The 71,408-nt window shown below is 46.2% G+C and overlaps 3 protein-coding genes across 5 annotated transcripts; all 3 read right to left on the reverse strand.

Moving 5' to 3' along the window:
• Window positions 1–16,244: 16,244 nt before the first annotated feature.
• Window positions 16,245–19,173, reverse strand: LOC115408854 (zinc finger protein 271). Of its 2 annotated transcripts, none has more exons than XM_030119794.1 (2): window positions 19,031–19,170; window positions 16,245–18,129 (listed from the first exon to the last, which is right to left on the reverse strand). In XM_030119794.1, the coding sequence occupies exon 2, from the start codon at window positions 18,110–18,112 to the stop codon at window positions 16,589–16,591; it is 1,524 nt and encodes a 507-aa protein (XP_029975654.1). In that variant the 5' UTR covers window positions 18,113–18,129; window positions 19,031–19,170; the 3' UTR covers window positions 16,245–16,588. The 2 variants fall into 2 exon arrangements, with proteins under 2 accessions (XP_029975654.1, XP_029975653.1); XM_030119793.1 differs by having other exon boundaries at window positions 16,247–18,134; window positions 19,036–19,173.
• On the reverse strand, window positions 18,981–23,590 carry LOC115407469 (myb-related protein B-like). The gene is made up of 7 exons (XM_030117816.1): window positions 23,528–23,590; window positions 23,140–23,235; window positions 22,676–22,896; window positions 22,462–22,579; window positions 21,233–21,305; window positions 19,036–19,151; window positions 18,981–18,989 (listed from the first exon to the last, which is right to left on the reverse strand). Exons 1-7 carry the CDS (start codon window positions 23,588–23,590, stop codon window positions 18,981–18,983), a joined length of 696 nt encoding a protein of 231 aa, XP_029973676.1.
• A 1,225-nt stretch (window positions 23,591–24,815) lies between these two features.
• On the reverse strand, window positions 24,816–38,177 carry tbc1d22b (TBC1 domain family, member 22B). 2 transcript variants are annotated; one of them, XM_030119640.1, is made up of 14 exons: window positions 37,762–38,177; window positions 33,534–33,590; window positions 33,071–33,251; window positions 30,232–30,388; window positions 29,918–30,085; window positions 29,706–29,776; window positions 29,486–29,614; window positions 29,349–29,414; window positions 29,047–29,161; window positions 28,845–28,951; window positions 28,686–28,761; window positions 27,689–27,816; window positions 27,504–27,599; window positions 24,816–27,401 (listed from the first exon to the last, which is right to left on the reverse strand). In XM_030119640.1, the coding sequence occupies exons 1-14, from the start codon at window positions 37,815–37,817 to the stop codon at window positions 27,273–27,275; spliced, it is 1,536 nt and encodes a 511-aa protein (XP_029975500.1). In that variant the 5' UTR covers window positions 37,818–38,177; the 3' UTR covers window positions 24,816–27,272. The 2 variants fall into 2 exon arrangements, with proteins under 2 accessions (XP_029975500.1, XP_029975501.1); XM_030119641.1 differs by lacking the exon at window positions 33,534–33,590.
• Window positions 38,178–71,408: the final 33,231 nt, after the last annotated feature.

Below are 71,408 nucleotides of genomic sequence, written 5' to 3' on the forward strand. Positions count from 1 at the left end.
CTTGCTGTCTGACTCCATATGTTCTCTGTTCCTTCTTCATTTTCTTTTCCAGCACTGGAAAAAAAGGTAGAAAGTGTGTTTTTCCACGTCTGCCTCTGAGGAGCCTTACTGGAACGAATCATCAGAAAAAATGTTATCGAATTAATAATAGATGAAGCCGAGATAAAAACACATTTCAAATGAAATGCATGGAGGAGCGCTCCTATAGTTTTCAGAACTTTACATTATCATTTCTCTTCTCGCAGTGGAAAAATAACTGAGTTTACAGTTGATGGTTTCTGTAAATGAAATTCTGAGAGGCAAAGACACTAAACACAAGCTCAACGATCAGGGGGGATGAGATGCTCTCACATGTTTCCGTGATCAGGAGGCTTCTCGGCAGTGTTTGACTGCAGCAGGCTGCGACCAGCTCTGTTTTGTTCTGCAAAGTGAAGTTTGACGGCCTGGCGAGGCTCGGAGGCGTTTATGACTGATAGTCCTCCCACCACGTCTCTGCTGCTGCCACCAAAAGCCCAGTTAACATTTCAGATTCTTCAGCCTTTGATTTCACACCAAGTTGCTTTTCCTTCCTGGACAGAAACGTCACCTGATGAGTCTCAAATGTCTCGTGTTTTAAAAGATGTTATCCAGGTGGCTTCTTCAGTGAAAGAGTTTTTCACCTGTTCTTTCACATTTGTTCAGCTTTTATCTAAAAAATAGTATGAAAAAAAAAACTGAAATCCAACATGAGCAGGAGAACATGTTGAAGAACAGAATTTTGAGAAGATGTTTGTTAAAAGCATATTTAGCTTAAGTGTTTTCTTTGGGAATCGTGCCTTGTACTGCAGACGTCCACGTTCTCAGGGTCAGTTCTCCCTCCTGCTGTCAGCGTCAGTTATTGTTGAATTCCTTCTTCTTCCTTTCCTTCTTGCATTCCTTCTTCTGCTGTGATGGTTGAATATCAAACACTCATTCCGAAGCATTGAAGCATCACGGCTGTACAGTTTGCTCCGTATGACATGACACACATCCGTTTCCTTTGGCACTTGGACCGTCAATGAACCTTTCTTTCCTCAAAGCTTTGATCGGACGGTGTGTGAGTCTTCAATGTTTCTTGTAATGTGTTAATTTATTGATTTATATGTTTGAGAAGAAAATATTTAAAGGTTAAAGTGAAATCCATCCATCCAGAATTGATACTCAAAGTGGAAAACCTTTTCTCCACCTAGAGGTCTAAGTTGAGTCTGACACTGATCTCCATTTGGTCCGAGGCCTTCAGAAAGACTGAAGCTGTCCCTGCAGAACTCGCTGAAGCACTCTGAGCACACTGACTTGAAGGAAGCATTTAATCCTGGGTACAGTCCTCTCAGTTACTTTAGCCCACGTGTGTGAAGAAGGACAAATGGCAGGAAGTGTCTGATGAGCAGCGTTTGGTTCGTGAGAGTTCGCCGGTCCGCACAGCCAGAGCTCCACAAATGATTAATGATAATTAGGAAGCAGAGACTAATGATAATTCCATCAGCTCCTCCACCCAGCTTCCCCCGTGTCTGTTCTGACACTGATCTGTAATTAGCTTTGTTCCAATAACGCCGCGGCGCCGCCTGATGATAAACATGTTGTTGAAGATGTTCATTTGGATCCCAGCGAGAGGACTGTGAGAACGAATGACTCTGGTGGCTGTTTGGCTGCTGCAGCCTGCTGATTCTCACCTGGGGAGCCGGAGACGAAAAGAGAAGCCGGACGAAAAGAGAAGCCAAAACACAGGTAATTCACTTCATTTCAAATTGATTTATCAACCACTAAACAGCACAGTAATTTCACAGCACTGCTACACAGGAAAACCCAACAATCCCCCATGAGCAGAGGAGGAAGAAACCTGCAGAAGCACAGTCAGAGGAGAAGACTTTGGTTTTTTGGGTAGACAGTAGTAGAGACTGGTTCAACTTGACGGGATCCTGATAGCTGAAGTCTCTGCCTCACATTCTACTTTTAGAAAACTTAGGAACCTCCAGTAAGCAGCACTCCAAGAACCAAATATTCTGCTGGATAATACGGGACTTTTTACCGTATTTTAGATTTAGCTGGAGGCTATTCTGAACAAAAATATGAAAGCAACACTTCTGCTGTAGCTCCCATTTTCCATGAGCATGAGAAAATCATTTTAGATTGTGTGGTCCTCTTCTGCCCTCTGGTGGTGACAACAAGCTGCTGCTACTTTAAAAAGCTTCACTTAATTAAAGCGTCTAAATTTCCCTTCTGTGATTCAAAGCCCTCCTGGTTGATCATCTGTTTCTCCACCTTCACACCCCGGGTCCGGGTTCTGGTCCAGGTCCAGTCAGGACTAATTAAATGAGAATAGTATGTCAATGTGCCATTCTTTGCTGTTTCCTACATGATTAATTGCTTGTATTATGTTCAGACTTCTGGTGGACAGAGCAGGTTTGTAATCCAGCTGCAGGAGCTGGAATCCTGGATACATTCTGTCACGCTTCATACAATATTCCACTCGCACTTTACAACACACAGTCAATATATTTCATACAGTAACTCTTTATCTGACTCAGTTTTGTTTTCATGACACTATTTCTTCCACAGCTGGACGCGGGGGCTTTAAAACTTTAGATGGCGGAATGTTTGGAAAAAGCCCAGAAGACGTAGTAAACAACATGCAATCTGCTCCACCGATGTCAGGATCCGTGCTCGTCCTGTTTCCATCATGGATCCTCTGTTCGGTGTGTCTCATCGTCTTCATGTGGATGGCCTGCGTCCGACCTGACTTCAGCTCGGTGTGGAACGCTGCCAGCCGGCCTCCCAGCAGACGGAGTGCCTGACCAGGAAAAGCTGAAGCTCCACAGGTTCTCCAAGCTCTACAGCAGAGGGTGAGAGAGCTGCAGTGGTCGCACATGCAGCATGTCTGAAGGAGAAAACACACCGGGAGGAACAGGAACGGCAGCTCACAAGAAAAGGAACAGCTGGAGCTCCAAGCTCAAATAGCTGCAACCGCTGAAAGAACAGCAATCCCAGCAACTAATGGAAAAGATGCAAGGAAACACAGTTCAGAGGAGACATGGAGACCCACTGTGTGTATGTGTACTAGCAGCAGTGGGAGAAAGGAAATAGTTTAACACGCCTGTGTACTGGACACACAAGCAAGAATGTTGAGAGGAGCAGGACTAGAAGAAGGTATGGCTCAGGTCATCACACTGTGATTCACATCAAGGAGGAAAGAGCTCATCCAGGCTCAGAGCAGCCCAAGGAACCACCGGGCACTGAGAAACTTTCTCCAGGAAGTTTAGGTCGTACAGGGGCCGGCAAGAAGGGCTGTGTCCTGTCAATGCTGCCTGTTCCGGTGAAGGCCGTGCAAGGCGGTGGCACAGCCAAACCAGGCCAAAGCAGCCGTTGCTGCAGATCAAAGTCTGCAGGACTTCAGTGGCTACAGAGAACCTGAGCAAGACAAAAGCTTTGGTTTCTGCAGGTGAGAAGCAGAACAAATTGAAGAAATGTGGCCCGTAAAATAAGGAGGCGGGGCTACACTGAAGATTCCTGCGTGGATTCCTCAGAGGAAAAAGGCAAGAGGAAAAGAAATGCCGACGAAAGTGACAGAAACGTCACCAGAAAGCTCAAGGAGGACGAAGGAGGAGGCAGACTTGCAATCACAATCAGAAATGCTTTCTTGATCATCCAGGGGAAATGGTCAGAAATGTCCTTTGCAGGAGTCCTGAAGCTCGGCTTCTTTTTCTTCTTCTTCTTCTCCTTACCTACGTTGTGTTGTCCTCAGCGTTTAGGTTTTGTCTGTCAGACTGTACAACTCTACTGTATAGAATAAGAGCAATAACCCTGGACAGAATATCCTGCAATCTTGGTCACTTTATAATATTCTTTTTTTATCCTTTATTGCAGTGATGGCGATATGACGATATATATTGTACATATGATAGAAAACTGTCTATTGTGTCACTTTTCTTCTATCGTTTCTATCGTCGTTTTATCAATTAAAGTGAATCTTCATAGCATAGGCTGTACTGCGACTGTGGTTTTGTGACATTACGCTGCTTTACGTTAGCCACGTGGTACCACACACGCCGAATAGGACCAACACATGCAGACGAGCAGGGACAGGTCAACATGGAGGAGGACGGCTCAGAAAAAGATCTATCACAGTCACAATGGACACATACTGAGTCCCAGGAAGCTCAAATCGAGCTTGTGCTGAAAAGACCGCGCAGGTCTGTGGTTTGGCTACACTTTGGGTTCAACGCGTCTGACACAGAGCAGCAAACCGCGGTTTGCAAACAGTGCCACAAGGTCGTTCCCTCGCCTGACGCCAACACAACAAACCTCTTCTGTCGCCTGCAGAAGAAACACGAGAGGGAGTACATTGATGTTCAAAAGTTTCGTTTAAGCAAAGAAAGAAGTCGGGTGAAGAACCGCTACTACACTCAACGGAGCCTGCAGGAGTCTTTTGCACGAGGCACATCGTATGAAAAAAATTCTCTGCGCCATAAACAGCTCAATGATGGCTTTTGATATGTAAAGGTGGTCTCCAGTGTTCTGAGAGCTCGTGGCACTAGCCGATCCACGGTACAAAATGCCCAGTCAGAAGTACTTCACTCAAGTCGAGGTGCCTCGTTTATATGCTGAAGGCCGGGCTGAAGCAGCGAGGGAAATCACAACTTTCATACGAGGCAACGTGGGTGAAGTGTCTTGCCCAAGGACACGACAGTTTTACGCCTGCGGGAGCAGGGATCGAACCGCCAACTTTCCGGTTATAAGACGACCCGCTCTACCAACTGAGCTGCTATAATAAAAATATATAATGATTCATTAAGGCAATAAATTAATTTAAATACATGAAAAATGATATAAAATTGTTCTGGATAATATTAACAATAACTATGACAAAATAATAAAATTTCATTTAGGGAAAAGGTGGATTGTAATTGTAATTTAAATTTTGAAATAATAAATAAAATTGCTCCCAATAGTATAAGCAATTATTAAATTATAAATATGATGATATAAAAAAAAATCTAATTTTATTTAAATCATTTAAATGCATGGAAAAACAGATTGCTGTCAAAACATTACTTGCATATGTAACCAATAAGAAGAATTCAGTCAGAGTCCTGATAGCAGTTTACTATCACATCCAGATGTTTCTTTTATTTACAATTTCTGGACTGGAATGCACGTCACACATTCTGTATCAACAATGAAAATCAGAACACCAAAATGCAACCCAAAACCTTTTGTAATAAACTCCGTGTTGAACATAAATGAAATGATGAGCCGTACCTGGCAAGTTATTACTTGCTCTCTTTGATTTTGAGTCCTTCCTCAGTCCAAAACTAGAAATTTCAGAAGTCCTCAGCAAAACAGAACACACTGTAGTATTGTCCTTTTAAATGTCTTAAGGGACAGGAAAGAAAATCTGCTGGCTAGCAAAAAAATAAATAAATAAATAAAAATAAAGCACTTTTAAAGAGCTCTTAATGTTATTTGCACGTGCAATAGCCAAAGGAACACAGCGGTGTGTGTGTATGCTTGTGACTGCCTGGATTGAGCAACCAGAGATGGCGGGATGTAAGCTGGCAACTCCTCTCCTCTCCTCCACGACCGGCAGGAAAGATGCCGGCAGGTTCCTCCTTTGGCAGCAGGAGCAACAGTGCAGCAACCACCAAAACCTCTCCACCGTCAGCGGGAAAGACACACAGCAATCCTCACCAGCCACTATTGAGGAAACATCCGAATGGCTGTATGAAGCAACAGGCTGCAGACCATGAGCACAACGTGGCGTCTGCTGCTCAACCACCTGAGCACGTAGTGTAGATGTTCTGCAAATCAGCTGACTGTCGTAAAACCGTCATCTTAACCCATTGCACTCCAAACCAACAAAATAAAATACCCAGATAACATAATATAACACAGTGTGAATAGATTACAACAACTTGGAATACAAATTACAGCTGGGTTTAAATAAAATGAAAAAATAATAATAATAAATTACAGCTGGGTTACAAATACTTTTCCTTCTTTGTCTCAACAGATGCCGCTCTGAGAACTCTTGCAGCACCCAAGAAGCAAGGTGTCGAACGAGCAGCTGGGGTCTGCAAAAAGGTGGTGAGTGCTTTCTCCAACTCAACAAAGAGGAAGCACAGCCTGGCCAGGCTCAAGCACCGAAACCCAAACAAGATGGAGCTCGCGACAGCACGTGATCGCAAGGTTCCTGGAGCAGGAGAAGGCTCTCTCACAGGTCCTCCTTGCAGACAAGAAGGTGAGACAACTGCTCTAAGTATACGATGCACTACTTTGGTCATCTGTGACTCTTGTGGTGTGTGTAGCATGGAGTCACCTCCTCATTAAACAAACCCCTTTCCTCTACTCTTGACTCAGGCGAGACATCTGGTGCCAAGCTGGCAAGACATGGCACAGCTCGAGTCTGTGAGCGAAGCCCTTGGTCCTCTGGTGGAGTTCACTGGCGCTCTGTCGGGGGAGATGTATGTCAGCATCTCCTTTCTGAAGCCAGTCCCCCACCTCTTCAACAACGAAGTGCTCAGCCGGCAGGATCAGGTAAGGCATCCTCAACTACCTTAATGACAATTATGATGATGAGCCCACCAACAACACCCTCGACATGACAACACTTGTTGACCCAAGGTTTAAACGGGCCTACACGAAGGAAGAGAGGGTGGAGTTCATCAAGACGAGAGCTGCAGCAGAGGTGGAGGGAATGTTGGCGCCTGAACAGGCACCAGCAGCATCAGCCTGCTCCCAGACCCCCTCACCAACAGCAACAGCACCAGCAGCTGAGTCAGATCCAGAGCTTCCCCATCCAACAAAGAAGATAAAGAAGAGTTTGGGCCGCTACTTCAAGAAGGCAGCAGGCAGCACCCACCCTCAGCCCACCAGAGCCTCCATTGTACTGGAGCTCAACATGTATCTCCAGGTAGGGATGATAATCCAAACCCATTTAATCAATAACCAACAGTTTCAACATTAGTAGATTAATCCTGTCAGTTCAAATGCTGTGTTTGGCCATTTACTCATGCCAGTGTCTTATTTGAAGCTTTAAATAATTTTTCTGATGCAGCAGCACATCAGAAAAACAGCAGAGATTAATTAATTTCAATTCATGCCATTAAAACTGACAGCCCTAATTAAAGCATGTGTTCTGATTGAACAAAAGAGAGAAATCAAGGTTTTGGTTTTGAATTGCAACAGCACAGAGGCAGGCGGTGGAGCGAGGTCAAAGCGACCAATAGGAGCTCTTCCCTCGACTACTGATGTTGGCCCCGCCCATTTGCGATTCGCGAGCAAAACTTTTGAATTTAAAACCAAAACTTTTAAACTTTTGAATTTGCAAGCAAAACTTGAGAATTCAAAACCAAAGCTTTTTTCTGTTTTGATCTAGAAAAAAACTGGTGGGGTTGCTACTTAAATTATTTTCTTCTCAGATCTATTCTATTTGATTGAACTTTAATTTTTTGATTGAAACTTTATGTTTTTTGGTCTCAACTCTCTTTTCTGGTTGCAAAATCTTTTTTGATTGATTGAATAACAAAGAAACAAAATGATCTCCATATGACGTCGATGGTCTCCCGTGTTGTCATGGAGACGTCACCCAGCTGTTCATGTGCTCTGTGCAGGGTAGTGTGTGCACAGATGTACTCAAATTTTAGAAGTTCTTATACAACAGGGGCGAGCGATCATAATAAGCTATAAATGCAGTGCCCTTCAAATAAAATAATTGAAAATATTCATCTGTCAGTGTGTTCTATAATGCTCTATAATGTTCTACTGTTTTGGTCTGAAATTCCTGCTTTATCTGTCCCGTTTTGTTTGCGAAAAGCTGGAGAGCTGACAGCTTGACAGCTTGTTTCGCGCACGCGCACTGCGATATTGAGTAGTACCCGCGCTCGAGGCTGTGTCTACTGTAGATGAGCATTTTGAATGGCAAAAAAAGCTGTCAGTGAAGCAGCTTTTCTGCCAGCGCGCATGCTCATAACTGGATTCACTTCATAACTTATAACTTCACTGCCTTGTAGTAGCCGAGTCAAAATGAGTGAAATCAATACGATTCAGTCTTTGCGTTCAGTGCCGTTTTCCCGGAGAACTTTTGAAGAAAAGAGGGAAATAATTTGAAGCGGTCGACCTACTCCTGATGTAGTAAAGAATTTTGTCCGTCACTTTCAAGAATGAAACATACGTTTGTTTTAATATATCTGATAAACTTAGTTTATTAACACTGTGCCAACTTTCTGAATGGATTAATCAGGCTTAAATGACAGTTTACAGGACGCAGAGACACTGATGATCCACCGCTGTCCATCTCATTCGTGCACATTTACGCGCTGCTGTATGCTCCTATGCTTTATCCCGGTCCCTCACTGTAATATAGTGTGGAGGGAACGCTTTATTAACGCGTACCCACACTATAGAAGGCGTGCCCTTGCCTTAATAAAATATTCTGCAGCCTAACACCTCCAGGGCTCCTTAAAAAACATATGACGTGTTTTTATTAATAAATAAATACCCCAAAATTGGGCGCTGGCTGTAGCTGACACTTCAGCATGACCACTGTAACAGGTCACCGCTCGCCACTGTTATACCATGTCTATGAGTGTGTGCGTGAGTGTGCACGCGCGCACATGCACACATCTAAATATGCTTTCACTCTCCACTAGCTGAGGACTCACTTTTAGAGAAAGGCGCATGGCGGTTCTAAAATTTTTGACGACTTTCATTCATTTTGATTTCCGATTGTTAGCCTTAGCTTTAGCGGCGCCGAACCGTAGCTTCTCCCTCAACCTGTCAGTCACCAATCAGGACCATATTTACTGTCTATGATCAGGATCCGCCCACATCGGCAGCAGCCAATCAGCTCTTTGGAAATGACGCTGCAGTCTGAGCCCCACTTGTCAATAAAGAAAAAAAGCACAGATATTTCAGATAGTTTACTGCTCCTGGGCTGCCTGAGATGCTCGGCGTCTCCAGGGTTGGAGATTGATGGTTCCTCCACCCTCTGGCTCCTCCACCTTCTACACTGCCTGGAACCAGACCAGCAGTGCAGGTGGAGTCGGTGGATGGATCTGGCTGGTGGTGCATCAGCTGTACAGATCATGATAAAATAATTTTCACTGCCTTATCTGCTAAATAAAGAGCTTCTCCTTTAGCGTGAGACCGGTTCTAGAGACGGATCAATAAAACACAAAGCCTGATTTCTGATGATTTGATGGTGAAAGCAGGAGCAAAAAATGATTGTGATGGAAATTTCTAATGAGTACATGCTTAATTGTTTTGTAGTGCTTAGATGTATTTGTTATAAATAACCGTAGCTCTCATACAGTCAGATATGTGGGGAACCGCAAATGTTTTGCACTGACACACAGCTTGCACAGGGTCAGGATAGAGTAGCAGAGCTTGAAAAGAATTTAAAAAAAAAAACTCATTAATTGTTTTTGATACACGATTACTGATGCACATCTGAGACCTGTGGAATTTTTTTTTTATATTGGATTGATTCTGGGGGCGGATGCAAACGCTTCACACAGAAAGGCCCCAAGCTCCGGCCAGCATTTGAACTCAGGACCTTCTTGCTTTGAGGCAAGAGCGCTAACCTCGGCACCACTATGCATTACTGCTGATCCAACCCTCCAATATTCGCCATGTCTCTCAGCATATCGTGAGACCTCCGCTGAAGTACATGTTCTGCAATCTGTGCTGTTGACATGATATGCCAGTGAGCCTGCTTGAATAACCTCATACGCAATTGTGTTTTCAAGAACAAACAGAACATGGAGTTCAAATTCTTAGGCTCAGAGTGTAAAAGCTAATTAATTTGATTTTGAGAGAGTTTTCTTTATTTCAGACCCTCCAAAGCGAACTGTAAAACAAACAGTTCATAGTAGCTGCATCTTTATCAGCTGAGGAGCCGAGGACAGCTGAACAGAAAACAACTGCACAGGCCAGAGAAACAGCATCACACATTGGCCATGATGCTTAACTGAAGATGAGAGGTTGAAGGTGCACCAATCATATTGTTTAATAGAAAAATTATATACTAATGTGTTTTATTTTTTATTTTATTTTTATTTTTTGTTTGGGAAGCATTTGTTCTGTTAGAAAACTCCTGCAGGTACCCCCATCGCTCCGATCCTCCATCGCCAGCCACACCGCACCGACCTGAGGGGAGCAGCTTCACAGCAGCGGGAAGTACGGACAGCACACACACACACACACACACACACACACACACACACACACACACACACACACACACACACACACGAGGGGCTCGTGTGAGCCTGTGAGGACAAGCGTGATAATTCTCTGTTCTGTCTCTGCTAAGACTTTTTTCTGCAGGAAGGAGGGCGAACATGTGGCTGTGAAAGCAGTGGACACATGAGTGGAGGGAGCTGCTCCAGGGGCTGGATGCGTGGTGGCTGGCGGTTGAGGAGGCGGTGGGGTTTGATTACGTGGTGAAAACTTCCGACGTGATGACGACGTGCCGCGACGTTACGGCGACATGAAGTATCATGACTGATCACCGAGGTCAGGAGATGAACACACACACACACACACACACACACACACACACACACACACACACACACACACACATAGACATTTCCACCCCCACACAGACAGAGAAAAAGAGAGGTAATTGGACTTCCTAAAGTTATTTTATCAACTTTCAAATGATGATGTGTTTATTATATCTTGTCAATGTCAAGGGAGAAATACTAGTGGGTCAACAGGACTGATCGATCCTGATCAAATGAAAAGAGGCAGCAGGCTGCCTCCATTATGGGTCACTTCTCCCCCCACATCGCTGAGGCTCTGACCACAGGCTGTGAGACTCATCGTCTGAGAGAAATTATTTAAAATGTCAGGCTTTAATATTGAGAACTTTACGTTTGTCTGTACGTATTATGGAGAAAATACACCAATGCTAAATACACAGGAGAACTTCTCACTTAAGTGAATATTTGTTTATGATTGGCTACAAGAACCCTCAATCAGACGTCAATTTCAAAATCCACTGACACAGATGGCACTTCCACCTCCATCTGATTTAGCCGAAGTATTTGTGGACTAAACATAAAGATTCTGTGGCTTAATAACCTCAGCTGAACCTGGCAGAGTAACACTAAAGCCAGAAGACAACAGCCAAGCTGAGGGACTGTTTTGAATCCACAGATTGGAATCTGCTTGTGGGTTCAGACTTGGACAATGACATCAATGAGAGCGTGGTCTGTGTCACAGACTGCATAAATTTCTGCACGGATGTAGTAGTGCCCCTGAGAACCGTGCGCTGCTTCCCAAACAACAAGCCGTGGATCAGAAGTGACACAAAACATCTGCTGAACTGTAAAAAGGAGGCTTTTAAGTCTGGTGACCGGCAGAGAATGAGGACTGCTCAACATAACCTGAGGAGGGCCATGAGACGGGCCAGGAGGGAGGACAAAGCAGGACTCGAGAGGAAGCTGCAGGATAAGAGCTCCCGAGAGGTCTGGAAGGGCATGAGAACCATTACTGGTTTCAAGGAGAAGGGATGTGTAGCTCCTGGTGATGTGGACATGGCGGGCGAGTTCAACCGTTTTTACAACCGGTTTGACTCTGTACAAACGCACGCACACACTAACGGATGTCCACCCGGCGGCCACTCCACCTCTGCTGCTGTGACCTGCTCCTCCTCACCACCCAGCCGCTGCTCCACCTCTGCTGACGCGCCGGCCTTCACTGTGGAGGAGGTACGTGCGGAGCTGAGGAGGCTCCATGGACGGAAAGCTGCAGGGCCTGATGGGATATCACCACGGCTGCTGAAGGAGTGTGCGTCAGAGCTGGCTGTGCCTCTCCAAACCATCTTCAATCGGAGTCTTCAGACTGGACGTGTCCCTGCGTTGTGGAAGACCTCATGCCTTGTCCCAGTGCCCAAGGTGGCAAGGCCTGCAGGGATGAAGGACTACAGACCAGTGGCCCTAACATCCGTGGTAATGAAGACTTCTGAGAGGCTGCTGCTCCGGCTGCTCAAACCTCAAGTGGAGGGGGGGCTGGACCCCCTTCAGTTCGCCTATCAGGACAGCATGGGAGTGGACGATGCGGTCTTGTTTATGGTCCATCAGGCGCTCTCCTTTCTGGAGGGAGCTGGAGGCTATGTGAGGTTGATGTTTTTCGACTTTACAAGCGCGTTTGATACCATCCAGCCTCAGCTACTGAAGGGGAAGCTTGAGAGGATGGGAGTGGATCCTCTCTTTGTTCGCTGGATCCACAACTACCTGACTCTGAGGTCACAATACGTCCGGCTCGGGGGATGTGTATCTGGGACCCTGATGAGCAACACTGGTGCACCGCAGGGGACTGTACTATCCCCCTTTCTCTTCACACTGTACACTGCTGACTTTGCTCACAGATCTGCTGCGTGTCATGTGCAGAAGTATTCAGATGACACTGCAATTGTGGCATGTGTGAAGGGTAGGGATGAAAAGGAGTACAGGGAGCTCATCGCGGGATTCACCACCTGGAGCAGGGACAATGGTCTTATTCTGAACACCTCGAAGACGAAGGAGATGATCATTGACTTTGGCAGGAAGCCCTCTCATCAACCTGTCATCATCGACGGAGAGAGTATTGAGGTTGTTCACACCTATAAATACTTGGGTGTGCACCTTGACCACAGACTGGACTGGTCGGAGCAGGCTCGGGCCCTGTATAAGAAAGGACAGAGCAGGCTGTTTTTCCTGAGGAGACTTAAATCCTTTGACGTGTGTGGTGACATGCTGTACATTTTCTACCAGTCTGTTGTTGCAAGTGCTGTTTTCTTTGGGGTTGTCTGTTGGGGTGGCAGTATGACAAAAAGAGACAGCAATCGGCTGGACAGACTGATCAGGAGGTGTGTGTCTGTGATGGGGAGGAAGGTGGACTCTGTTGGAGCAGTCTTGGAGAGGAGGATGGGGGCTCTAATGCGGAGTATCTTGAGGAACTCCAAACATCCACTGCACGACACAGTTGCAGCTCAAAAAAGTGAGCGGAGTAACAGGCTCCTGTCATTGCGCTGCAGAACTGAGCGCTTCAAGAGGTCGTTCATCCCCTCAGCAATCAGGCTGTATAACAGATGTGCCTGAGCCAAACCAAGTACAATCCGAGCACTTGTATTTATTGTACTGTTGTTATTTATTTGCACGTGAATGATCTGTGTGCTGCTGGACACTGGAATTTCTCCCTTGGGAGATTTATAAAGTTTTTATCTATCTTATCTATTTATCTATCTAGAAGTGTCACATTAACACATCCTGGACAATGACAGTGGTTACAGGTATTGGATGTGTTATGGAGTGAATAAATGATCAAGGTGTTTGGTTGAGACAGAGAGTCCATATGATTCACCGGATTCACACCAAACTGGCTCACCAAGAACAGGTTGTCTCATTCCTGGGAATGTGTTCCTGCTGTTGACAGTTTATTCCAAATATTTTTGTGATTTTAATGCTCCCATTAGGTCTCTTCCTCTGGATAGGTCTCTGACTGCATGTTTGCAGGTTTCCTGGACTCCAGATGCACTGGAAGCATCCCGGGCCCTGCGGTCTCTGTTCACTTTTCTGTCTCTCAACCTGTTCTTTCATTGTTTCTGGTATTGAGTATTGAACAAACTGTGATGTTATGGTTCTGCTTGTTCTAGTCAAATGATCATGTTCTTTCTGTATTAGCAGCTTGCTTCACGATGTGCTGTTTTGACCACCAGGCTCCGGTTGTTTGGGATTCACGCCGGGGAAGTGGATGGAGTTGAAGGACATGCTGATAACATGCAGCTTGTGTTTGAGGTTGTTTTCATGGAGCTGTCTCTTCAGACTGCTCAGCCCCTCCTTTACACTCTCAGCAACTTTCTGGGGAATAAAGACAGTTTTTTTTTCCCCCTGCTCGAAGCTTCAACTGACAAACTGACCCATTCTGTGTTGATGTCTTGGTTTGAAGCTGTGACAGTGCAGTGGCCCCCTGCTTCAGCGACAGGCATTGTTGACCTGGCAGGTCAGAACAGCCTGTGGTGGAGAGCCGCCCCTGCATTAGCTCGAGGGTCACATGGTGCCAGTTGCATTGTTTGTGCTTTTATGCCGTATGCTACCTCCGCTAACACTTTACTATTCCTTGTTCCTGTTCCTCTCCAGGATTCTCTCTACACATTTCTGCATGATGGCAGGAATAGCACTGATACAGAGCTGCGACATCCTAATGCTTCTCACTCTAACCCTTACCCTTAGCCTCAGTCTTACCCTTTCCCTCTCCTTTTCAGTATCACTCTGAGGAGGTGTCTCCCCTTGGCATGACACCATTCATAACCAGCATGAGAGCCTCGCTAGTCTTGTTACTGATGGATTTGACTGGCCCTGTCAGAGTGGCCCTGGACTTTCTTCTTGAAAAGAAAGGAGGTCTTGCCTTCTCATAGGTGATCATAGCTGCTCCTGGGTTCCTGACATCTCAGATAACATGACTAACATGTTGTCTTCCCTGCTTGCTGAACTTCATGCTCAGGAAACAGGTGTCCCCTCGTCCGAATGGGCCCTCTGGGGATGGCTGACCGAGGGCAGCTGGTCACTTGGCTTTCTGAGATTGCTGGCATGCTTGCTATTTTCTTATCTTTGTTGTCTCTACTTTCTTGCGGTATTGCTCTCCTGGTCCGTTGTTTAGTTGCTCGCATGTTCACGTTTGCTTTGGCTCAATATACTTTGTTTCATTCTGTTGGACCTTCTGCTTCCTCTTTCACACACATCTCCGATGATCCTGATGGTTTGATGATTGGAAGTTGAGTGATTAAGTGATCAGGTGAAATTTCCCATAATGTTGATTAAAACATGATTGATTTAATTAAAAGGGGGTAATGTGTGATGGAAATTTCTAATGAGTGCATGCTTAACTGTTTTGTAGTGCTTAGATTTATTTGTCATAAATAACCGTAGCTCTCACACACTCAGATGTGTGGGGAACCGCAAATGCTTTGTCTAGAATTTACTTTTCCTGATAATCTTAGCGTAGCAGCTGCAGGACTCGTGGGAGTCTTCCTGTGTCCGGCCTACGGCTGGGTGCAGTCAAGGCCTCTGGAAGTGAACATGGCAGATAGTTATTAGAGACTTGCACGCCCCCGCGAAGGCAGAACTCACCCTGTTACTCTGGTGACTGTGTGATTTCTCAGCTTAACGAATTGAAACCACCAAGAACCCACCGTTTGATGCCCTTTGTTAATAAAATTGCCATTACATGATGTAGAAATTGAAATATATTAGAAATTATTTTGATGTTAATGTAAAATAACATACATGTTATAGACTGGAATGTGTATAAAAACAAGTGAGATTTCAATTTGGGAGAATTCATTTTAAAAATAAACAATAAATAAATTAATATTGGTGTTTTCTATGAGGAGATTGTCCTGTTTTCACAACTCTACTTGTTTTTCCTGTGTGTATCACAGTAATGTGGCCTGTCAACAAATCACAGCACAGCTGGCGAAAGCAGAAATGCGAGTCTTGGCCAATATTTTCCAATCAATCTCCCAAAACACTAAGTTGGAACTAACGATAATTCTCATCAATACTTCAGCCATAGTTTACATTAGAACATCCCTCCAGAGTTCACCGTTATACCGTCAACTTAAGGACTGTTGACACATTCACTTTGTTTTTGCAGGTGATTCGTGGCAGTTTAATATTTGCATGAGCTGTTTTGAGAAATGTAGTAAAGCAACAGAACTACTAAGATCCGACAGGAAGCCTCGGCTCAGCTGTGAACGGCCGCTGCAGCTACAGGGATTTTATCCCGACTCCCCCACACGTCGACACAATATTGTCCCAAACGTCTTTTACAAAGCCAGTAAATATTGTGAAATTGACAACAGTTCGGCTCCATCACAGGTAAAACACTAACAGTCAGCTCACTCATGTTTTTGGAGTATTGGGGGCAAACTCGTCTCAGAATTCTTTCCTGCCGTGTCTCCACCGCAGGTATGGATTCAGTGGAGCTGTAGTGTGTATTGGTGTCACACACCTGGGAGCGCAGGCAGCTGTCAGCTGGGTTATCCACAGAATTTCTGTAAATTGATCTCAGTGTAACTTCTTTCGTGCACAAATTCTGTTATTTGGAGTTTGCAGAGTAGGAAAGCACCGTGCATGTATCGGACACAATTAGGTTTACATTGGTTTAAACCTTTCAGGTCATACATTTTATATTACATTTCACATGTGGTGCAACCCTTTTAATTCATCCAGCTCCATAAAGGAATATTATTTCTGTTTGTGACGCAGCAGCAGCAGAGTCAGTGGAGATGAAGATCAGACACATTCAGCGTTTCTCTTCCTGTAATACAAACTCAGACACAGGCGTGAAACTGCTTTCCAAAGACTTTAATTTACAGTCTTTCAGCTGAACAAACAGCCCTGATATGTTGCTGAGAAAAACTTTAAACCAACAGTGTGAATCTAAACTCAATAACTTCTGTATCTTTCATTTGTAAACTAGTCACCTGACAGGAATTTCACAGATATTTGTCGTCACTCTACTCTTCCCAACGTTCCAAGGCAAAAAGGTGAAAGCTGACATTGTGAGGAGTCCTCAGGCCTTCTCAGCCTGCTGCGCTGTCCTCCTCCACCCGGACTCGCAGGTGCTCCTGACAGTGCTGGAGGAAGGAGTCCAGTGCGGAGAAGCCCTGCTGGCAGGGAACGCAGTGGTACAGCCGCTGCCTGCGGGAGGCGGGCCAGCGGCCGGCGTCCATCTCGCTGCTGCACACGCTGCACTGCCTCCTCCTCGTCGTCGCCGACTGGTGCAGCTCCACGTGCTTCTTCAGCTGCCGGAGCTCGGGGAAAACCTCGGGGCAGGAGGGGCAGGGGAACTCTCCGTCCGCCTCCTCTCCCTGGGCTTCGGGCCCCGCCCTGCGCCTCCCCGAGGAGACGGCCTGCTCCGCCGCTCGGGGCGCTTTCCTGGGCCTCCCCAGTGCAGCTCGCACCGTTTTCCCCTCTGCCAGGGGGGGCTTCACTGGATTTGGTCTGTTTAGGGAGGAGGACTTGGAGTCTTTGGTCGTACATTCTTCCGACGGGCCGTTCTTGATGGCGGTGAAGCTCGGGTCCGTGTGCCGTCTGTAATGAGCCCTGAGTGACAGGTGATGGACGAACACCTTGCCGCAGACCTGACACGGATAGATCCCGCCTCTCCGGCGCCTCGGGACCACGGAGCTGGGTTCTCTCCACACGATCGGCTCCCTCCTGTGCTTCTCTTTCCTGTGCATGTACAGCCTGGCAGTGCTGCTGAAGACCAAGTCACATGAACGGCAGCTCAGAACCTTTGTTCTGGATTTTGGTCGTTTACGGAGACCTCTGCCCGCCTTGGCTCCTCGGGTCTTCAGCCCTTCCTCCCCCTCCCCCTCCTCCTCCTCTGCGTGGCTGGTCTCTTTGTGGCGTTGCAGTCCGGCCTTTGTGCGGAAGGTTTTGGAGCAGAGGGGGCACGTGCTGGTGGTCCTGCTGCAGCCAGGTTCCGGGCTGTCTGAGGAATCGGATCGGGCCGAGTTGCCCTCAGAAGGCGGTGGAGAATCTTCTGGAAGGCTGCTGCCATTGATGATATCTGAGAGGGATGGGGGCTCACTGCATCCGGCCTGCTGATGGTGCAGCAGCGCCTGCTTCTGGCTGAAGCCCCTCCCACAGGGCGCGCAAGCGTAAGGGCTGTGGTCCAGCAGGGGGGGCTGCCGGAGGATGCACTTGTCCTGCATCCTCCCGGGATCCGAGGTCCGAGGCGCGCAGGCGGGGCACGGGGAGCCGGGCCGCGTCACGCCGTGGCAGAGCTCGCAGCGCGTCGGCTCGCACTTGTGCAGCTTTAAGGAGGACCTCAGGGAGAACTCCCGGCCACAGGACGGGCAGCGATGAGGCTTTGGCAGCGAGTGTTTCAGCTCCTGGTGCAGCAGCAGGTCTGTTGTGTAAGAGAAAGTCTGGTCACATTCCTGACAGACAAACAGGTGGGACAGCCTGTGGCTGCGAGCGGGATGTTTGGTGTCGGCCCGAGCGATGAGGCTGGCGAGCCTGGACAGCGTGTCTGCTGACGCCGTGGGGCGGCTGAATGACTCCTGGGACCTTGGGGAGCTCCAGCTGACTCCATCCATCCTCTGACAAAACACCTCCGACCTGCAAGAGTCACCAGATCAGAAACAAAACAATTTCATATGGTGAGCGATGGCGTCACAAAGTCCCTGCTACAACAGTGACCTCAAGAACAACAGCCTGAGAAAGTCAAGCCTCTTCACGGTGTGTTTCCACTCTGCTTCAAGAGGAGCGAAGTACACATTTGGAACATATAATATTTAAAATTAAATGCAGTAATCTGGGTTACAGTTCAGGGCTACAGGATAACAGATGTCATAAGTCCACCACAAGACAGAGAAACACACGTTCAGAGAGCAAAAGCTCATCGGTTCCACTCACATGCATATTTATGGCCTGAGATAAAACTAACTGGGGAAACCTGGGAGAACATGTAACTCCATACAGAAGGGCCAGGCCTGGGTTCTAAGAACATTTTTTGTATTACAGAATTTATTATCAAAAATATGCAATCCAGATTCAGAGGAATATCCTAGATTTCTGATGTAATATTTTGCATATCTGTTGCTAAACACCTAGTACAGTGGTGCTATCAATAAACACATCAGGAATGGAGTCCTGTAGGTTCAGGTTGATTACAGTGGTTTGGAGTTGGAGGTTTCACAGAGTTGCACATGTTAGAAAGTTTAACAATGCACGTTTCAGCACGCTGCTTCCTCACATCCAAGAAGTTTTACCGAGACAAAAGAGGAAGTGTGACTATTTGCTAAGCTTTTCCTCTCTTTAAACAACATCCTCCCGCAGTGAGACAGATTTATCCACGACAGAGGGCGCGGAAACATTGAAAAGTCCCCGTGGAGAGACGAGAGGAGACATTACAGACATCAGGTCGAGGGGCAGCACAAGGCTAACTCTGTGTGCTAACGGCGGCTAGCCGCGCTAACATGTCACGAAAGGACCGCCGAAAAGAGGCGCAACGGCTCACCTGGGTGCTCAAAGACGGCCGGACAACGCACACGGACCCCGGACACGGTTCGGACGACGTGCGGCCTCTGGGACGGCTCTGCCTCCGGAACACGGAACGAGCATGTTTACTAAAGTCTGAGCGGAGTTCGGGAGCTTAAATACGGACGCACACTTCCTATACGTCTGACGTCACGACGCAGCTTCGAAACAGCACCGACACGGCACCGACACGTAAATAAAAGTTTGAATCAGGAGTGAAGTAATGATATGCTGCGTTTTTCATATACAGAGTTAGGAACCTTTGATGAGGGTAAAGGTTCCGGGAGGAAGAGTTTAATAAAACACCAGGTTGACTGAAGAAGAGTCGTGTCATCTATCACAGAGCTGAATTGGAGCGCTATATTCGCCCTATCGGCCAACTGAACAGTTTTATCTCCTCGTGTTTATATTCAGTACACCATATTGTCTGATAAACTTTCGCGGCGCTGGCAGGGAGCTAAGCTGGTTTCCATAGTGATTTGCACTGTTGATCTTTTTCTTCTCAGCATCCTTTTTCAGGTAGGATCAGTACTGCCCCCTCAGGTTAGGAGTGGAATTACACTCAGCAGATCAACAGATGAGGCAGGCAGTTCTTCTGTAGTCCACAGACTGTTAACACAACAGCTGCAGAGGAAGAAACTGCGAGATGAATCCAATAATTCAGTGGAAAATATGACATACATCATCCACAACACTACTCCTCCATGATGATCTAATTCATGTTGATGTTTTATCTCTCAGGGGATGTGCAGAAATGAAACATACTCTGGTGTTAGTGATAACTTGCATTATATGACTGAAATGCTGAAACATTGGTCTCTGCAGACTCCTCTTCGTTTGGAATGGGAGCGGCGTTACTGCAGCGACAGCATGGAGCAGTTTGGAAGTCCATGGACAAATGCAAATTTTACTTTAACAAGTAACAGGTAACATACAAACCTCTGTCTGTCTGCAGCTGTCAACACATTTCTGTGGAGGGTGAATCCAGAACAGGGGGCAGAAATTCTATCCAGCAGGATGTTTCAGAATGTTTTATTTAAAGAGACAAAGAACGGTTTACATGCAGTTTAAATGTGTTAAGGTGGCTAAAAACAAAAACAACAATATATTTTCTGATAAATATTAAAAAGGAAAGAATGAACATTCATATGTATCAATTCAAACTGTCGTCAGCGTCTCCTGTGCTTCAAGCATTAAAAAGTGTTCAATACAAATTGTTCATGACAGAAAACACAGCTTTAAAATTATAAATCTGCAGTTTTGCAATAAATACTTGGAAGTACAGAAACCTATATACATGTGTGAGAGAAAACCTACAACAACACTGACCACAGCGCATTCATTAAAATAGAGAACAATATTCTAACAATCTATTTTTTGTGTAACACAGAATAAAAGCATGTCTGCAGACATTCAAATCACAGAATGTAGATTTTGGGGCTGAAAAGTGCAGTGATGATGGTGTGTAGAGAGCCAGACCACCAAATCGCCTCTGACTGAATCAAGGTTTGGAACAACCGGACTTTTCCTCACTGGCTGCTCATGGGAAACTCTTCTGTGACAACGGAAAAAAATACAAGTAGTTCTACAACTTTACAGACGACATTTCAATACATTGCTCCATTTCAGTCGAACCTTTAGTCACTACATCTGAGATTTTCCCAACTTGCAACTTTGATTTCACAGATGAAGAAAACTCCATGAAATTCCATCCTTTACATATTTGTTTGTGTTCAGCCGTGTGTGTGTGTGTGTGTGTGTGTGTGTGTGTGTGTGTGTGTGTGTGTGTGTGTGTGTGTGTGTGTGTGTGTGTGTGTGTGTGTGTGTGAGAGAGACCTACCGGCTGCTGGCGGAGCAGCATGGAGGGACTCCATGAAGCTTCGTGCCTGCTGAGTCATAACCAGCTGATCTTGGGTTCTTCCACACATGATGTCCCACAATTCTTTGCTCCACTGCAAACAGAGCGTCAGAGTCTCGGTGATCAGCTTCTGCCTCTGGTTCAGTCTTCAGGACAGAAACTGGACGGTCTGCTCGTCCATCGCACACACACAAGCACACACAGTCCTCACAGATTACTCCTGGCTCCTGGCTGTTTGAGGAGGAGCCGATGTGGGCTGTCTGTGTGTGTGTGTGTGTGTGTGTCTCTGTTGGGGAAAGTGTGTGTTGTTCTACCTCGCCTGTGCTGCTCAGCAGCTGGCCGGCGCCGTCGACATTCCTGTTCTCCATCATGGGATCAGAAGATCCTGCAGCCTGCGAAACAAACACACAGACGGAGTTTATCGCCGCGTGTTCCTAAAGGTTTTGGGATGTACTGAGAACACAGCCCTCCACTCAGCTCCGCCATGTGGATCTGCTCTCTTTGGCTCTCTTTTGGTTCCTGCAGGTCGAATCTGCTGTAAACGCCATGTTTCCAGTCTCACCTGGTTCCTGATCAGACTGCAGGCTGGAGGAGTGGAGCTCCTTCTGTTCAGGCTTTGAGGGGGCTCCGCTGAGACCTCCTCCTTCAGGGACCTGGACCCGTCCTCGACCGTCCTCTTGCTCTGTGACAAAGTCAAATTACACTCCCAGAGTCCAACATCAACTTATAAAGCCAGTTATTTAAAGCAGAGGATGCTGAATAGAAAACACTGGAACACAGTTTGCTGCTCTCTGTTAAATCATACAGCCTGACCGAGAGCTTCAAGTACACGGAGTCGAATGGAGAGTCCGTACGTCCTGTCCGAACCAGGGTTTGAACCCCTCTTTGTAATCTGTTTTTCTGTCCTCCGTTTTTCTCTCCCTCTATCCCCTCACCCCAACCAGGAGAGCAGAAAACCTCGAACTCTGAGCCTGGTTCTGCAGGTTTCTTCCTTTCCACCGCTGCTTAATCTCACTCATGTGCAAATGTTGACTTTTCTACATAAACGTTTTCTAAAATGACTGTTGTATTTGAATTGACATGGATTGAATGCTGGGTGGATGAAGGGTGGATGGAGGGTGGATGATGGGTGGATGATGGGTGGATGGAGGGTGGATGATGGGCGGATGGAGGGTGGATGATGGGTGGATGATGGGCGGATGATGGGTGGATGATGGGTGGATGGAGGGTGGATGATGGGTGGATGGAGGGTGGATGATGGGTGGATGATGGGTGGATGGAGGGTGGATGGAGGGTGGATGATGGGCGGATGGAGGGTGGATGATGGGTGGAGGGAGGGTGGATGATGGGTGGATGATGGGTGGATGATGGGTGGATGATGGGTGGATGGAGGGTGGATGATGGGCGGATGATGGGTGGACGGAGGGTGGATGATGGGCGGATGATGGGCGGATGATGGGTGGATGATGGGTGGATGGAGGGTGGATAATGGGTGGATGATGGGTGGATGGAGGGTGGATGGAGGGTGGATGATGGGCGGATGGGGACCTTGGTGGGGATGCTGATGTTGTCGAGGGGGCGTAGAATCGTGTCGGGGAAGTCTTGCTTCGTCTCCACATATTTCTTCAGAGTGGAGTGCCAGCGGTTTTTAACGCAGTTATCACTTCTAAAACGAGAAACAGCAGCATGAGGGACTCATTCACAGGCGGAGGAGGCCTGGACTCAGGATCTGGTCCGGGCCCGGGTCTGCAGCTTGACACACCTGCCCGGTAGGAGCTTGGAGATGGTGGCCCAGCGGTTTCCGTGCAGCTTTTGGCACTGCAGCAGGACTTGGTCCTCCTCCGGCGTCCACTTGCTCTTGACCACGGCCTGATTGAGGTGGTTGTACCAGCGCTCGCGGCACTGCTTCTCGTTGCGAGTGCGCAGGTGTCCGGCGATCAGCGACCAATGCTTGGTGCCGTACGTCTGGATCAGGTCCTTCATCTGCACAGGAAGTCACACCGACAGCGATCGGACTCTCGTATCACCCTGAGCGTCTGCGGAGGCGTCCAGGCCTCACGTCTTACCGTCACATCGAGATAAAATCATGTTCTCATGAATTCTAAAAAAAACCTGCCTATTCCCCCAGAAAATGACCTACAGTCCTCTGTGAAAAGGCTGGATCATGTCAACAGCGTTACAATGACTTGACCCAGGACCTTTCTGACCCCAGCTGCCTCGTTTCACCTTCTGATCCTCCTCCTCGGACCAGGGACCCTTCACCACCTCCTGGTTCTTGATCAGACGCCATCGCTGACGACACTCTGTGTTGGACTTCCGTCCCTGAGAAAACCAAACGCCAAACACACACTCTCAGACCTGCTGACCGGGAAACACACACAACCACATCCTGCCTCATTCGCCCAGGTATTGATCCCAGTGGGACATGAGGACGCTTCCCTCTGGATGCTGATTAAACTCATTTCACCTCCTTCCTGATGTGGAGCTCATGAGACCATCACAGCTGTTTCTCAGAGAGAGATCCAGGATTCACCACGTCAAACTGAAACACTCACGCCGAAGTGATGAGACACTGAAACCCAGCCGCCTTCTCCAAACTCCTTCACCAGCGCACGTAACTTCTCATCCTGAGGAGGAAGACCACCACCACCACCATCATCATCATCATCATCATCATCCTGGACTCAGCCTCAGGAGCTGCGTGTTCCGAGCATCACCTCCTCTGACGTCCACTTCCTGGTCCCAGCAGGCGGGGCCTGGCGTGTGTGTTTGATGGATCCAGAGAGCTGGACGTCCATCCTGGAAGACGGAGACAGGACCACCGCTGCAGAGCGACAGCAGGCTTTACTGGCCTTCATCATGTGAACATTATAGATCTGCGATCACAGATCAGCCAGCCTCTCAGCTCAGACAGCTACAGTCTGGAGCTCTGACGCTGGACTGTGGCTCTGCAGAGAATAGCTACCAAATGTTACAGCTAAAACAACATTTTAACATTTCAACAGCCAGAATATACATCTTTTTATTGCAGTCTTATAGATTAAACACTTTTTTTTTGTTGTTGTTGCTTTGATAAAGAGTATTTCATAGTCAGTGGGATAACCTGATTGATGCTTTGGAGAAAATCAGTTTCAAAAGGTATAAAGAAAACTGAGCTGTAAACAAAAAAATGATATATTAATCGAATCTTACAATTTTAATCTGCATCTAAATCACACAAATCCTCCCTGTTTATTTTATTATCAATTACGGTTTAATTTTGTGAGGTAGTTTTGTCATTTTGTTAAATAAAACTTTAATTAAAACTATATTTCTAATTTGACATTCAATATATCATTTTTATAATAGATTTGTTAGATAAAAATACACTAAATATATTGAGTTTTTAGAGCAACTCAGCCTCGTTTTACCTGCTCATAAACCTTTTGCAGGGCTCAGCTCGAAAAAAACCAAAAGCAACGAATCATGATTATCTTAAAAATGGACTGTTTTCATTGTTTCACTTTGTATTGATGGTTTGAGCGGCTATTAAGGATTACCAGATGTCACATACCTGCTGAAGACCACTGAAGTTCTCTGCTGGGGAAAAATAAAAAAACAAGACAAAGGAACGAAAAGTTTCCAAGACTATTAGAAAAGTATTTCATCAAAACGCTGGAATTTCTCCAAAGCGCTGAATTAACTGAAACATGGAGGCGGCGGAGGGAGAAAGCGTCTCCATGGCAACAGCGACAGGCAGCTGATTGGGTAATTACTATAATTGGCAATAAGTTTTTTTTTTCTTATGAGGAAAGAAAAGTCAACAATCTGCATCTGTAAATTATATTTGCTTTTTATTGGATGAAAAATATAAACTTTTAACAACGATCACTTAAATCTTAACTGTAACGATGGAATTATACTACAGATCAAAACGCAATGTCTTCATTGGAACTGCATCATCTGTGGAGATTTATTTTCGAGTTGAAGTGTTGATTAGGTAATCATTTCTTTCAGGTCAGACTTCAAAATAAAACACTCAACACGCAAAAATGAAGAAAAACAGTTGAGTTTTATTACAAACTGAGAAGTGAACACCCAGCAGGCTCTGTAATAACTTAGAGGTTGTTCACCGAAGGCTGAAGCCGGCTGGGACGACAGAAGCACTGGAACTGATCCGACTGGCCCGTTGGCACATTCAAGACTTCAACACTGTTCACAGCCTGGAACGAGTCACATCACATCTCTGAGGACAGGCGGCCTGTCCACAAACACAGCACGGACAGAGGACAACATTCAGCACCTGGATGAGGGGGAGGGACGCTATGGAGACATTCAACGTGGCCGACCGAGCTCGAGCAATCACAGTCAAGTTTCTTCCTCTGGAACGAGATCAGAGCATCAAATGCTGACAGAGTCCAGGAGCAGCGTCAATCAGCAGGTCGATACTGTCTATAAAACACAAGAGCTGCTCAAACATGCCCAGTTCCCTTCAGTTCGAAGCTGAGAGACCCTTCAGGTTCCTCTCTGTCTACGCTGCTTTTCCAGGACATCAGGAAAGTCCCGTTCACACCAACACACTCCTCTTAAATCAAACAGGAAGTCAGAAATGCCCATGATGGAACTTCTGCAGTCACAGAAAACAAGAGTTCAAATTGAAACTTTTGTAAAGCTCCACAATGCATCCAGGAATACAGACTGTTCAGTTTTTACATCGACGTACATCTTTCAGGTGAAAAAACTGTCTCTGAATCGAAGATCTGAAAGATCTGATGCAGCTGAGGGTGAAACATGGAGCTCCAAAGTCTAAAATCTTTCCTATTTCACCAGCTATAATCTGAGCAACACGCTTCAGATCAGTGGATTTGGGACGTGCAGTAACAGTCTGGAGACTTCAGGAGTCAGAGGAGAAGAGGTGTTGAAGTTTGCATGTTTGAGCACATCTTTCCTGAAGCTGAGAAGTTCACTGACAATATTTACACAAAATATCAATTAGATGCAGTAAATCCAGACGCCATGATTTATTATTTAAAAGGTTACAAAGTGCAGCAGACGATGAGTCAGATAGGAAACGCTGAAGCTTTCTGATTGTCTTATCTTCCCGACTTGAGCTGTCTGACGGACGCCACTGGAACTGAAGATTACAAACAGAACAAAATAAAACACTGTAGAAGAAATAAGCTGCTTCCTGTCACGTCGCTGAACCACAACAGTCAGAGAAACGACTGACGAGTCCGAGTCCCCAAACAACACACAACACACCCCCCTCACACCGGTCTGGCCAAATCAACACTTCCTGGTCCAAACCGAGCAGTTTGTGTCTCCACTGAACTGTCTGGATGAGGGTCTGAGGTGGAGAGCCGTCGGCAGAAGACCACCAGGGGGCGTGCTGAGGGAGAGGAGCAGCTCTGACTGTCTGCTCTCTGCTGAGGGCCTTTTGAGGGTAGTGTTTTCTAGACCTGGAATGCTGTTTTTAAAACGCTGTTCTGGTGTTTATACATCAGTCAGTGTTGAGTCCGTCTTTATCGTTGTGCTTTCGGCCTTAGCTTTGTGTAAAAGGACCGGCGGTCCTCCAGCTGTCTTAAATCTTGTGCTCTCTCAGCCTGACTCGTACCGCCCTCGCGTTGAGGGTAAAAACCTGGACTCACTGCTGCCCCGTGTGGATGAAGGCAGCAGATCAGCAGCAGGTCCTGGAGCCTCCTCTCCGCCCAGGACCATGAGGCTCACCTGCTAGAAGCAAATCAGGCCGCGAGAGGAAGGCGAGCAGAGAGCAGCAGGACTGGTGCTAGAGCCGAGGTTCTCACGCTGCCCTGCTGGCCTCGGCCTGGCCGCTGCAGAGCTTTTCAGCTACTCAACCTGTTCCATCTTCCACAGCTCTTACAAGTTCACCAGAGAATTCTTCCTGTCAGTAAAGTTAGTGAAGCTTTTGGAAAAGAAAGTCACGTCCAGGACGTGAATTTAAAGAAAACGGTTCAAGATGTAATCTTTTCTTTTAAATCTATACCTGCAGCGGTCTAACCACAGGGTGAAAGTCCACTTCATATCTGACAGCTCGACAGTGTTTGACTCGTCACATTTTAAAAGAGAAAGGAAGGACCCAAGTCCTGCAGTCTTCTGGCTTCTACTTAAAATCTTCTCCCTGTGAAGCAACGACTAAAACAAATCTGCAAAAAAATAGAATCTGTAGTTTTCATCCTTCAGTAAAAAGACAGACTGCAGCCGGCAGGCGGCAGAGCTGCCACTGCGCCGTCGGCCTCGGGCTCGCCGGCGTTCGCCCGACAGGACCGCCGTCTCCACGTCCCCCGGAGACCAGCCCCCGCAGTGGGAGGAGCTCCGGCGGCGTGGCTCCGCCCCCTCCGCCCTGACCTGAGGCTTCTGCTTTATCTCTTGTAGTGGCTGGGCGCGTCCGCAAACATGTACTTCAGTCTGTAGGCCTCAGCCAGCAGGAGACCCACTTCCTCGTTGCCCCAGTGGATTGTGGGAAGGTTCTGCAGGAGCATGAGGAGGCCCTGAGGAGCACGAGGGAGGGAGGTTAAACCAACATTGATGCGCGCGTGTGTGTGTGTGTGTGTGTGTGTGGTAAAGATCAGCGCGCTGTGGTCGAAGTGTACCTGAAAGTCCACCATGGAGAGGATCTCTTTGCGCCACTCGATGAGGAAAGCAGCACAGACGTACAGGTGGAAGTGAGAGAAGCCCTCTGCTTCAGCCTGAGGGACACACACACACACACACACACCAGTTGAACGCGGCGAGCGGAGCAGCAGCAGCCGGTCCTGAGCGCTGGCGCTCGCTCTACCTGGTAGGTGTCCCAGAGGCGGATGGTGCAGCGCAGCGGCAGCTCCCTCATCAGCAGGTTGTTCATCCAGCGGAAGGCAAACTGCAGGTACTCCACCTCGTACCGCTTGAAATGACTGTGAATGTCCTCTGGAGAGTGACCACACACACACACACACACACACACACACACACACACACACACACACACACACACACACACACACACACACACACACACAAACACGTGTTTAATTAAATACCAACAAACCGCCATCATATTCAACAGTCGTGAAACAGAGAGAAGAAGGAGACCAGAGTCTGAACTCGCTGCAGCGTTTCTGCCCGCCCTGCAGCACCGTGAAGGTTTCACTACTCTGACAACATGACAAACATTCTGGTTCCCCGAGGAAAACACATGTCATTAAAAACTTTGTGATTAAAGTCACTAAAGTCACGGAGTGCAGCCTGAACGAGGAACGACCTCAACACACTAAACAGCTTCTCAAACAAGCTGAAAATAAATGTTTTTCTCACAGGTTTATTCACGAAAAATGATCTTCATGAAGGAAAACATTTGTTTCTAAGCACTTGTGCCGTCAGTGTTGCTCTATCAGAACCATTTGCAGTGGAATTCCACCCATGTGCGCCTCTAGTGTGTATTTTCAATAAGTGTCTGCTGTGCTCATGTCTCACACTGCCCCCTGCTGTCTGCAGACTGTCACAGCATGATAAATTTAACACCACTGATTCCATTTGAAGTCATTTGGCACATAAACAAAAAGGAATATTCTAATTCTCACATTATGACTATTTCAATGTCCTTCAACTCGAGAGGAGACGCAGACTTTGATCCAGTATTTCCAGCTGTCATTGATATTTCAACAGGATGTCATTAACGTCCACTGACTGCAGCTTAGCGATGCTGCCGTTAAACTGTTCATCCTCTCTGTGTGAATACTGGCGCAGATATTTAATGATTGATCGATGCGCTAAAAGCCTCCGCTGTAGAAACGTACCGTCTATCCTGCTGACCAGCTCCTCCAGAGCTTTCACTTTGTTCTGGATTCCCGGCTGGGCGAAGGTGTAGTTGTCCTGAAACCAAAAGCCGAGTCAGTGAAGGCGCCGGTTCTCGGCTGCGCCAGGGAGGCGGCGGACGTGCGCGGCGGGCGGCTCACCTGTATCCCGTCCAGCAGCTTGCTCATGCACCAGAAGCTGTCGGCCTCGATGTTCCTCTGGGTGTCCAGAGGCAGCGCCGCCACCTCGAAGTTCTCCACGTCCTCCGCTGGGCGACAGACACACGTCACTCTCACCCACGCCCCACACACACACACACACACACACACCCTCATCTTCCCGAGCCTCGAGCAGCTGACTTACTGACAAACTCGGAGAGGAAGACGACAAAGAACGGTGTGACCAGATCATTGATTCCCTGGACGTAGCCGCTGGCCGGGTGGCGGATGGCCCAGATGAACAGGATCCGCTCAAACACCTGAAGCCACAAGCACAACACTAAATCAACGAAGATGGAAAACCTGACCTTCCTTTGATATCATTGCATGCATGTCTGAGTATATATGAGTATTAAAGTGACCGGTGAGTGTATTTTCATCTCTGAAGGTTGCAGCGTTGGTTTTAAACCTGACTCTTTAGGAATAACGCAACATCTGAGGCCGTACCTCTTGAACAGCCGGCTGCTGGAAGAGGGGGATCAGAGGGTTGGTTCTGGGAATGTCAATGTGGATCTGAAGAGACATTCGATGGTTAAGATGCTGCAGAGAACACGACAGCAGCAGCCGGATGGAGGCCGTCTCACCTGTCTGTACGTGTCTTTGTAGTGCTCGTCTGTTCTGGAGTGGTAATACTGCTCGATGAAGCCGAAGTACTCCTCCCTCTTCCTGCTCAGCACCAGCTCCCTGCGCTCCTTGTTGGCAGGCAGGTAACCCTGTGCGAGAGCCAGAGCGATCAAGAACAGACACTTCCAGAGCAGGAAAACAAGGAGCGATGTTTCTGTGTGTGGACGGCGTCGGTCTTACGGAGAGGAGTCTCCAGGTGACGGGACGCACTTCTCTGGGTATGCCCGACCAGCTGTGCTTCCGCAGCTCCTCTGTAAACACAGAAAGACGAGAAGACGACCATCAGTCCGGTGCGCTCAGGCCTGCTGGAGTAAAATACAGCTTTTCCATGTTCATCACGTTTCTGTGTGTACGGTGATCCTTTTTAAAATGTTAAAGCCGAGCGGCTGTACCGAGGTCCGTGTTGGGGCTGGCCAGCAGCTGCCTGAATTTGTCCAGGCGGCTCTTCTCCCGCACCGTCATGGGCGGCGCGCCCGACGCGTTCTGGTCCGAGATGCGAGCCACCAGCGGGATGAGCTGTCGAACGGGAAGGGACTGCTGCTTCTGCAGCGTGGAGCGAACTGAGGAGGCAGGAGGGAGACGGCAGTCTGCTGTGAACGGCTGCAGGTCAGGAACCACACGAGGAAGACCAGGAGAGGCCTGCCGGCGCCGCTGAGGCTCCTCATGGGGTTAATCCTCGTACGGCTGAAGCAGATCCTCCACCTACCCGACGACGCCTGGAGCTGCGCGTCACTGCTGGACTTCACCACCTTGCCGTTGAGGGTGGAGTCCTCTCCGTCCTCCTCCTGGACGTCCTGGAGGTCCTGTGGTCCTGCTGGAGGTCCGGGCGACTCCACAGGCTCGGAGTCAGCCGCCTGCTGCTGCTGCCAGGACAATAAACACACACGACGGATCATCTTCTTCAATAAAACCAAACTTCATTTGTCTTCTGACGCTGTGAGATTCATCAGATTCTCTTTATTTTGTCGTCCTGAAAAACTCAAACTAACAGAAAAGTCCATAAATTTACTGAAATAAGAGTTTGTGCACAGTTTCAGAGCAACATGACTCAGCAGAGAAGCAGGAAGTGCTGCGTCTTTGCTCCCAGCGGCAGGTCAGGGCGTCTGATCAGCGATAAACTAATCAATGTCAGGAGTCAGCATCATAACTGTCCTCAGATAACCGGCTACATAAACCACAGACACATCAGCAAACTATTAAACAACTATTACATCAGTGTGTTCCAGCGGAGAGATACTGCTTCAGTTTCTAACAAAGTTTATTTCCACGTTGCAAATCGGTTTAGCTAAAAAGCATTTAGTCACATTTTCATTATTACAAAACATCCAGTTTGTTTGGAGCTGTAGAGTTTCTGGCTTTTTGCTTCTTCCTTCTGGACAGCTGTGACGCAGTGAAGTGAAAAACTGTAGCTAACAGCCGGCTGCAGTAGAAGCTCACTGATGTCTGTGTTAAATCACTTATTAAATCAACAAAGCAACAGTATATGAAAATAATGAAGGTGTGGTAAAAAGAAAACCTGAAAAAAGCTAGTCATAATGAAGAAACCTGAGTGAGTGTGTGTATTTCCAGCATGTTGTTGATCTGAAGAGAAAATACACTTCATGGTGTGAAACTACAATAAAGCATTAAATAAGACGACTTCACTTTCTGCACCTCGTATTTAAAATTCACAAAATTTGCAAAGAAGGATGATGGCAGAAGAATGAAAGAAAAAATATTAGAAATCCACTGAGCAGTTCTACTGTAAAGGCCAAGGATTTTGAAATGAGGCGAATCAGATAACCAGCTGCTCTCTGAGATATCTAAAATAATCCACAATGAAGCGAAATGACTCTGAGGAAGCAGAGAGCGGAGAAAGAACTGGATGTCCCAGAGGGTCTCTGTGGTCCTCGCTCCGGCTCTCTGTCTGGATCGCTAAAGGTTACACAGGAAGTCGTCTACTTCCTCCTCGGAGCGATCCACATGCCCACTGCGTTCTGTCCCAGCAGCCGCTACTTCGAACTGCTTCGCCCACATCTGCAACTCTCTCCGTAGCGGATGGATCTTATCGGCCCTGTGGGTGTTGGTGTAAGATGGACTTGCTGGATTTGGGCTCCTCAGCAACAAAGCCCGTGATGATGGTCATCAACTTCCTGAGTCCTGACCTTCAAGGTCTCCCTTTGCTGTGTTGTTGGTGGTTCTTCATGTATCTTTGTCAAACTGTTGCCACTTAGTTGAAGTACTGGGAACCTGGGGGTGCCAGGCTTTGCCGGTTAAACCTATTCTAATTTGGTTGTAACTTTTTATTTCTGACATTTCAAAATAAAACACCACTGTCGCCTTCAAAATAATCTCCATCCGCATTAATGCAGCGCTCCAGCCGTGTCTCCCACTTCACCAATGTGTCGTCAGACCCGTGCATAATTGCGCCATTCATGGCCGGCTGCGATTTGTCTGTCACCTCCTCCACATCTGCAAACCGCTGTCCCTTCAGCTCCTTCTTCAACTTGGGGATCAAGAAAAAGTCACTCGGGGCTACATCTGGCGAATCAGGCGGATGGGGGAGGAGATTCATCTCATTCTTCACCAGAAACTGCGTGAGGCGCAGCGCCGTGTCCGCTGGCGCTCTGTGGTGGTGGATCAACCGGCTCCACTCCGCCACTACGCTCTGCTTCCTCCTCACATCCTCACGGAGCGTCTGAGGACTTCCATGTAGTAGTCCTGATGTACAGTCTGACCTGGAGGGACAGACTCGCTGTGGACGATACCCTGGACAGCCAAGAAGCAGCTCAGCATTGTTTTCACGGCTGAGCGGACCTGACGCGCCGACATCTGGCCCTTCTAAACCGCCCGAACCATTCATGGACCTGAGTCTTCCCCAGAGCATCATCCTTGTAGGCTTGCGGCAACAAGCTGAGTGTTTCTGCTGCTGTTTTTTCCCAGCAAAAAGCAGAATTTAATGTTCGCGCGCTGCTCTAGCAATGTCGCCATTTTGGAAAAATCGCAGAGCACAGCTGCACTCTGGTACTACAAACAGCGCCTGACAGGCATCACTCTGGGAGCTCAGATTTCTCACAGATGTGCACGAGGCTTACCTGCAGCACATCTGATGGCCAGAAGTCGAAACTCATTATTATTATTATTATTTTATGACCAAATTCCGGTTTCTTTTGGGTAGCCCCTCGTACTCAGAGAAATGGAGACATGTTTTCACCCCCTCTATCATAATGGACTTCATAATCACAGAAACAGACTGAAGTATAAAGTATTAAGAAAAAAACCATAAAATCTTTAAACATCTTGAACCTGAAGTAAAGAGTCATAAAATAAAGTCATGAAGAGTCTAACAGATAAATACAGAGAGCAGAAGTTCATAAACGTTTCCATGGGACTTTTTATTCCTCTTTAAATCCGAATAAAGGCTAATTCCAGTCGAAAATGACCACGTTAACGCCTGAAAACTTTATTCAGAATTAAGTTTAAATCCCAATACACCGGCGGGGTTTATTCTCCCTTGGAAGTGAATTGTATGCTAATTAGGCACTTCATTGTGAGAACAAGGTTACCTGGTTGTGTCCTGGTGTGTTGGAGTGTATTCCTGGTGTGGGCGTCGGGGTCCTGAGGAAATCTTCGTCCTCTTCATCGTCGATGTCCCAGGCGTCATTCGTGCTGCGGGCGAACTCGTGGAAGCTGGAGGCCTTCTTGGTCTTCAGATTGTTGACCTTAGGCTTGGAATCTTTGGGGTACCTTCAGATTAAAGCAGAGAAAAAGGAAGATGAGGAAAAGAAAAGCGTGAGCGGAGTGATCTGGTGTCTGCAGTGTGAAGAACAGTCAGGCTACAGCTTCAGTGCATGATGGGGGACAAACAGAACAGAAGACCTGACAGGTAACAGGCACGGCCACGTGCGTGGAACTGGTGCATGCACTTCAATCAAACACCTTCAGGGACTCTTCAACGGATGGCGACAAATAAAAAGTGTCGACGGGGATGAGGAGGCGCATGCAGTGCAGCTGTAACCCAGCACTCACGTGCGCCGCAGTCGGGGGTCGAGCGGTGGATGCTGCGCTCCGTAAACTAGCTGAACGCTGTGGAGGATAACGTGAGACGCTGTCACCTCTACAGGTTAACACACTTTAACCTTCTGAGTGTCATCTATACACTACAAAATCTGAGAACAGTGAGCAGAGCAGAAAACCTCAGGAGGTCAGAATTAACTTTATCCACATGCAGGATTTATCAAATTATGAACATTCTGACAGGCTGAGTTGGGACTGATACATCTTCTTAGGATCTGTGTAAAGAAGCTCTTCAGTTGTTTTTCACATGAAGCTCAAATAAAGCAAGTGCTTGAATGAATGATGCTCAAAGATGCTGCATCCCACCCTGTTTCCACAGAAAGGACAGCTCAGCTTTCTTTTGAACGTGTGTGTGTGTGTGTGTGTGTGTGTGTGTGTGTGTGTGTGTGTGTGTGTGTAACTCATTGACAGCTTGCAGAGTTCACAGGCTCTCTGCCACCCTGCAGTGGGCCGCATGTTCAGAGGATGTGAGAAGCTTTATGCTCAGCTTCTTTTCAATTCAGCAGCGACTGAGAGCAGAGGCAGCAGAGAGAGCTGGAGCTGTGGAGGGGGGGGGGTCTGGGTCTGAGGTAAAAGATGGCTGTGGTGATGAGGTCCACCACAGAGAGCGGCATCTACACCGTTCTCAAAGTCCACGATTTATTTGTGACGCTCTCCGTGAACTGCTCCGGTCACAGGAGCTTCAGCCTCGTTCTATAACTCTCCTCAGAGCAGAGCGTCTGCTCAGGCGCTCAGCCACAGTGATCCAGTCATTCAGAGAGTCCAGGAGGAGAGAGGAGAACCTTCCAGAGGGACGACCGTCTCTGAGTAAACCATCAGTCCTGTGAGTAGAGCGTCCAGACGGAAGACACTCTGTGTAAAAGACGTTGAACTGAAACTTCTGCCAACGGTGCATCAACAAAGTGTTGAGCAAAGGCTTTTTAATACTTTAATAACTGGCATTTATTAGTTGTTTTAAATTTAATAAACTTGTCTACACTTAAAAAAACCTTTTGTCCACATTGTCATTATTGGGTATTGTGTGTTTGAGAACACAAAAAAATAAGAAAGAGGAAAGAATCCATTTTGGAATGAAGCTGTGACGTAACGAAATGTAGAAAAACTGTATTTTTACCTTTTTTCTTCATGTGTTTCAGCCTGACATGTTCATGAAATGTTTTTTGGGCCAAAACACCAAAAGGTAAACATTAACAGCTTTATCTGGACTCTGACTTAACGGACCCGTTTCACTGCATGTCTCTTGAAGCGTCTCCGTCTCCGTGGCGACCAGCACGTTTCTGTGATCAATTAAGGCTGCTGGACTAGAAACGACGGGATTTATCTGGCCTGGCTGCTCGGTCAGAGCGCCGTCCTGCCAGAGGAGCAGCCGCTGCGTGTCCCCGGCGTGTGAGAGCGCCTCGTGGCTGAGAACGGCGCCTGCTGACGAGCAGCCGGGCCCCGCCGCTCCGCTTTATCAGAGCGGCTCAAGGACAAGCAGCCACACCAGATGCTCGTCTTTCCCGTCCAAACATGTTTATGTTTGGGTTTCTAGCCTTCTACAAACCACTAAACACACACAGACACACACACAGCAACGCCCTCTCCTTGGAGATTAGACCTGGGCCCCCCCCCCCCCCCCCCCCCCCCCCCCCCCCCCCCGCACCCTCAGGCAGTTCCGCCAACTCGCTCACTAACGGCTTCACCGCCATTAAAACACCCGGGACAAAAGAAATGTCAACACTGCGAGAGAGGAATAAACAGGTCACCACTAATCTCACTTTTTCCACATGGAGACAAAGAAGAACAGAGTGAGGCTCTGGGTCTGATCCAGGACCAGACCGTCCAGGCTCTCCCCTGACAGCTCGATGTTCCCCTGAATGAAACATCACAGAAATCAAAGAAATACCGTCAAGAACAGACTAAATATTAAGGGATTATGTAAGTCAGATCCGTTCAGAGTTTCTCCTGGAGTTGAAAATTAAATCTGTCAAGAAAAAGTCTGGTTATATAAGCCATCAGCAGCCGTCAGTCAAACACTAACGGAACAATGCAGGAATAAGCTCAGCCATAGATTCAGACCCTTTCAGTCCTTCCGCTCTTCAGGAATTGAAAGTTCTAACAAACGTCTCGTTTCTGCAGAAAGAGAAACCTGTTGAACACAGTTCACACACGCAGGCTGACACACTGTGACTGCAGATACGAGACAAAAGCCTCTCATTAGCAGTTAAATGAAATAATCCTGGCTGAGAGCAGACTGGTGGGAGGAGGGCTGAAGGTGGAGACGGCAGAGTGAGTGAAGCTCAGGATGAGAGAGAGAGCTGGACACCGAGATAACACGGGCCGTAAATAATGAATGAAGAGCTGGGAAATGCAGCTACTCCAAGACCGAGAAAATGACATTCACTTCTTCAGCCTTTCAGCTGCTGGACGGACCGTGGAGACTTGGTGGAGATCAAGCTCCTTTATCTTACCCCAGCACGATCATCCAGGTCTTTAGAAGAAAAATGATCTCAAAAGTTCTGTATGTATTGATTTTATGTTATGTTATCAATGATCACATCAGTACAATTGATTCTCAGCACTTAAAGTTTTATACAAATCAATCACGTTTCCTCTCATCTTGTAGCTAAACATCAGTCTCCAAAGGTTTCAGCTTTTTTTCTCATTTTTTCCTCCCCATTAATCTTTTCAAATGACACTGAACTATTCAGAATTCTTCTGGTTTCATGTTGAAAACTCTCATGTTGAATTTGCAGGACATATAAAGCGTTTACTGCTGTGAGTTTTGACATTGTTATAATGATGAATTACGAATGTACTAGCAGCTTGCTTCATGCTATGAGGCCTTCAAGTCTCTCTGTTCAAACTAAAAATCTATACAACACTGTTTGTTGGCGAAAGTCACTGAAAGCAGAAGTGAATTACCTGATGTTCATTATGTCAGTAGACGGTCACATGTCTGTTATTGTGACGCTGCTGTGACAGCGAGCCGTCAGCACTGAGAGATTTTGGTGTGTCTGACTGATGAATCCATCTTTCTTACGTTTGAATTCAGCTGTGGATGCTGCTGTCGATCTCAGCTGAGGAGCGAAGGCCGGTTCACCTGGACATGTGAGCAGTCCTGCTGTCAGGAGGACCGAGTCCGTTCAGGAACAATAAGGTTTTCTGAACTCCAGCAAATGTTACTCTATTATTTACAACTGTAATTAGTTGTGCTGCACAATATGTCATAAATTTATCACTATTCTACAATGAACATACTCACAGAAGAAACTGTGCTTGCTCCAGAAATTCAACATGACAGAACGTGAAATATGAGTCATTACTGTACTTCACAAAGATCAATTAACTAATTAAAAAGAATAAAGGATTGATGGCACGTCACTTCATATCCTGCAGCCAGAAGTCAAAAGCACAAAAGAAACAAAAATGAAATATAATAGAAATGAATAATAAGCAAAAACAAAGGAAACAAACTGTTTTACTTCTGAAAAGCTGCTGGTTCTGAAGTGTATTTATCACAGTTCTCAACGGCAACATCACATGTTCTCCTCCTATCTTCAGCAATAAAAACGACTTGATAATAGGACAGAACAGCATATCATAAATTAAGAGTTATCTGGAAATCAGCATGTGCCGAACAAACATCGCTGCACACTGGATATGTGTTCAAGTGACTGAACAGGGCCAGTACACACACACACACACACACACACACACACACACACACACACACAGAGCATGGAAGAGGAGCTCAGTAAACATGAAGTATTGGTTTCACCGTCATGGTTTCCCACATAATCAGATTATTAAAGCTTCAGCAGCAGAAAAATGACACTAACAAGCATTATTTCCTTATTTCAAATGACATCATTTTAATAAATGCTTGTCATAAACAGTAATTTGCTGATCCTGCCACACATTGTTATCTAATTAACTAGGTAAATAATCAACTGAACTGACTAGTTTGTGTGGCTGATTGTAAATAAAAGTGTCAAACCTTCCAGTGAAGAGTTCAATATGACACATTCCAGCAGAAACCGTAACACACACACACACACACACACACACACACACACACACACACACACACACACACACACACACACACACACACACACAGCCTAGCAGAGTGTTAGATGTTACTCTGTATTTAAACAGTATTTACACAGTCATCCACACACTGGCTCTCTGGACGCACCTTCCGGGAACCTTAGCGTTCCTCCTCCAGAAGTGGATCCTGTTGTCGGTGGCCATCCTCACGGCAGACGCCCCCTCCCGTCACAGCGGCATGGAGCCCCCGGCCCGGCTCTCCGGCTGGCCCGCCCCGGCCCCGGCCCCGGCCCCGGTCCCGGCCGCCTGCTGCCGGTTCACACGGTGCGGAGGAGCCGCTGCTCGGCCCGGCTCTCCGGCTCTCCGCCTCCCCGCCTCCGGCCGCCTGCTCCCGGGTTCACGCGGGGCGGAGCGGCCGCTGCTCGTTCCGGCTGTGCGGCTGGTCCCGGCTGGTCCCACCCCGGCCCCGGCTGCCTGCTCCCGTGTTTAGGCGGGGCGGAGGAGCCGCTGTTCGGCTTTCCAACGCCACGACGAGCGGTCCGGAGCGCTGGAAGCCGCCATCTTGGAGCGCAGTGAGCGGAGCGCCGTGATTGGCTGAGCCGCCGAACAGGTGCAGTGAAGCCCGCCAATAGGAGGCGGAGCCGCGTGACGGGAGAGATGCGCTCCGTCCTCGAGCTCCGGTCAGGTGACACCTGCCGGACAGGGCAGGACCTGGACCTGGACCTGGACCTGGACCTGGACCTGGACCTGGACCTGGACCTGGACCTGGACCTGGACCTGGACCTGGGCGGACCGCTCCAGGAGAGGACCTGGAAAAAAAAAAATCACAAACCTGCATAAACAGAATGACAGAGTCTAAAGCTATTATAATTCATGAAATGGTAAAATAAGAATAATAATAAAAAAAGATTAAAGGAAAATAAATTGATAATAATGAAAAAACTCATCCACAAGAAAAAACACAGCCAGAGAATTACTAAAAAATCACTGATTAACCAGCTGTCAAGACGAAAACACTATTTAAAGATTAAAAAAACCCCAAAGTTTTAAAAGATTAAAAAGAAATGCACAGAAAAAAACATATGATAAAAACACATTCACAGAAATATAATAACAGGATTTAAAAAAAACAACCTCCATCTCAAGATAAAAACAGAATTGCAGGATTAAAAAACACATTATCCCCTGTGGTTGTGTGTTTTTTACTTGCTCTGTGGTAGTTTGAGATTTTTTATGATTAATTTGTCTTTTAGTGGATTTGTCTTCATGAACTTGTTTTGTCTCTCAGCTCTCTGATTGTTTTGTCTCACTTTGCTCGTCATCAGTTTTTAAAATGTTGGTTTTATTACTGACTTGTGTCTGTCCTCTATTTCTCGGAGGTATTTTATATGGAGTTTCTTTATGATTGGTTTCTGTTTTTCAGGCCTTGTTTGTTTTTTTTTTTTGTTTTGTTTTTTTCTGTCCTTCTGTTTATCTCGGTCCTTCAGTTTTTTTTCATTTCACAGTTGTTTTGCAGATATTTGCAGTAGATTGTGTGACTGTGCAGAAGCTGTATCTTTGTCATTTAATCAGTTTAGCTCCACATGTGGATCAAATCTGCTCTCACTGATTGACCTTTATTTCACTAACTCCTGAATCAGTCTTTTTCTCTTCGCTTTAGACAAAGTGAACAGTCAGAGCGAGCAGTGTGGGGGACTGAGAGAGACAGCAGCTCTGCAGCTTAGTGATCAGTTCACTGAGAATAATCACTGATCAGTGAAAATAAAATGGGGAAATGAAGGCAGTACAGCACAATCTACACAAACCACACTTCAGCATGAAATCTCATCACTTCCCCTCTGCAGATCAGCCTGCTGAGACTTCCCTTTTCTGCTCGAAGCTGCAGACGCAGGATGGTTTCTGGGTTCTCCAGTTTCCTCTCACAGTCCAAAAACATGCATGTGAGGTTAAATCTCCCCGAGGTGTGAATGTCATTGTCTCTTTTTCTGTTTGTGATGGACTAGAAGTCTGCCCGGTGTGTATCAGGCCCACAGTAAACTGGGACTGACTCCAGTGCACACAGTTAGTCAGTACAGTAGATGGATGGATTAAAAAGAAGAAGATGGATACAGTTCATCTCAATAAATTCTCTTAAAGCACATTGCTTCAGACAAATGTCAAATATGCAGAAACAAAGTTTTAAAAAACAATACGCACATTATAATGAAATGTGATTTTGAAGGGAACAAACTAGGTTACACTGTGTGTATTTTACTTGTAAGTACACATAAACGACATGGGCAAATACACAAGTAAACTGTAAGAACAAAGAAATCAAGCAGGTTTTGGGCTTCAAATAATATTAGATCTAAACTAATATATATATATATTTATCTTTTTAAGTGGCAATACAACAGGGGGCAACAAGGATTCTACACATATTATCTGCCTTCTTTTTTAACCAGAACAGTAGAACATTAGAACATTCTCTCTGACAACAATAACAATAATAAAATAGTAGCACAAGACTTCTTAATGAAAAAAAGTAATTAAGTTACATTTAAAAAAGAGAGAGATAACGAGATGAAAGAGGGAGAAGAAAGAAGAGGGGAAAAGAAAAACAGACAACAAAGACCAAATATAATAATATATTGAATACGTACACATGCACATGCTACCAGAACCTAGACAGGCAACTAGGAGTGAGAGAGAGTACAGATCTAAACTAATATGACACAGCAGAGAGTTCGCTAATTTGACTATTAATGGAAAAAAATGAGTGAAAACTTCATTGTGTGTTTCTTACTTTGAGGGTCAGCTGGGAATCATACGGCCTTCAAAATGAAAGCTGTCGAGAGTACGAGTCTCGAAGAGAAGAGAAGCAGGTAAAGAGCTGCAAAGTGAGGACTAAACTTGAAGCTATTCCAAGAAGGAAACTTTCTGAAAGTATTCTAAAGAAGAAATGAAGAAACAATGAGACGGATGATTGGACTGTTTGACTCTCGCTCCTGTTGAAATGGCTTCAGGTTTACACAAGTAGCTGCAAAAATAAGACCAAAATTAACACATAAACTCAATTGAAAATAAAAGAAGAAAAACAATCTGTGGCAGATAATCTGGAAATTACATCCAAACTTCAAACTTTTGAGGAGCATTACAGCAGCATTAAGTCTTTTGTTTGGTTATTTCTGAATCATGAAGCAGTTCATGTTTCAACCTTCATTCACAGAAGTTCAGTTCCTCAACAATCCATTCAAATTCATTCAAATGCAGGCGTCAGAAGCGGGGCCTGGGCTGGAGCGGCAGGCGACTCTTTGGCCTGTTTGTTTAGGGAAATCCAGCAGCCCCCAGCCACCACCTGTCCTCAGCTCCTCCCCGCTCCAACCGACTCCAACCGACACAGCTCAGGTGAGGATTCCTGCTCAGGTCAGCTGCCGGGCGTCGCGCTGCGAGGGAGTGTGTGTCACGGTTCTCATGGGGAATCGCTCCACTCCCACTTCAGCCACAAAGCTTGGCTATTTGTTGTGACGCTTTTCTCAAAGTCTGTGTCGAGCGAGTCGAGTGACTTTTGCCCCACTGCTGCGTTTATAGCAGCCGCCGCGCTGAGGAGGAGAAAAGAATCAGAGGAGACGCTCTGGTTAGATGGAGGCAGGAGACGCGACAATGTGAGTCAGAGTGAGGAGCTGCAGGAGGAGAGCTGGAGGGCGAGAACCGAAGGAGAGCTCCAGACGTGACCTTTGACCCTGTTGCTTTCCAGAACACCACAAGTTGTTCTTCAGCTGTTCTGATGTCAGGATTTTGTTTTCTGTCTGAATGTCTCCTCTGGAGGACTGGACCAAAGGGTTTTTCCTCGGCACATGGTCAGTGGAGCTGACCCCTCCCTCCTCTAACCACACTGTTTATGTTCCCCTGGAAGGATTATTCTCTTCCAGGATGTTCAACCTCTCCAACACTGTTTCTGAAAACAAACAAACACAGAAACTCTACAATGTGAAAATCTGATATGGGATTACAACACAATCTGTGGAGAAAAGATAAGTGTTTTTGATATGAGTTAAACTGTCTGAGGAGAATTTAATTCAGAGGTGAGTTTCTTTCTTCCTACGACATTCGTAAATGTAATTTTTTGTACATTTCTGTGTTTAAAATTACAAAACTACACAAATGAACATTAGAAAAACACTGCTGGCATTTTGTTTTTAATATATACAGGAGAGTTGATTGACACTTTAATTACTGGAGTTTCCATGTTTGGCATGTGCTGATGTCTGCCTGGACTCTTCACCTCAGTGTGGACTCTTCACCGGCTGATCTCTGACGCCCACCAGGCCATGGAGGACGGTGGATTCTCAGAGAAAGGTAGGAGAGACGCTGATGGGCATCCCAGTGTGAGGTTCTCCTCACCTTCTGACCTTCAGGTAACACCGTGCTGCATCCTGGTGAAGAAATGTTCCTCACATGCCTGAAACACGAGCGTGGCCTGTAAAGAGCTGCTGAAGAGCTGAGGTTCTCACGTGGAGGTTCCAGCTCCATTTAGGGGAACCCCAGAGGTTACAGAGTGGGCCGGAGGCCTTGCCTGCTGGTCTGCAGAACACGGAGAAAACAGATTCAGTGAGTGTGGCTGCATGGTGTTTTCAAATCGGAATTGGTTTATTCTGAATTAAGTAATTCAAAATTATATTAATGAGCGTCGTGTTTACATGGGTAAAACGAGTCTCTCATGTCGGGGTCTGTGAAGCGTTCTGATTGGACGGGGCGGCCATGACGTCTGGACGTCTCCCGGAAGTAAACAGCGCTTTTCTTGTCTTTCTTTCTTGATTAAGTTTGACGCTATAGCTTTGAACATGTCCGCGTTGTTAAGCACCTGTCGATCCGCTCATTTCATTACATCCAATTCTTCTAAAACTGTCTGAAATAAATCGTCTCCAAACGAGTCGAAACGCGGACCGCCATCTTGGAATGTTGCGTCATCAGGATGAAGCATGCGCAGAACGACCAGGTCGCGCCTAATTAGCATATAATTTCACTTCCAAAGAAAAAGTAAACCCGCCGGTCTATTCGGATTTAACCTTAATTCTGAATAAAGTTGTCGGACGTTTAGATTGTCATTTTAGAGCGGAATTAGACTTTATTTATATATTTATCATTTATATAGTAATAAAATTCCCATGTAAACACACCGGTTGTATAAAAGTCAACCAGAGGATGAATGGCTACATTAAATTCAGCAGCAACAAAATCCCACTGATCTCACTAAACTGCAGGTTGGATCGTTCAACATGAAGAGAACACAGGGAACGAATCAGACAGTGAAAGTACAGATTTATTTCTTCACTTCCAGAAGGCTCCTGCTTTGGGAGTTGGTCATTGTCCGGCTTCACTGTGATGTCAAAGGTCAAAGGACGGCAATGTTTTCCACAGGAACTCGACACGGTGATCGGTGAGCTTGGCAGGGTTTTTTCGACAGTGATGTTTTTTCTTCATTGTGATGTTTAATCAGGCAGAAGAAAGACATTACTCAGCAGTTACTGACACTGGTTTGAATGGGAGTGTGTATGATGTGTGTGTGAGGTTGATTTTATCCTGCACTAGTCGGATGCAGAGCGTAACAGCAGTTCACTCTGTCAGAGCAGAGGCCACACTGCTGAGAGTTGGTTTTTATGTGTATGTATGTGTATGATTCCAGTTGTATATGTTTGAGTTGAGGGTGTGTGTGTTAAGAAATGGATTCTGTGCTATAGAGCTCCTCATACACAGCAGCTCCTGATGCCTCCTGACTCTGCTCACTAATGCTCTGAGAGTGAAGTCAGCTGGTCTTTACAGGAGGAGACCTGAACATTTATATAGTAACAGCCTGTTATCGCTGAGAGCAGCGTTATCTCTTCATACCTGAGTGAATGTGACCTGGAAAGAGGAACTTGTGGAACCACTTTTGTTCCCGTCCTGAGTCGTAAATGCCTCTGTTCCTTCTCTTCCTTTAACAGCTGCTAGTTTTTGGACAGTGCTTGGCACTGTTTAAATGAAGCTGAAACACATGTGAACAAGTTTTAACATTCTAAAGACACATGAAAACTTGTGGAATACAATAAAATACTCTCAATGTTGAGCATTTTGCAAACTTCATCGTGCATCTTTTTTCATATTTGTTCTAAGTCGATGGATTTAATGCTAATGTAACCTCACTGACTCCTCGGCTCGGGTTTCAGAGCTAAGAAACTGCAGCCCCAGGAAACAAAGTACAAGATTTGTTTACTTTTATTAGAAACCCACTGGCCGCATTGGACTCTCAACTGTCCTGCTATGGGCCTTGGGCCTTATGTTTGAACCTGCTGATAGTTTGGGTCAAAAACATGTTGAATCCATTCAGATTTTCAAATTCATTCAAATTACCAAGATGCTGCTTCACCATTTTTTTTTAGAAAGGTCTACAATATTACATTTAGCCCAACTGCTTTTTATTGTTATTATTAGCATTTTTAATTTATATGTTTTGCTCAAATGACTGATTGGTCACACTTTTTTAGTTGTCTGGATGATCATGAGACTTCTATCAAGAAGTGACTTAATTGAAAATGTACAGTACTTACCATCTGTGACCAGCAGGTGTCACCAAAGGACAACAGAAAGCTGCTACAGCACCACAGAAAAACTCCATTACTGCCGGATTTGACAGACAGAATGAGGAAAATGTCTTTGAAAAGGAAAATATCCACAGAAAAATTCAAATTGATAATAAAGAACACATAAACTAATGGTGTCTATCTGCTTCTCAGCATCCACACAAAAATAGCAAAGAGAAAGAGAGCAGAGTGTATCAGAAACTTGTAAGAAACAAAACAGAGAAACTGTAGTGACGCCTGGGCATGAAGAGACAAATACACTTATACTGCCACACCAGTGTATTAACAACAACAGTAATGATAACCATAATAAAATTAATAATGATCATGACAATGACAACACATGGTAAGAAACCCTTTCTGCTTTGCTATACACTTTATCCTGTTTTATAAACCAATGCCAGGTTCAACTGTGGTTTAATTTGTCATCATCTGCTGAATGTTTGCAACAGAAATGTTTGTGCTGCTGCTCCCAGGCGGTCCTGGAGGGTTTGGTAGCAGCTGACCTCAGATCAGATTGAGGTTAGTGACCTTTTCCACCTGGGTGCCTGCTTATGGCACATTAATCCTCGGGTAGCACTTCAGAGCAGGGTGTAAACGTGTGGAGCTGAAAGCTGAGCACGCTCTGCTGCAGGTCCAGCCGGGAGCAGCGCAGTTTGTTGGTGTTGCTGCCCTGAAAACAAAACCGGACTTTCAGAAAGCAGTACTGAAGATTTCCACAAACCTGCACGTACTTTTCTTGTCATTTGTGCACCTCTTCTCATGAAGAGAAGAGAGAGAGAGAGAGAGAGAAAGTGAGAGAGAGAGAGAGAGTGTACGCACTTATCGTAAAACAGCCTTTACACAAAATGTGACAGCGTTTACTGCTGCTGTGCTTTAAGCATCCATCCATACAGACTCACTGTGTGTGTGTGTGTGTGTGTGTGTGTGTGTGTGTGTGTGTGTGTGTGTGTGTGTGAGATAACACCTGCCTTGTGGAGACCATGTTGCTGCAGGTGTTTTTTCTGCTCATGTCCTTAAGGGTTAATATATAACATTATGGCTCTGGTTGCAGTTACATCAAGGTGAGAATCAAGGTTGGTGATTAGTCGTGGTGGTTAAGGTGAAGGTAAGAGGCTGTTGATGTTGTTTGAGTGTGTGTGTGTGTGTGTGTGTGTGTGTGTGTGTGTGTGTGTGTGTGCCTAAAGGCTCATTTATGCTCAGTGTTAAATCCTCACACAGATACAGACAGAGCTTCTGTGCTCCTCTTTGTTCATTACTGTATCATCTGGTAGAAGATATGTATTAAACAGAGTGATACCTGTGATGACCTGTGGGGGCAGTGCTCAATACCTCTGGTGACCTGTGGGGGCAGTGTTCAATACCTCTGGTGACCTGTGGGGGCAGTGTTTATTACCTCTGACCTGTGGGGGCAGTGTTTAATACCTCTGACCTGTGGGGGTAGTGGTTACAGTTTTTTACAACTGCTTAAACACAATTTAGAAAACAGGGCTGGGAATTTCAAAACAGTACACACAATTAGCACAACCACACACACAATATGGAAAACACTTCACATCCTGTGCAAAATGAAACACTGTTGTAAAAACTATATACACATTTATAAAAACTACACTATGTTACCATATGAAACACACACATTTCATAAGGCTTAGTTCTGTTTGAACCAGTTACACACTGCAGTGTTTAACTTAAAACACTGTTGGTTCTACCTCTGGACCTCTCAGTGAAGTACTCAGAGAAAGTGAAAATATACAACATAGTAAATTCAAACACATCACGAGATCAATGCTGCAGACTTTTGAAAATATGATTTCATTTTTTTCATATGACCACATTCAGTCAACATAGATAATCACAAGAAAACATCCCAACACTGTAAACCCACAAAATAGACAAATAAAAATACATGCAATACAAATAAAATAAAAATAAAGAAAACAAAAAGAAATCTGAGTAAAAGAAATTAAATGCTAAACATCTGTTCGCCTAGCTGGATCTGGCCAGAGAATTCCATCTGCATCACAGGAAATATCTTTGTTGGAAAGACAACGAGGGAAGAACCGTCTTGAATGACGGATCCATCCTCGCAGAGCTGCAGCGTCAGTTTGGTCACAAGCCTCTTCCCTGGCCTGGATGAGGGGCGTCTGAGTCTGGGGACGGAGGTCATAAACTTTCCACCGCCATGCCGAGAACAATTCTTCAATGGGGTTTAGAAATAGAGAGTATGGTGGAAGGTCCAGGACTGTAAACAGTGGATGGTGCTGAAACCAGTTCTGGACCAGAGCAGACTGGTGGAATGACACTTTGTCCCAGATGACCATGCAGTGGATCTGGTGCATTTGGTTATTTACTGGGAGGAGGCTGTGCAATCTGTCCAAACATCTGATAATTACCTCTGCCAGGAGGTTATGGAATCACGTCCGTTTGTTGGTTGGTTGGTTTGTTAGCAAGATCACGGAAAAAGTAATGGACGGACTGCAATGAAACTTTATGAAAAGGTTGGTCTTGGGCTAACTTAGAATCCATTAAATTTTGGTGATGATCCGGATCACTCTCTGGATCCAGGAATTTTTAAAAGGCCACCTTATCATTGAGAGATAGGGAGTCTTTCACATGGTTGGGCAGGCCCGGCGACAGGGGGCGACAAACGCCTGGTTCACACAGGACGCGCTGCGCGTGGAGGCGGAAGCGCCGCGCACCGACTTTCAGATCGGTGCCCCTCTTAAAGGTGCTGTAGGCAGGATTCAGCATCTCTGCCATCTTGCTTAGGTTTACCTAAGCAAGATGGCGATTTGACCCATCTAAGATGGCGATTTGAAACCCAGCACAGCCAATCCTGTCCTGTTTTCTCTGACATCACGCCCTTACGCAAGCTAAGCCCCTCCCACAAGAACGTGTGATGAACGCCCCTCGACCAATCACGGTTAGAGCCTCATGGGCTCTTCTGATTGGTCAAAGATACCTGGAGCTGTCGAGATTCCTTTTCAGCTCAGAACAGAGACAGATGGAAACGCTGCGCCCTCGCGGTAGTGCAATTATGCTACACTCCTAAAGGATTATCAATGGATACTCTAACATTTAATCCAAAGTAAACACAGAAAAATTAGCATTGACTAGCAAAATCCTGCCTACAGCACCTTTAACCTATGTGACGGCTCATACAGGAGGCTCGGGACAGCGCCGCGTGCGTAGCGGCTCGCACCGTGGACCGCGGCCGCTCCGCTCCTCTCTATTTTCTCCGCGAGCTGCGCGCCGTGCACCGCCAGTTGTAAAGCTGGACAGAGCAGATCGCACCACACAGGAAGTCTGGAACAGAAAATACGAGAGAATCCGGTCAATTTTCACATTAAAATGATGGAAAATAACATAAATTATGTTGCTTTTCGGTTTTCCTTTTCAGACAAACACACACACACACACACACACACACACACACACACACACAGAAGGTGACAGGGCGACAGACAGAGGCACCGCACGCCGCAGCGCTCGGCTCCGATCACAATGTTTGATTATTTATGGTGTTCTTATTGTTGTTGGTGACTGATTTGAGCTGTGGCGGAGGTCTGCGCTCTCTGAGTGCCAAATTCTAGTTTGATCTGTGTTGTAAGGGCCCATATTGGCCTGACGGTGGAGGACCCCATTCAGGGAAATGGCTGTGCAAAGGTTGATGTTACCCCCATGTTGCCCTGGGACATTACAGCCCTGTGGCCAATGATGTTTCTCAACTGTTGCATTTTCATAGAGCTCAAACCTGATTGGTGTGTCTACAAAAAAGCAGTCGCGTGTTTATACACCTGATGTGGGTGTTTACCAAATGGCTCATGGGTGTGCTGATTTGTCCATCAGTGCTGTGGAATTTCAAGGAAGTGACATCTTGATATACGTCTGTGTCTGACGTATACAAGTGTGTTTAGTGTTTTGCAAATGACTGAGTGTATTGTTCTGCAAAAAGTGTGAGGCTGACTTTGTGTTTAAAGTGGTGAAAATCTGGTCTGTGTTTTGCTCCTCGGGTGTAAGGTATTGATAGGTAAGTGATTCTTTTGTTTTTAGTGTTTATGCAATCATAAAAAAACTGTAATACCTGTGATGACCTGTGGGGGCAGTGTTTAATACCTCTGGTGACCTGTGGGGGCAGTGTTTAATACCCCAGCATGCTTCAGTTATTGAGAGGAGAGCTATTTCCTCTACTGGCTCTCATTGACTTTAGTTTGCAGGCTTTGCAGTTTTATTTGCTTTTCGATTTATTTCTTTCCATAATATGTTGGGAACCTTCCCCCAGTCAGCCTCATGGTTTCACATTTCATTTTGCAACTGTGGGGATTCATATTTACATACTGCTGCCTATGTGTTGTTGTAATCCTCTGGAAAACAAAAAAAAAAACAAACAGAAAGAACATTCTACTTCACCAAATCAGGCCTTTAGTTTTGATTTTTAAAGTGCCACTGCAAAGGGAAGACCCCACAAAGATAGCAGTGCATGTGTGTGTGTGTGTGTGTGTGTGTGTGTGTGTGTGTGTGTGTGTGTGTGTGCGTGCCCAGCAGACTGAGTTATGAGCGTGAATGGAGTGAATGGTATTTGACCATGTGCATTGTGTTTTATGAGATGAGCAGGCTTTAATGACTCTGTCACCAGTAAATGGGCACTGATTTGTACCACAGCTGTCGCTCCACTCTGATCAGCGCACACACACACACACACACACACACCTAAACATCCGTATTAGAACCATATACGTTCGCCTCACAGTTCATGTAGATTGGGATTCTGGCACAAACAGTCTCATTACCGTGTGCCGTCGATACAGAAAGTAATTGCAATTTGAAGTCTAATCAGACAGAAATTGCAGCTGTTCAGATGCAGGCAGTGGTTATACATGAGATCTCATATCCAATCAATGCACCTATTCCTCAGAGATGCTGCTGATCTATAACTGCCTACTGCCAGGGCGGCTCTGACGTCAGGTTTCCTGTAGCGTAGCTCACACCCAGTCTTCTCCTTCACTGGACTGATGCAGCTGGTTTTCACTGGTCGGGCCGGTGAAGTGGACCAGCGGGTCCAAATCCAGAACGCTCCATGCTGAGATGCCCCCTGAACGGGTTTGTCCAGGAGATCCACCCTGGGGGGAGGGTGGAGAAGTGGAAAACCAATCTGAGTATGGAGGATCAATAATGTATCACAACAACGAAACACTGCAAGCCGGGTAATTTCATACTTGCCTGGATGAAGGATCTGGTGTGTTTTCTCATGTAGGATGGAGCCTGTCGGGTTTATGAAGAGTTTTCTTTCTCTTAAGTGCTGAAAGCTTGATGATATTGATCTCCGTGATTCAGAAAATCCTCAGTGACGATAGATGATCTTTCAAAGTTGAAAAAATGACTCTGGGAGTGATAGAAATGAATGTTCCTGCAGTGCAGCTTCAAAATGAACAGGAATGTCTTTACATTTGTTGTTCACTCAGTGCAAAGTGAAATGAACACGCTCACACCCGAGTACTGATGCACAGTGAGGTTTGGTACTTCACAGCAGACAATACTGACCAGCTGAAGCCAATATTGACCCAAGCATTCCATATTTTCTTTAACCCTTTCAACCCTAAGGCATTTTTAAATTATATAGACAAATAACTGTTTATACAGCCACAACTCGTAATCTCCATGATTGATGCAGAACAATCTCTTTTGACCATCTCTAAACACATTTACTTTCCTTTAAGTTTAATTCTGTGTGTTGATCAGAAGCATATACAGTAAATACATAATTAAATTGCTAAATAAAAACAAAACAAAAAACAAAACTAGGAGTTACAAGCTGCTGCTTGTTTTTCTCTACACTGCTTTCAACCAGCGAACCTTTTTAAATTAAAGTGACAAATATCATCCACGAATTGTGAAAAACTGTGAATGATGCAAAAAGTTGTGCAAGTTCAAAGCTGAATGCCTGTGATGTCTTTTTGAGACCTTTTAAGTTGTAATAGTTGTAATGCTTCTTTTTTAACATATTATCATGTGTAAATAGCAAAAAGTAGTATTTTACCCAGACTTTGCAGCACTTTGCATTTATGTGTTACACACACTGTCCTCGCTTTGATCATTTTAATGCCTGCAGTCAAAATCACCTTTTTAATGGGACTTCTGAAATTAATTCCAATTAGAGCAGTGTCCTCTTCTCCATGGAATTATAGAATTGATTCAGAAAAAATCTGGCATTGCAGCGGTGGAAAGATTTAAGGTTCTGAAGGGAATCAGAGGCAGTCTGGAGTCTCAGAAGAAGCTGGACTTGAAAAAAGCACAAGTGATTAATAAGGAGATAATTAATAAGGAGATAACACAAAAATGTTCAGAGGAAGCATTTCTGCCTTTTCCATGGAAAATAATGATGTTTTCTTTTGAAACATTGTTGTGTGAACAGGGTTCAAGACGCAAACAGTGTAATAGTGATCATTTATTAGTGTCACAAACAAAACAAGAAGTTACATGAGTTAATAGAAGATTATTACAAATAATCAGTGAGGATGCTGTTCTCCCAGAATGTGTAAAATCATATAAAATGCTTCTCTTTGTTCTCTGAAAGGAGGAAGTTCCAACTTTAACCATGTTCGCTGAGTGTTTTACAGATTCAGAGGTTTAAGGTGTGTCACCTATAACACCATAAACCAGTGTGCTTCAGTCTGAGCTGCTGCCAGCAGATGTCGCTGTTGCAGAGATTTTAGAGTCGAGTTGATGTTTTCAGAGTTGATCCACAGTCGTCCTGCTCCTCTTCCCCACTTCAGTCATCAACACAGAGACGTCCACTGGTGGAACACCAGCCTGCCTCAGCCTGAACGCACCGACAGCTCTGAGGAGCATCGGGCACACGGCGAGCTCGTACGGCGTGCACGTGGCGAGCTTGTACAGCGTGCACGTGGAGCGGGCTCCCAGCGGGGCCCGGACTTGGACTGGACGTTCACACTGTGATCATGTCCGTCCTGGCTCGCTGGTCCTCGCCTGTTTCTGCTCGTCTGCTGGCGAGCCGGAGCGGCGATTCCACTCGAGCACGCAGCACCTTGTTGACTTTAGCCTCATTAAAAGGCCAAATGAATATGACGAGTTGTGACATTAGGCTGCAGCTGGAACAAATGCGCCAGCCGCTCGCTCTCCAGTCAGGCCAACCCCCCCTCTTATTCTCTCTCTCTCACACACACACACACACACACACACACACTCGCATTTTGCTCTTTCTTTTTTTGTGGCAGGGTGCTCGGTGGGGTTGATGGGTTTGCAACAATATTGGAAATGTAGATGGGCCTGTGTTTTGAATTGGATTGCACGCTTTGATGCAGAGACAGATTGTAAACTGTGATTTTATTAAATCCTTCATTAGGATTCATCAGTGAGATTGGATCAGAAAAAGGTCACTGTGCAGATGCTCCCCCCCCCCATCCCCCCCCCCCCCCCCGCCCCCCCAGCTCTTTCCTCTTTGCTCCATCCCCCCCTTATACCTCCCCTCCTCCCTCTTCTCCCCCGGCTCTCTTGTTTGCCCCCCTCTTCCTCACTCTGGCCTCCACTCAGTGGAGCATGGGGGCCTCGTTCTCGACCCCCCCCCCCCCCCCCCCCCCCCCCCCCCACCCACTCTCTTCCCCCTCTTGCTAGCTCTTGCCCGAAACAAATTTGCGATGAAAATGGGGAAAAATGATCATCATGGGCCCGTTCGAGAAACAACACAAGGTGAAAGTGACATTATCCCCCCACCCCCTCCGCCCCACAGTGGACCCTCCTCCTCCTCCTGCCCCCCCCCCTCCTGCTCACTGCCATCCAGCCTGGCGCCGGTGGGACGCCCGTGCCACAAATCATTTGTATACTCTCATTTCTGCGAGCGGCCCTGCGACGGTGCTTACTGCTTAGCGAGCAGATGACTTTCAGAAAAGAGGAGCGAATTGGGACGGGGGAAAGGATGAGGAGACGGGGAGATGGGGCGGGGGGCGAAGTGGGGGGGGGGGGGGGGGGGGCGTGGGTGTGGGGGGGGTGGCAATTTGCCGGCGTACGAGGACGTCTGCGGGAGTTGGATCTGAAATTGAGAGGGAAATTGTGTGCACCATATGTCAAGTTGTGCAAAGGAGGTATTCATTGTACACCTTACAGTGTGTGTGTGTGTGTGTGTGTGTGTGTGTGTGTGTGTGTGTTTCAAGATGAAGCATCTGGGTTGTTTATTGTATCACCTTCGCCATTGTCTGCCTTCCCTGCTATTATCACTGAAAGAGCCCCCCCCTCCCCACACACACACACACACACACACACACACACACACACACACACACTCCTACTCAGCAACAAGGAAATGGGAAATCTGGTGCACATATTGTCTGTAGCTACTGTTTGGTCATCTTTGTCTCACTCACTCAGACACACACACACACACACACACACACACACACACACACACACACACACACACCCTTCCCCCACCCCCTGCCCAGTGTGAGACATCATGATTCTTCTGGTACACTGAATACATTCTCCATGCAGTCTGAGCATTGAGGCCCACGCAGGCAAATATGTGACATTACCAGGAAAAAAAGACTTTTAATTCACCTCCAACACACACACACACACACACACACACACACACACACACACACACACACACGCTTGAATCAGCCATAAACACAGGTGCACAGTCCTTGTCAGAAATGATGGCACGCCTGATCTTTGAATGCAGAATTTAAAATAGCTTCACAAATAAATGCAAACTAACCAATCTTGTATAATCAGGAGAGAAAACGACAGAATATTCATCCGTTCACGTTGTGATGGCTGAAGAGGGCTGACTGAAGCTTCTCCTGCCTCTCTACATACTGAACTGAAACCACCGTGACCTCTGACTCTGTTCACTGATGCTTATTAGAAACTCTGCAGGACAATAAAACTCGCACCAACAGGAGAGCCAGCAGAAACTAAAACAACAGTTTGAACTGAAGAAAAGATAAAAATCAGTTTGAGACAGACGGGCTAGAATAGCATCCATGTTAAGATGTAACCAACCAAAAATAATCCGTTCAAATTAAGAATAATAAGAGTTGATGCTACGATGAGGAGAGAGGCCTCCTTTACCAGGATCAGGTGGGATCTGATGCTCCATGCTGCTGCCTCTGGTTTCCATACAAGCCTCAATCACAGCATGAAATGATTATAATAATATGATTGATAATAAATAAACAGGAAAGTAACTGTATATCTGTTAATAAGTGTCCACACAATTATTGATCAACCACAATCAAAGCATATCACCACACCATGCCTCTGATCTGAGGCTGGTCTGAACCATCTCCCAAACAACCGGGACCACGGAGGCCAGACATGCTCCAGATATCGGAACTGCAGCTGTTTGTTCGAGCAGAGCTTCACTTTGCTTACAGGCCACTGAATGAAAACCAGGAGGAAAGCATGGCGGAGGCATCATCATGCAGTGAGGCTGCTTCAGGGGATATCAAAAGAATCCAAGCAACCCTAAAACCTGAAAACTACCAGCTCAAGCAAGAGGAAGGGTGTGAAACATAGGGCCTGGGGACCAAAACCTGTCCACCAGAGGATCCAATCCGGCCAGTGAGAAGAACAAACTCACTTCCTGCAACAGAAAGGAGAAGACGGACTGGTTAACACTGACCGGTTAATAATTCCTGACTAGAAAGGAAATAAAAAACCAGCAGAGAGCTGAGATCTTCCACCGGAGAAACATCCCCGTCATTATTAATGTTATTATTAATATTATGATGATGATTGTACATGTGAGCAGAGATTCTGATTATGTCCCATCAGTTCTGCAGCTATTCCTGAACATTTTCTGTATTTACTGCATTGTAATCAGCGGTGCCAATAATTCTAATCTGCACATGCATGTGTGTGTGCACACATGTTCACCTTCCTGTGCACACAAACAATGTGCACGTCTCCTCCCCCCCTGCGCTCACACACACAAACACACACACACACGCCTCACGTGGAGGAATAAATATGCACATACGCAGCCTCCCGCGCACAAACATCACCTCCCTGCATGCAAACACAGCCGCTCCTCGGCTGTCTTAGTGTCATACCAGCCCACCCATCCACCCACGCACGCATGCCCACACACACACACACACACACACACACACACACACAGCCATGTGGATGCACACGCAGGTTCGCGGGGAGTCAATAGCGAGTGGAGACAGTTTGGCACAGTGACCTGCAGAGGAACCCACACACTCTGCCTGCTCTTCCACAGGGCCCTGTGCTTTCAGGAAAGCCATGCAGTATTCATGGCTCAGTCATGGGTATCCGCCAGGCAGGATGCTGGAAAAGCGGAGAACACGGTGGAATTGCGCTGCGAGCAGCTCGGCAGGGCAACTGTCGGAGTTACACAACGCTCAGAGGAGGTCTGATCGCTGGAGTGGAACGTCTCCTTTTCACCAAAAACGTCGGGTTTCGTACCTTCCACTCGCTCCCGTGCCGTGTCTCTGTACGATCCACCGCCTCTGAGAAATAGGTCCGTTGGTGTGATCTGTGACAAACAGAGGGAGCTCCTGACCCACATTCATCAGCCGCGGCGCCGCGGGGCCTCCGGGGGTCTCCGGTGGAGCCGTGCCCCCGGCGCGCCGCTCTGTGGCGAGGCCACGGCCCAGAGCGTCCCCGGGCGCTGCACTTATCAATGCCTGCTCCACTCCTGTGGCAGCTTGTCATTGAAACGATGAGATAAGAGAGCAGCGGGACTGGTGGAGAGAATATACCTGCACCAGAGCGGCAGTGAGTCAAACAACCGCCGCCGCTTCCTCTCAGCTCAGAGTTTTAAACCAGCTTGTTCTTTTCATTTCCTCCTCTTTTTTCTAAATTGGATGTTTCAGTGATTACAAATGCTTTCGATCTGTAATCTCTAACAGATCTACCTATTATTAATCTTTGAATGTGAATTTTTTTGAGCAACTCTAAATGTTTTCCTTTCTTTTAGCGCTCACACTCTCACAAATTCACCCTCACAGTGTGACGTAACGCCGCTAAATCAAACTCATCAGTGACGTTTGCTTTAGAAAGACCTCAGTCCGTGTGTCTTTTGTAACTTCACTGTTTCACAGCTTTAAATGTGCAACTGTCCTGAAAACACGGCGCACTTCTGGAGAGTCAGATAGATTACTGTAGCGGTCTGTCCTGAGGCAGAAGACGAGGAAAGGATTCAGTTCAACCGTTTGTTTCAAACTGCAGCGATCAAGGGCGTCACATGGAGGGAAGGGAAGGTGACCTTTGATTGCCGCATATTAACGTAAATTAACAAGCGAGTGTGGATTAGATTAGATAATACAGTAGATGGATCGAAGTTAATCCAGCAGACTGAGGCTGGGATGCTCGGACGGTGAACCTCCACACAACATTTATACCCTGAAAAAAGCAGCTTCATGTGGAGACATCTCATTTCTAAATGGCTCCTTGTTTCTACGTGGCTTTCTGTGTGGTTAAAACAGGATCCTGAGATGTGACGGTCGGTTCAGATTGGATCAGGACATCAGGATGCACTGATACACTTTGTTTGTACACACACCCGGCGCGCCACGGCGCACTGAAACCCTCCAATCAGAGAAATACATCCGGTTCCATTCAGGTGGAAATGTTCTGGGTTCACAGAGGAGGGAGGCTGATTGTGTTGAATTTTTTTCTTGCAGTGAAATAAACTCTTATTCCTCCAACAAGGCGGCAGTAAAGCGCCTGCCCTGCTGCCTCCAATGATCCCCGTAGCTGTTTAAGGCCCAGTCAGCAAAACAGAACAACCTTTCTTCAACAAACAAATAAAGCGGCGGAGCATGATGAGAGCAATAAGCAGTCATTTAAATGCAGTTTGACGATAAAGGGATTCACAGTTGTCTTTTAAAGATGAGAGATAATGGGTGTTTTTGTCTGCACCCACAGGCGCTTCTTTATGAAACTCCCTTTCTGGGGGAAAGTATTCTTTTCCTTTCAGAAGTTTCCTAAACTTCCACAGAGTGGAGGGTGACATGAGACAAAGTTTGTTTGTGCGCTCATTACGGATGTGAAGCACATCTCCCGGCAGGCGTCAGGTGTCGCACAGAGTTGTCTTGTTCCCGCAACAGAGCGCCACTTGTGACGAAGCGCAAACTTCTTCTCCCAACTTGGAGAAAGGGCACTTTGATAGCGGCGCCTTGGGCTTTGGGCGCCTTCCGTCCCCGGACCAGGTGGGAGCCATTGAGAGGGAAATCTCCCCTCGGAGGCCGCGAGTTTGGGGCTGTAACTCGTGAACGGGACGGCTTTGAGAGCGCGCGGGCTGCCGGGCGAGGGACTTGTGCAGACACTGAGCTCTTTGCGGTTTGCGTTTTTCAGCCCTCATGAATAATTTGTCAGCTCCGCTTGTCACTGTCCTTGTTGTTGTTGTTGTCGGCTGTGGTGTCACTCCTGTCTGAGGCAGACGGAGGAGACAGAGGAGTCTTTACACTTCAGTCTGCTCTGCACTTCCTCTTTCATTCAGCAGGATAGGAAGCGGCGGAGCTCAGCGCTCCCTGTGTGTTTGTATGGGAGGAGAGAGAGAGAGAGAGAGAGAGAGACAGGGAGACAGATAGAGAGAAATCATGTCTGCCTGTCTGGCATAATGGCCTGTTTGTGCTCCTGTAATGGTTTGAAGGAAGGAGGAGAGAAAGGCAAGGAAGGAGCAGCTGAGTGGGGGGGAAAAATTGTTTTTGTATCAGCATGTGTTTATTTTCTCCATCGTTTGTAAAGACAGAGTGTCACTCTGTGGAAAAGTTCACTCTGACAGTGTTTTGTCAGGAAGTGGAGAAGAGGATTCCAGAGTTCAGCTGTGCCAGCTGAAGAAACGAAGCGAGAGGACACGTGCTGCTGCTTTCTTTACTTGTCAGCATAACTGAAGGCAAAGAGGAGAATGAGGTTTGTTTCTAACGCCTGGATGACTGAGCTGAGCACTGTCAACTAATAACCTGCTTTAAGTAGCTGTTAGCATCCAGACTTCCACAGGATCTGAGAGAACCGGGATGACTGAGGAACTGCAGCTTAAATCCACTCCTCTGATCACAGCGGATCTGCTTCAGCTGCAGTTAATGTGAGAATCATTTATTTTACAAATCTCAAACTGAGGGCTAAGATTACTGAGAGGTCAGGCTGGGGGTTAGCCACTTAGCTGTGATCATTGAGAACACAGAGCGAGAGAATCCGTGTGGGGACAGGGTGTTTTTATTTCAGAACAAACCAATTCTGATTATATTCCTGAGCTTAGTGTTTACATTGAAAAAACGAAGGATTGAATCCTCTCGAACGCGTTCTGATTGGACGAGCCGGCCGTGACGTCTCCCGGAAGTAAAGGAAGCATGTTGGTGGAGATTTTTCTCTTTTTTTCTTTCTGGATTAACTTTGATGCTCCAGCTTTGAAAATGTCCTCATTGTTCTGCTACCGCCAGCCGCTCTTTTCATTTTATCCGATTCTTCTAAAGCTCCCGTTAAATAAATTGTCTCCGAGTCGAACCGCAGGCCGCCATCTTGGAATATTGCGACAAATGCGATGGACGAGCCGGTCTCCTGGGATTTAAACTTAATTCAGGTGTTTACATGGTCATTATAGAGCGGAATTCAGATTTAAACAGGAATGAAAAATCTCATGTAAACACACTGAATGAGTCAAAGCATAAAGTGACAGAAACACCTGTGTGTGTGTGTGTGTGTGTGTGTGTGTGTGTGTGTGTGTGTGTGTGTGTGTGTGTGTGTGTGTGTGTGTGTGTGTGTGTGTGTGTTGGAGGGGGCTGAGCCTCTATTTGCATGCAAATAGCCAAACACACCCGTCCTGCTGCAGGATGACAAAGAGCGCCGTGGCTCCGCCCGGGCTTGTTTGTCATCCGTCAGCAGGCGGAGCGGACGGTGGTCAGCACGGTGGACGGAAAGCACACGAGAAGGAGCGGAGAGGGGGGAGAGCGAGGAAGAGGAAGGGGAGTGTGTCCACAAATAGATTCTCCATCGTCAACAACGCAGATCAAGGGCAGAGGAGATGCAGTGAAGTCACTTTCACTTACCAGCAGTCCGACTGCTTATTCACCCCCCCTCCCCCTCCCCCCCATTCACCTTTTACCTTTCTGACTTCCACTCTTATTACTCTGCCTCCTGTCCTCCCCCCTCCCCCCTCCCCACATCCGCTGGTCCAGCCTCTTCCCAACATCTCTGTCAGTATCTCCGTCATCGCTCTGCTTCCATCCTCCTCTGTTTCCCATAACTCTGCCCCCCCCCCCTCCCCCCCCCCCCCCCTGCCTCCCCTTTTTTTCCTCTCTATTTCTGCCTCTTCTTCGATTTCTTCTGCGGACTCTTACAGTAAACTCTGTAATTTAAATGCAGTGCCTTCCTTTTGAGAAGGCGTGCAGGACAGGAGGAGGGAGAGGAGGATAAATGGGGCAGGGGAGGGGAAAACAATGAATCCCATTATCACATATATCGAAAGGGCGAAAGGACAGGCAGCATGAATAGAGGCTTCCACAAATAAAATAAACCCGGCTTGGATCATGTTGTCAAGCTGACTGAAGCAGTTTAGGACCCGGCTTTATTTTAATTCCAGAGCTAAATGCAGGTTTGCATGGGATGTGAAATAATTAATTGTAGAACAGGATCGTATGGTGAATAGTAGTATTATGTAATGTTACTGAATCATCTCAAAGCTAGTGGACTGAACGCTACTTCTGTCAGCAGCAGCATTTAAAATGTTTTGAATTAAAACTGAGTTTATCATGATATGAAGGAATACTGGAGGACACATGGAGGACACGTCCAGAGGACACGTCCAGTGACGACTGGATGTCTCTGAGTGACAGCAGAAAGCTGCGACTGCACCACAGAAAAACCTCCTTTTCTCCTTTCGTCATCATTACCGAAGGTCTTAAAGCTGAGGCGCCGATCCACAGAAGGTTCCGGACCTGGACTGTATTGACGCTCAGGTGTGATTTACAGTCCAACAAATATGAAAAGTCTACCGCAAATGAATGGAAGTCAAAGCCAGAAACCCGAAAGGCATGAAAAATGATGTGTGGGTGTGTGAGTGTGTGCTTAACTCTGACCCCTCTCTCGTTATTGATCGGGTTTTCCATTCTTCTGTTGCTGCATCTGTTTCTCTTTGACACAAACTCCACCCGTCAATAACACACACGGAGCAAATGAGGGGGACTGTGCCGCTCGCCTGTTTTTGTTTTTCCCCTCTCCTCCCTCTGAAGTGCATTAGCTACCGTTGCATCAGTCTTTTGTTGTTTTGATCATTTCACTCTAGGTTTTTTCCCCCCGCTCTGTTATCACTGCATTGTATTAGTTCAGGATCATTCATTTTCTCCTCAAAATGTGTTTTTCTCCCTTAAGGACTAATTAGCCTTGTTGCAACTGCAGGGGCAAACAGGCGTAGCCAGGGTTTACTCATTATTTATGCCACTAACTTTTCCTGCAAAACAATATTTCTGTCTTGCCGTATCTTTTTGCCAAAGGAGGTGATTTATCAGTTGGACCGCAGTTTCAAATGAGCAAGAACTCCTGTTCTGCACTCGCGCAGGTGTAAACACAATCAGCGACGAGCTGTACCTTCAGAGGAAAAAACGCCGGCGCTCTGGCGCTCTCAAGGCTGTCTAGACCTGCATTAAAAGCTTAGTGATTTGTGGACGTAAATACGTGATGCAAGAGCAGATTGTTGTTGAGTTTAGAAACACACAGGAAGGCGAATAAACGCGCGGTTGTGACACTCTGGGAGAAGGTAAAATGCAGTTTGTGTTTTTCCACGGCGGCGCCTTTGTGTCATTGAGACACGGCGGAGGTTCATTAGCACTTCTTTCAGATCTGACACAATGTCCACATTTGGCTCATGGAGGGAAAAGTAAAAAAGGACATTTTAAGTACTTTCAAAAACCTGCTGGAGAGTCTTCGTTTGAATGATGACCTTCAGGAGTAAAATAGAATTAAAAGACCTCAAAAAAATCACCTGAATTTCCTCCTGGTCCGTGTTGAAGATCCTCGGTAGGGTTTCTGTGAGCCTCTCTATTTTCTGCACATGAACAAAGTCACACAATCTCAGCTTTTCTGGAACATTTATGAAATATAAATACATAATCAAACTAAACACACTTTTTTTTCAACAAAAACTATGATGAAATTCAAACGTTTCTATTCTGTTGCTCCTTTTTTTCTGGGGTGAACACAGCAAGTCGAGGCGGCGTGCGCCCCACACACACACACACACTGCCACAGTCAGGATTTAAACACACATTTAAACTCCAGATTCAGTCTGCTGCAACATTATTTTAATAACCGTACGATAAACAAAAACAGTCCAATGTAAAGCCCATGGTTTGTGCAGGTGCGTGTGGTGCATGCATCCTCACAGAACGCACGGAGCTTTGCTGGGTGAAGAAATCTTCAATGTACTGATAAACTACTTGGTTTAGTGCAGGAAGAGATCGCGTTTTGCTTCCGTCTGTGAAATATCTGTGTAACTCAGTGTGTAGCATTGCGTTACTGAAAAACTGAGGGTGACTCTGGTCTATTCACCGGATTTTAGGACAAAGAAACCTGTATTTAATAGATCGGTCCGTCCCACCCCGCTTTCAATGCACACATTCTTCCCCTTTTTTAGCCATCACTCTTCTTTTCTCTTGTTTTAATTACCGCAGCCAGCAGAGGTCACAACACACAACACGTGGGTCATTTTCACTGCTTTCACCAATGAGTGGAGGACGACCTGCGTTTGACCCCTTACTATAAAATTTTGATTAATGCAGCTTCAATTACGAGGCTGAGATGTGCAATCCAGGCAGGAGTGATTAAGGCGCTAAAAGCATGCCTTAAAGGACTTCTTTCTTCACATTCATAAATAACCAATAAAAACAGGGCTGTGTGTGTGTGTGTGTGTGTGTGTGTGTGTGTGACCTCTGCGCGTCAACACCAACTCAGATTTTAAAGTGTGTCAATTTAAACTGCTTCCTGATGGCGTGGCGGCACCGGCATATTGGACGGCCAGCATGGGTCTGTTAGCTGCTCCTCGTGCGGTACGGGTGAGCCAAAGTTCCTGGAAGTGTGTGTAAGTGTGTGCATGTGATTCTATTCACCCCACAGCGCTACGTGTTAGCCGCGGCCGCCCCGGCGAGCCATATGGTCCGGTCCTAATCTGAGTCCCGTCCTGCTGACAGCACCGAGATTGACTTCTGTAATTAGATCTGATCTCAGGCTGCTTGGCCACATTCAGGCCAAAAAACAGGGGATGAAGGTGTGTTTCAGCGGAAGAGAGACGAGTGTGTTGAAACTGAGAAGTCCTTTGTTTCATCTTCAAGCTCTGCTCTGAAGGGAATATTGATGGATGGGGTCTTTTGTTGAGCCTGAAGAGCTCTCTGATCTAATATTCTAATGCTTAACTGCTACACAGCAGTAAACCTTTCCTCTCGCATGTCATGACCGCTGAGTGATCCCGGCTCGCCCTCCAGCCATCTCTTCATTCCGTCTCCACCTTGACTGTCCCTCCGTCGGCACAGGCCTCTTCTCACCCTCTCTGTCCTTCATTTCACTGTGCTAAAGTTTTCGTAATGATCCTGAAGCCCCTCTTGAATGTGGTTCAGATGGAAGGTCTGTGAAGGTTCAGTGTGTCTGGGGTGATGCTAATGCTAAAGCTAACAGTAGAAACTGACATTGAACGACAGCAGCTCTCATTGATGGTTTTATCTGTGATGAACTTTGGACTTTATTGAGCTTTTTTTTTTTTGGTGGAATTGTTTCTGCCACTGTGTTCTATTTTGGTTAAAACCCATCATATATTAAGGTTCATGAATTCTACACAATTCAGCATGCATGCTCTCACTCATTCACCCCCACAGCGCGGCACGTGATTCTGATGCTGTATATCTCCTCTTCCGGAGCACCACTGACCTCTCGGCTCTGGCCTCGGGCTTTTTCAAGTGAAAACAGGTTTTTTTGTGTACTGGTTTCAGAAAGGTTTTGCATTTACGTGGCAATATTTTCACAAGGAAACGGCAGAAACCCTGAAAACGATGCAGTTTTCATGTTGGGCCACTAGTGGGTGCTATTGAGCAATGAGCTATACACAGTAACAATGGAAGTAAACGGATTGGATGGTTGTTACAGTGACTTTCAACTCTAAAACTACCAATTCCAGGAGAATATGGACAAGGACGAAGATCACAGTGACCCTTCAGTAGGCTGGTTTTGCCCTCATGTGTTTGCCCCCCACCCCCACCCCCCCCCCCCCCCCCCCCACCACCCCCCACCCCCACTCTGTTTCCCAAAGGAACTAAATGTCTCGCTAATTACTTGAACCCTCTTGTAAAAACTTTAGCCACCACCTCTCTGTGTGTGTGTGTGTCTGTGTGTGTGTGTGTGTGTGTGTGTGTGTGTGTGTGTGTGTGTGTGTGTTGGGTGGGGGGGTGGGGGGGGGTGGGGGGGGGGGGGGGTCTGATTGCCCCTGGACGGATGTTAGAGGGGCTTTCAGGGGCCAGAATGGCTTTTATGTGTGTGTGTGTGTGTGTGTGTGTGTGTGTGTGTGTGTGTGTGTGTCACTGGCACACACTGATCAGATAGCACACTCTCACACACTCTCACACACAGGGCAAGGCTGTCCGCACAGGGCAGGTGTACAAGAAGAAGGGGGAATGGGAGGGGTCTGTGGCTGAGCGGGGGAGGGGTGGTGGTGGGGGGGGGGGGGGGGGGGGGGGGGTCTGGAGTTAGAGGGAGAGGAGAAAAGGAGGCGGGCCAAAAGAGTCAGTGCTTATATCTATCTCCGTCCCCCAGGGGTGGATGGCGATGACAATTGTGACGCTTGAGCTGTGTGTGTGTGTGTGTGTGTGTGTGTGTGTGTGTGTGGGTTATGTCAAAAGTCATTCAGCCCTCGGGGGCTTCCTCGCAGCCGTCCCCTGTGTCCTTGGTGAAGTTTTGCGAGTGTGCTTTGTCTGGCGTCGACTCTGGGGGTCTCCCTGCGCTGGAGAGATAACCGCCCCCGGGGCAATAAGCCCACCCACCCCTCCATCAATCTGCTGCACCACTTTACCCGGCCGAGGGGGGGCTGCAGCTGACTCCGTGGAGGCAGGCTTTACCTGGACAGGTGGGCAGTCCACCACACACACACACACACACACACACACACTCACACACGCATGCACTCACACACACACACTCACACGGTGGAGGGCGCAGTGGGCGTTGCCACTCGTCTTTATTGCGTTTTGGGGCTGTGTGAGTGTCCCTCTCTCAATCTCTGGGGTTTCGTCCAGAAAGACATCACTGATCCTCTAATACAATCAGCAGAACCACAGCTGCACCACCACGATGGATAATTGCATCATGGAGTCGCTGATAAAGTCTGGAGTGGCCTGCTGTTCCTTTCTGGGAAAATGAGCCACTTTTTGTGGCCTTTTAGCTTTTCTCTTTTTTTTTTTTCTTTTCCCCCCTCTCATCTTAAAGTTTGACTGGAGTGCCGTTAATTGGTTTACGGCCGATGCGGGCCTATAAGTCAGCTTTGTAAAGAGGAAAGCCTAATATAGATTTTCAAATGATCTCGTTATGTGATCCAGATCAATGATCTGCGAGAGGACGGACATCAGAATCAGCATTAGGGTCCTGCCAGCCCTTCTTCTCAATACGCCTCTGTTCATTCCACGCCACCGTGTTACCAGTAGCTGCTGCTTTTCCCGGTAACGTGTGCTGTAGTCACAAGTTTCCCTGAATTCGCTGCTTTTTTTGCAGTAAATGAAAACGGTCTCAGAGCTTTGAACTGTTACGATAACAATGAATTTCCAGTTTACTGCCAACAAAGTGCTTCATTAATTCTGAAATAAATCAGATGTGAGCATCCCATTTCTGAGAGCCGTCTGCTTTATCTCACGTTTAATTCAGAGAGCAGCATCATCCAGATTACAGAGCATCTTCCTCCCACCAGCTAAAGGCTGAATCAGTCATCAGACTGAGCCACACAGTGCTGATGATTCCCAGCAACAGGCCATCAACACACGTTTTTGAACATTAATAGGACATTTTAATACAGGCAACACATGAGTCTCTGTCTCTTGGTTATTTTTGTTTTCAGCATGTGGAAAATAACTTGTAAAAGTAATTGAGTTCCACTTCACACAGACTGGCAAACTGCCACACAATAGGAAAAGAGTAGCTACTAATAAGCATTTACAAAAAATAATGATACTGCGGAAAACTGTCCTCTGCGATCCAACATCTCTGCTATAAATACAATTTAATGATGGTTGTACCTTTGACATTTTTGTTTTACCAGAGTCAGAGAAGTGATAATTGTACATTAAGGCTGTGGCTGCAGACGGGGTTGCTTCATTTTTAAAGTTGATGAATATATTTATTTATTTATTTAGAAAATTATTTATTAATCTTATCAGTACGTTTGTGGGCTAACTGAGTGCAAAACAAATGGACATTTATGTGTATGATGAAGCCTTTAGAGGACAGAGGAGGAGGATGGGGTGGATGGATGGGTTCACACCATAGATTGTATATAAATGAATAGACCTTTCGTGACGTCACCCATAGAGTTCCCAACCGCCGTTCTGAAGACTTTACTGAGTCCAGCAGGACGTCTCCACATTGGATATTTGAAACCGGATGTAAATGTGATTGGTCCCGCCCGTCACGTGACCGCATCACGTGGACAGAGGAGGCGCTGTGATAGGGCGATTTATGCTGAACTTTGACTCGTAATATAAAATCAACAGATGATTTATGTGAAAATCAGAGTCTGGTGAAACAGCACGGTCATAGAAACTAGTGATAGTGACCAAAATATGTCCTGAAACCGGGCGCTTTATATGTTTATTTGTACTCTGAAAATCGACATTTTTGAATGGGTTCCAATGGGACCGGGGCTCTTTTTGAAACCAGCATCATCGCCCCCTGCTGGAATCTCTCCGGAATTACAGCTTTTTTGCACTTCCACATTATCTTCATGTTTTATGAGCGGAGGTTGGCGCCTGGTTCACACAGGGTCCGAGTTTTTGACCCAAGCAACGAGTGGATGGCCTCATAAACATCATGCGAGATATCAGATGAAGGAAGGACGAATAGCAGCAAAAAGCCACAACACAACAGCAAAAAGTCACAACACAACAAAAAAAAAAAGCCAAAACACAACAGCAAAATGCTACAAACTAACAGAAAAAAACTACAACATGACAGCAAAAAGAAAAAGCTCAATAGCAAAAACCACAGCACAACAGCAAGAAAAAACAAAAAAAGAACACAACAGCCAAAAACTACAACACATCAGTGAAGAGCCACAACGCAACAGCAAAACTCCACAACACAACAGCAAAATGCTACAACCTAACAGCAAAAAACTACAACATGACACCAAAAAGAAAAAAAACTGAATAGCAAAAAGCCACAGCACAACAGCAAAAAAAAGAACACAACAGCAAAAAACTACAACACATCAGTAAAAAGCCAGAGCACAATACTAAAATGCCACAACCCAATAGCAAAAAACCAAGACACAACTGCAAAAGCCACCACAAAACAGCAAAAACCACAAAACAACAGCAAAACGTGTGGATTTCTGCTGTTGCGTTGTGGATTTTTGCTGTTATTTGGTTGATTTTTGCTGTTGAAGGGTGACTTTTTGCTGTTGTGTTTTGGATTTTTGCTGTTGCATGCTGACTTTTTGCTGTTGTGTTGTGGATTTTTGCTTTTGCATTGTTGATTTTTGCTGTTATTTGGTGGACTTTTGCTGTTGAGGTGTGACTTTTTGCTGTTTCGTTGTGGATTTCATGACTGCCTTGAGGCGCTGGTCTTTCCTTGTCACTGTAGAACAGGTCATGAAACAGTATATTTTCAGTGGTCACATTTGAGGAAACAGGGTCGATTTCATTCATAACCTTTAACCTTCAAGTGTAAATGTGATGTGACTCAGTTATTCCTTTTAAAGCTTCACAAAACTCACCCAAACTGGACATATAAATTAGCACAGTTTGAGCAGGATCTTATTAAATCAGGCCCCAAGTTGGACAAAATGGAATGAAAGATGGATGTTCATCTATGACCAATGATCTCCTGAACAAAAGTCTGATTTGGATCCCTTCGTTCTGTTTCTCGAACCTATTTTCACTCTCAGCACTTTCTCCTTTGTCTTGTCATACTTGCTCTGGCCAGTAGAGGTCCTCCTCTGCTGAAGCGTGTGATACGTGAAGAAACGTCCACAGTTTGACGTGAAAGTGTGTGAACGGTTGGTCAGGAAAGACGACACCGTCGTTCCAGCCTGATGCGAGGCTGCGCTCGTCACACGGGGCTGATTTCCCTGCCAGTGACTGCAGCCAGAAATCAGGAGGTACAGTATATTGATTCAGTCAGGAGGGACAGGATCAGCTCTCCCTCTAATCATTGAGAAATGAGAAGCTCTTTGGGCTATAGTATTTCACCAGAGAGAAGGGGCCAATCAGATGTGCTGCAGCCTCATTTGAAATTCATCTTTAATCTTTATGAATTATGAATTGAATTCTATGATCGAAAAAAAAAAAAGCTGCATTAATATAACCCCTCTGACCAGTGCTTCATGTTTTATGTGTGCTCTGTGTCTTCAGCACATTTTACAACAGAAATCATTTTTCAGGCTTTTCATTTCTCTTTTTCTCCCCATGCATACTGAATGGACACAAAATGTGCCACATAAAGTTTATATAGACATATTTATTCATACATACAGTAGAATAAACACCAAAGCTTGGGCGTGTGAGTGATATTTATGTTTATATATACTGTGTATCTTCTCGGAGAGGAATATTTGCTGTATAATGTATGTATGTTGTTCTATACAGAGTGTGTACACACACAGTTTACACATATGTGATTTCCATTATAATTGCTCATCCCTGTTGAATCATGCAGGCCTTCTCCCTTTGGGCAGTATTTATGGAACGGCGTGTAAAGGTATTTTCAGACACAAAAAGAGGTGCTTTAAATTTCAAATGGGATTCTGGAGGGGGGCTTGAAAAGGAGAAGAAGGAAATCTGCAGAGGGCTTCACACCACTCTTCACCCCTCCTCCTCCTCCTCTTCATGTCTTCTCGTCCTCCTCTCTCTCTCTCTCCCTCCCTCTCTCTCTCTCTCTCGCTCTCTGTCTTTTCAACCTTTTCAAAAAGCATCTATATTCTCACACCAGGCTGTAGGGGCATGTTGTCATGTTGCTATGCTACCTGAATGTCAAGCAGAATGTCAGAGTGATGGCAGAGTGTGAATGTACAACAAAGATGGAGCTTCCTCTGACCGGAGAGCACGGGGGAGACGCCAGCCGAGAGATTATCATGATCATATTTGGAGAAATTCAATCTGAACCGGGTTCTGATTGAAGCTTTTTTCTCACGTAAAGACAGGACGGCCGGCGCTCAACGCCGACAGGTAATCTGAGGGATTTTGACCTTCTGAAGCCGTTCATCATCTGCAGATGTGAGCTGAGACGAGCACATTAGAACCGCAGTGTGTCGAGAGACCACATCAGGTGTGTTTATGAAACCTGGACGCAGCGTCCAGTCAGAGTTGAAAGGTCAGCGCCCTGCTCTCCGTCCTCCTCCTCTTCCTGCTGTACAGAACAGACAGCAGCCCGTCAGCAGCGTTTTCCTCCCCTGCCTTCTTTCTTCCTCAAAGCTCTGCTTCGTCAATGCAGGGCGAGTTAAGAGTTTGCATGTTTTCCCTGTGCGTGCACGGCTTCCTCTCACAGTCTGAGGCCTGTTTTAAATGACAACGTTTGAACGCATCTTTCTGAAAACGGCTTCCAAGGTCGAACTTTTTGAAATCTGTCCGTCTCCGTGGAAACGGGGGGAAACGCAACTTACTAAACACGCTGTGAACGTGCACCACAGCCATCGTAACACAACGATGACACTGTTCGCCTCCAGAAAAACTCCAGATTATCCCTCATTAAACCAAGTCAGCCATGAGAAATACATTTTAGTTTGGAAAAAAGGCAAGACTCTCTGAATGAATTTATTAATTTATTTATTACATGAGGAGGTCAGTCGACCGAGAGAAATCCACGAAGGCTCAGGGGAAACATGCAATCCCCACACAGAGAGCCTCTGACCCACAAATGAACCCAAACTTACTTTCTGTGAGGCGGCAGTGATGAAAACGGCCTCCATAAATGTGTGCATGCATAAAACATCTTCTAACAGAGGGTGTGGATGCGGGGACTCCATGATTGAGGATTATTATCCAGCTGCACATCGCCTCGGTACCAGGTGTGAATAAAAGCTGCTGGACTGAGTCCCAAATCCTGGAAATCAGCATTTCTGCTCTTCCTCCGCTTTGTACTGCACTCAGTATCTGTTAAAAAAAAGAAAAGAAAAGCATCCTGGGTTTTACCTTCTGCACGCCTTAAAAAGTCTGGAGCAGTAAATGCAGCTTCACAAATAACCTTTGCTGTGATTCGACTTGCTGTAATTGCAAAACCATTTTCCCACTTTAATGTTTCATCTGTTTGCAGTATTTCTTTTTATGTTCCCCAAAGAGGAAAGACTTTGATGGTCACATTTATTTTTTTTCCCCCCCAACTGACGCAGAAACTATTAAATGTGTTCATGCAGACGACGGTCCAGAGAGCTCCTGACAGGAGAGGAGATGGTCAGCAGGAATGGACACTGGCTGCTGTTGTTTTTATTTATTTTTTTTACCACAACTTTTCCTTTGGACGGTCTTGAAAAAAGGAAACTCTTCACATTTGGTTCTTGTGGTTGAAATACGGAGAAACTTCTTACAGTGAAAGTATCAAAAACGTTCCAGTTTTTCTTCCTGAGCTTGTCAGACGGGGACAGACAGGATGTTCCTCGACATGAACAGGATGACCTGATGGTGGCCGTCGCCCTTCCTGTCATTTGCTTCTCGTTTCTCGTTCGGTTCATTGAACATTAGTTCGTTTGAATGAACTGAAAAGTGAGCCTCCACCCTTCTCCACCCTCCATCCGGCCGCCCGGCCTGCGAAGCCGGCGCTGAGGTGGAGGTAAAGAAGAGGTGCAGGACCTGAACGGCCGCCTGACAGGAGGCTTGAGAGGTTTACTGGAGAGCGGAGCATGATGGGAGGGCTCGACGGAGGGACGGAGTGACAGTTAAAATGACAGAGCGGGAGATGGAGAAGATATTGGTGGTTGTGGTGAGAGGGTGGAGGGCGGAGGGGGCGGGGGCTCGCGGAGCCAGTGGCGGAGTGGCGAGATGAGATGGCGGTCGATGATTTTTGATGTCTGGAGCGCCGCTGGTGGTGTGGAGAGGGGGAGGGAGCGGAGGGAAAGTGCGGGGATGTGCTGGATGCTGTTCACGCTCGCAGACGCGCGCAGTATTTACAGAAAGACAGATTTATAGAGACTCCTCGTGCAGCGGCGGGTTTAAAGTGACAGCGTGGAGGACTGAGGGGTGGCCGATCCGTGCAGCCGCCGCAGCTCCTCTTCCTCTCAGGGCGGATTTCAACTCTTCAAAGCACAAAAGAAACGATCTGAGAGGCGGATCCACCGCTCACACTTCACCTGATTAATCAGCAGAGAAATCTGCGGCATGCGCCTCTTCAGGAGGCTGACCACAGATCAGTGGTGTGAAACATATGGCACGTGGGCCAAAACCAGCCCACCAGATGCTCAAATCAGGCCTTTCATAGAGCAATTATGACAACATCAACCAAAGCAGGCGTATTCACTGTGAGGTATCACAGTTTTATTGACTGGAGCAGAGATTAGTGTGAAAACCATCGTTAGCGTAGTAGCATTAGCATCACAGCTAAACTGTGAGAACATTCACCCGAAGAGACACATAAAAACAAAAACAACAAAGGAAACCCCGGATTTAAATTATTTATCAATAAAAAGGAAGAAAGAAAAAGAAACAAGAGCTGCAAAAGGAAGACATTTATTTATTTATTTATTTATTTATTTATTTATTTATTTATTTATTTATTTATTTATTTATTTATTGTGGTGCCTTTTCAAAATGTTATTCTGAAATAATATAGTTTTTATTTTTCCTATAGTCGTACCTCTTTGCATTAAAACAAAAGATAAAATGTGTCACTTTATTTATAGATTACCAAGTAAAATGAGTTTAACATCTCTGGTTTAGGTTACAGCTTTTTCAACTCAAACTTTGATAAATGCAAAATAAATAAATAAAAATAAAGAATCATTAAAAGAGCAGATATATGATGCTGTTGCAGTATAGAGATTTATTACAACTTTTCTGTACATTGACTCTGAATTTATTGGTCGTTAAAAAGAGAAGAGAGCAGAATGTAAGGATATTTAAGTAAGCGTAAAGAAAAAGGAAGCAGCACAGAGCGAGCGTCATTCACATTTCTTCACTGAAGGAGAAAACGTCTGCACTCCGCGGTCGGCTCCTCTCAGCTTCCGTCACTCTTTCCCTGAATCTCCCCTCTTCAGAGAAGAGAACACAAACGTTTCTCACAGAGAAACTCATGGATACGTCAGGCTGATCTGTCCTCGGGTGAGAGAGGCTTAAAATACCTGCAGCATTCAGGTGCTTTTCTACGGCTCTGACATTGTTTTCACATACGGTGGTGAGCGGGGCTTTTCCATTGAGTACATGGAGGAAGTTCCTGGAAACGCTGAACTTTTAACCCTTCATGAAGCTTCTAACCACACCTTTTCCTTATTTCTTTGAAACTTCCTCATTAAAACAACCAATTCCCATCAATGATTAAACCCAAAGCTAACAACAACCAGTGGAAAGAGATACAGCAGAAAAAGCCACATAGAATAAGCAAAATGTTATCTTATAATGAAAATAATATCTTTATTCTCTTTATATCAAGAGATTCAGTTTAATCAAGAGAAACTGCAGGAGAGAAAAAACTACAAGTCATTTACAACTTTACGTCTTTCCAATTGTATGTAAGAGGGAGGAAGATGCTCTATAATCTGGATGTTAGAGGAGGAAGATGCTCTATAATCTGGGTGTTAGAGGAGGAAGATGCTCCATCATCTGATGTTAGAGGAGGAAGATGCTCCATAATCTGGATGTTAGTGGAGGAAGATGCTCCATAATCTGGATGTTAGAGGAGGAAGATGCTCTATAATCTGGATGTTAGAGGAGGAAGATGCTCTATAATCTGGATGTTAGAGGAGGAAGATGCTCCATAATCTGGGTGTTAGAGGAGGAAGATGCTCCATAATCTGGATGTTAGTGGAGGAAGATGCTCC

Source organism: Salarias fasciatus, chromosome 20 (assembly GCF_902148845.1).
Source record: "Salarias fasciatus chromosome 20, fSalaFa1.1, whole genome shotgun sequence".
Classification (NCBI taxonomy): Eukaryota; Metazoa; Chordata; class Actinopteri; order Blenniiformes; family Blenniidae; genus Salarias; species Salarias fasciatus.

Coding starts and splice junctions, on each gene's coding strand:
- tbc1d22b (XM_030119640.1), bottom strand. CDS start 37,817: ATGGCCACCGACAACAGGATCCACTTCTGGAGGAGGAACGCTAAGGTT. Junction 29,777..29,917: donor CAGCCCCAACACGGACCTCG/GTACAGCCGCTC, acceptor CTGTGTTTACAG/AGGAGCTGCGGAAGCACAGC. Junction 27,402..27,503: donor TCTCCATGGTGGACTTTCAG/GTACACTTCGAC, acceptor CGTGCTCCTCAG/GGCCTCCTCATGCTCCTGCA.
- LOC115407469 (XM_030117816.1), bottom strand. CDS start 23,590: ATGATGATGATGATGATGATGATGGTGGTGGTGGTGGTCTTCCTCCTC. Junction 23,236..23,527: donor TCCTCAGGATGAGAAGTTAC/GTGCGCTGGTGA, acceptor TGGTTTTCTCAG/GGACGGAAGTCCAACACAGA. Junction 22,580..22,675: donor TCCAAGCTCCTACCGGGCAG/GTGTGTCAAGCT, acceptor TTCTCGTTTTAG/AAGTGATAACTGCGTTAAAA.
- LOC115408854 (XM_030119794.1), bottom strand. CDS start 18,112: ATGGATGGAGTCAGCTGGAGCTCCCCAAGGTCCCAGGAGTCATTCAGC.